We start from the raw sequence: 72089 nt of genomic DNA on the forward strand, positions 1-72089 counted from the left end.
TACCAAGATTAATTTCGGTCACAAATATAGTCGCTAGCATTAAAAAAGTTACTCCGTTCACAAATATTGTAGCAAATAGTCGTTTTTGTAAGGCAAATTGGATTTAAATAATCCAATCTGACTCTTTTTTGCCAATAATAATCCCAACTGAGTTGGGGCGGACCTATAGTGTTACCGTTGCCCCTTGACGCTCCGACGGTAGTGTAAATTTTGGAAAAATTTGAGGTTTTTTCGATTTCATTACCTCTTTTTTTAAATGTTACACCTATGCGGATTTTCTAGATCCGCCACTGCAACTGAGTTTATTTCCGTTAGTGGTCCAACCTTTTTCATTTTCTTTGTATAATGGTCCGTTGCCAGATTGGATTATTTAGATCCAATTTGTCTTTTTGTAATAATGATATACATTTTTAGTTTATAAGCAATCACAAGCACTTGATAATACCTTGCATTGATTATTTGGACAATATTCTTGATCGACCAATATGGGATTTTGCACACCGTTCATGATGATATCTTCAAAATGGATATCGGTAGCGGCTCCAGGGTAAGAAGCAGGCCAACTTTTGATCCTAACTCCATTAGTGGTGCCAGTCAATGTGCAGTTTCTGAAAAAGATTCCTTGCACTGCTTCTTCATTTGGGTATTTGCCCAAACTTCCAACACCGAACCCATGTCCTGGTCCGCACGTCGATTGCTGGACATGGACATTCTTGCTTCCATCTCCAAAAGATATACAATCGTCGCCTGTCTTTATCCTCGCGTTTGTGACGTTGAGCCCGTTTAACTTAGCGATATGCATACCATCTGTGTTGACACTGTTTCCAGGCGCGTCAATGACAATGTTTTCGAACCGGTTGTTGTCGCTAGCCAATACAGCTATGTGGAAGTTTTTGCTATTGAGAGATGTCACGTCTCTAATCACTGAATTGGTGATTTTATTCAGTCTGAGATTCTGAGGAAGAATAGAGAAAGGTTGGCATGTTATCATCAAAATCTAAGAATTTTTTTTTTAACTGTTTTAGAGATTTCATGTAGGAGGTTTTTGGAATATGTTTTGCAAGTAGGAACTCAAAGGGGCCTTTTTAGTTCACTAATTTTACAAGCAAACATGGATAAAGACAAAACTGTACACTCAAGAGTAACTCTAGTGAGTAGTGACTATGCAGGCTCTAAGGAGGGGCAATGTGGGCGATCGGCCGGGGCACGTTTTCTTTAAGGGCCACAAAAATTTTAAAAATTCCTAATTATATATAGATGCGAATGATCGTTTGGTAAAAGTTAGACGATTTTCTTGTGTATTGTTCAAAGTGAATAAGAAATATAAAAATATGATAAGTTAATTCTTGATTTAGAGTGACATATATGATAGGTTGATTCTCGGTTAGCTATTAGGCTATTACGGTATGTCATATACTCATTCTAATACCATGATTTTGCTAATTTCTATGTTTATTATTATAACTTTAATGGCCGTTTAAAAAATTAGTTTATATTATTTAATTTGTTAAGGCCTTAAGATAAGGGGCATATTTTTTTCAGCTCGGCCGAGGCACCTAAATCCTCAGGTCCGCCAGTATGCATGGAATGAAGGATGAGTTTTGTTCCTTTGACCAGCAAACTCAAGATAAGTTTGCTTGTCAGACCAGCGAACTCCATGCGTTTTCTATCCACCTCAAGATGAGTTTGCTACCTTGTCCATTCAAAAAAAATTATAAGTGGATTTTTCGCAAGAGGGTCCTACCAAAGGCGACTTCTTGGTCTTAAAAGATGCGCATTGTGAACTAGCCAGATGGAATTTACAACCCCTGATCTTGAGGTCGCCCCATGCAAAGGAGACGTCTCCATTTCTTGGTTTCACTATAATAAGAGGTATCCCTTGGTAGAGGCGATTTCTCCATTTCTTGATTTGACAAGTCCTGTGGGCGATTTCTCCATTCTTGATTTGACTACAGCAAGAGGTTGCCTACGGTTGGGGGTTATTTCTCCATCTCTATGTTACCTCATACTTCTCATCTGACTTAGCTAGAGTGCGCGTTTTAAGATCATGTATTGGGTGAATATCCAGTTATAAAAGAAAATCTTTTGAATGTATGTATTGGCTGGACTTGCATGAGTTCACTACCTTGCCTATTTATAAACATGTTTCAAAAATTTCCTAAACTCCTAGAAACGCTTATGAAATATCAAGATCATCTTAAAAACTCAATCCAAAATATGAACATTGTAAGTAAACACTTACAACTGGTATATTGCATGAAGATTGTGAATCCTGGCATTTTGTAGCCTTCCATGTTGCTTGACCTTGGCCATCGAAAGTACCACCACTCAGGGTCAACTTATCAACACTCATGAACTTGATCCAAGTGTCTCTTGTGAACTTTGCAAGCTCCGGTGGCGCCTTTATGGTGGCTCCTCTAGCAACAATCTCAATCGGACCCTTGCATGGACCAATAAAATCAACAACAAGTGCCATATAAGTTCCTGGTGGAATCACCAACTGGCTTGGTGGTGCACCTGCACAGGCTTCTTTCCATGCGCTCGTTATCGCCTAAATTCAACATCAATTAATACATGCAATTAGCAGGAAACATGAACACTAAACACACAGCAATGAAACATTTATGTGATTATTACCGGGCCATCATCGGTTGCACCATCACCCTTGGCACCTTTAGTTTTTACATTGACTACAGCCGCATGGTTCGTCGCTATCAGAGCCATAAAAAACAAGCAGTATAGTGCCATAACTCGAATGTAGCCATGTTTATCCATTTTGTTTATAACTGTTGTTACTTTTTTATGTGCTATATTTTAGGGTTTTTGAAAGATGAAGTTACATATGGTAAAGGTGCCTATTTATAGTAAAAATGAAATTATCTACATAGAGGTTATTCTTTTTTAGGGAACTTTTCTTCCACTATTTACCATTCATCTTTGAGTGCATGTGTTTTACAAAATTCACTCACCTTTTTAAGACTCCTGTGGTACATAAAGTTATTATATTATCACTTTTAATGTTTTCAATTTTTCTTTGGTTAATTCAAATTCAAATTAAATAACTCTTTTTTTAATAACGTTGGAATTAATAATTGTTTAACTGAAGTTTGAGAGTTAACAAGGATTGTAACAAGTAAATAGTTATATATTTAAAGTCTAATATATAGTAATGTAATGTCTAGAGGTTGTATGTGTCAAAAGTGGAAGTTAGAAACTGTAATACAATGGAACGATATGTCGATTCATAAAAGTCACGACGTTTCACACTAGGGTTATATAAACATATGTATGTTTCTGTAACAACTAACCCAAAATAGTTCGATTAATGCAAAATTCTTTGAAGGGTTCAATCCCTATGGTTTTGTTCGTTATTCTGATTCTTGACTATGGTTGATCGTCTGTGATTAGAGTTGTAAACGAACCGAACGAACACGAACAATGTTCAAGGATATAATGTGTTCACAAACGGTTTATGAACATTTGACGAACGGGATTTTCTGTTCGTGTTTGTTCATTAAGCAGTGTCGGTTTTGGGCCTGTGCGGGAGGTACCACCGCGCAGGGCCCAAAGGATCTAGGGGTCCAAAATTGTTTAAAAAATATGTATGTTTTTAATATATAAATTTGATGTAGAATAATAATACACAAATTCTCCCTTTGGCTTAATGGCTGCCGGAATTAGGTGATGAACTTACTATTCCGGGTTTGAATCCCACCATGATGTCTTTTGTGTTCTAATTTTTCAAAATTTCTTTTATTTTCTAGGCTTGTGTTTATTAACTGGGGGAAACTCATACTTTTTAGTTTTATTTTTAATTTTGATTTTGATTTTTCACTTTTAAACTTAGGCCTTCATTTGTAAATTCTTTGATTTTTTTTTCTATTTAACAATTTACAAAACAAACGTTTACTTGTTTAAATTTGTAGGTTTTTTATTTCTCGTTTCTCATTTAACCATTTACAATATAAACTTAGAATATGACATGGTTCGTGTTGCCAAACTAATTTGGATATGTTTACACATATATTAAATTCTTTTTGCTAAAGAAGATTCAAGTGTTAGTTATTTTTGCTTGTCTAGAGGGTGTTGAAACTAATGTTAGGTGTATCAATTTATTTGTAAGATAAAACTAGGATTTCTTGTTTTTAATCAATGCTAATTTGAGTTGTGCATTAACTTTACTTTATGAATATGGATAATTGTGATACATTTATAAAGAAGAATCGGTATGGATTAAAATCGAGAGTTTTACTTCCAAAAACGCTAGGAGTGTCTCACGATTTGTTTAAGTAAGTAAGTTTGATCATTTTGCTACATTATTTTTGTTTTGTTTATTTTATCACAATTAGCGTCGTATTGGGGTTTTTTGATATATGATTGATGAGTTTATATTATAGGGAGGGGGGCTAATTTTTTTGTCTCGCACGAGGCCCAAAAGTTTTATATCATTCTCAGGGACGGCCCTGTCATTAAGGAAAGGGACATGTTCACGAACATAGATAAAATCAACGAAGATGACAGTGTCTAGAGGTGGATGGCGAGAGAGAGCAGCGCTAGACCTTGAAGCCCTAATCGTTAAACGAATGTCAATAGTATTTTTTGATGTGAATAACGAGAAGGAAAAGGGAACGGTGCATAAACAACGTGGGGATATGGTAGGAAAAGGGAACGGTGCATAAACAATGTGGAGATATGGTTTCCTATTTTATTTGTTTGGGTGATGAGATAAATAAAAGTTGAAGAATGTAAAAAGTTTAGATAAAATAAATAGATACAAAAAAAATCTTTAATGAACAAAATAAACAAACGAACATGAACAAATGTTCATGAACGCAATTGAACGAATGAGATATATGTTCGTGTTTGTTCATGTAACTAACTGAACAGGATTTCTTGTTCATGTTCGTTCATTAATCAAACGAACGAACGTAAACAAACTTCCCATTGAACGGTTTACGAACTGTTCGCTAAACGTTTGATTTGTTTAAAGCCCTACCTGTGATTGTGATTCTACAAATAAGATATCTCTTTGTAATATTTTACACGCATAATATAAATCATTTTGAGACAGGGGCGCAACTTTCAAGGGGCCGGGGGGCGCCCGACCCCCGAACTTTTCGCTCAATAGTGTTATGTATGTACATTTCGTATAGAATTTTTATGTGTATACATTTTCGACCCCCTGGTTTTATAAAAAAAAAATTACTTATATAGAATTTTTAGGTTTGGCGACTTCCGACCATTCGGTGGAAATTTTCAAGATTCGTCAGTGTTTTGAGAAAATAGCACCTTGATTAGAGAGCTAAAATGGTATTACAAAATTAGTTTTATTATTTTTGTGTTTTTATTATTTTACCAATCGATTTCTCACGACTCCTTGGAACTGAAAAAAGAAAAGATTTATGTAGTAATTTGGCTTTAGTAGGTTTACCTAAATTGACCTGACAATTGCCAAACATTTAAAACGTTATATTACTTTGGCTTACCATGTTAATGTTTTACAAAATTCACTCACTTTTTTTACGACACCTGCACAAAGATAATGGCTAATGCATGTGTACTTGTGTAGGATAACCTAAGCTACAACTTCTTTTAATGATCATAGATTCTAACATAGTACTTGCACATATTTGAGTCATTTGACGTATATATAAATTTGAATCTTAGCACAGTACTCACACATATGTGAGAGTCGGTTGTTTCTGCGTTATGGTTTTGGTTGTTTATAAAATTCACCGTTCAAAAAAAAAGTGAGTGTGCTTGATTTATAATTTGCCAGGCAATTCCCTTTTTTGTCCCCGTAGCCGCTATAGAAATATGCTCACCCGACGATTAAATAACTATACATGTCCGATAGACGGGTATATCAAGGGTATAATGACAAACAACATGTGTGAGATAGTTAGTTTTTAGATTAATTTAAAGCTTTTTATTGTTTATGAAGATAAACACAAAAAATAGCAACATTAGCCTATATCTATCTATACTTTCTATATGTAGGTCCCTTCACGGAGGATGACGAACCTAAACCTTGTTATACAAACCCACTAGCAAGTGCGGAATCCAAGCTAGTAAGCAAACCGGGATGAGACAAGTATAAACACAAACACACAAGGTTCACCGATTAACACTACTTGTATTAATACGTATGAAAGGTTTCGGTTACAAGCACTATGTTCACAAATCTGTTCTGCGAACTCTCAAGTGTGTGTGTGTGTGTTCGGACAGAATGCTCTCAAACTTTCTATCTTTCTGTCTCTCTAAGTGTCTTAGTTAAACACTAAACACTGCATGGGTATATATATACCCATACACAGCAGGTCTAACCGAAGGATCCGACAGATGGTCCGAAGGATCATCTTTCGAATACAATGCTTTCGAAAGATCAGCAAGGACCTCGAAGGATGATCCTTCGAGGTCTATCAATCGAAGCATATCTTTCGAGTTGATCGAAGGATCTACATTATCCTTCGATCACTCATCCTTCGAGTCAGACAGCTTACATCAAATTTACTAACTGTTGACTGAGTCAAACCAGGAGGACGGTTGACTTGGTCAACTTACAAGACTGACAAGGACATTGTTTACATCGTGACCGAATACAGACAAAGTACAGACACAAGTGCACCAACAAACTCCCCCTTGGCTGTAGCTTTGTCTTTATCTTCTATAGTTGTAGACTCGTCTCGAACTTCGATGGTCTTTGGTCTTCGAGTTCTTAAAACTCTGATGTCCTTTCAAGTCTTCAATGTCGGAGGATCTTCAAAGTCTTCACGTCTTGAAAGCAGAGAGTGTATCAACAAACTACCCGTATCATGTAGGAAATGTGTTGACAAACTCCCCCTTAACATAAGCTCTCCCTTGAGTTATGCTCGTGAATGACTTGATCTTTATGAAGTGAGATCCTTGTGGTGTTGATGATGGCCAGCGGCAACTCGATCATCTTCATCTTTTGAGTGCCTTCATGTCGTGTCTTCATTCCGAAGCTTGTCATCGACCATGTTCTCCTAGCCTTTAGAGTCTGCACATGCAAGAAATCTAAACGCGTAATGAGAACAACTGCTTGGAATATAGTTAACATAAACAAATGACACACTGATGACCATGTCACTATCAAACACCGTCCGACAGTTTGAAAGTTTAATAAATTTATCAATTTTAAATTCTAACTTTCAAAATCTGCAAATTTTGACCGTTTATGAAGATTTAGTCAATTCGGTTTTCAGTCAGGTTTCAGGTAACTAAGACTCGAGCTCCAACATCGTACGATCGAAAATAACATAGAAATAAAATCTTTTTGGCTTTTACAAAGTTTATATTAAAACACACCTAAAATCTTTTTGGTATTTTTGAAATTAAAAGACAGCAATTTAAAATCCTTTGAGTGTTACAAACGACATCACCGCTAATGTCGTGCTGATATGCACCAAACGACGAAACTGTTTAAAAGAAAACAATAAAAGTTAAGCAGTAAAAAAATAAATATATACAAACATTCTTTTTGCGAGTTTCGAGGGTAAGAGAATCATATCAGTGTACGGTCATGCCAAAACACTCTTGTTGTTCAGTTAGTTAATATTAAGATAAGCATCCTATAACAATTATCGGTATTGTTGTCCACTTAAGCTCAACTTATCAGTTGTAATCATGGCGAGGGGATACGTTAAGGTATGATTTATACTTACCGACCGGTGTTCATCCACATCACGACACATTCCCGTATCAAGGTATGCACGAGAATTCATCTTACCGGTGAGTATACCGATTATCATCTGTTTGACCGTATATGATGTGAGATTCTCACTTATTTTGATTTGAAAACAAGCCCTATGTGATGTAATCACTTATTGATGAGGAACTTGATTTTCATATGCATGAGGGCACAGGTGCAAGTCCGTGAACAGGTCAGTACTTCCGTACAGCAGAGAGACGAACTTGACACCCGGATAAATGTGATATTTTATCACTTATTTGTTTTGGACATGTGAGTGTTTATCACTTATTGAGGTCGAATGCAGTATGTAATATGTACACGTATGTATAGTATCATGGAAGATCTAGACTTGCGTCCCCGTTATTTTTCGGTAAAAGATACAACCATGATACCCAGATGATAAGCAGCATAAAGACCGAATATCTCAGAACCTCGGCAATCTATCAAACGAAATTTCGGTACTAAGACCATATGCCAATGAATGGTTCCCACCTGGTCTTCAGTCGATTAAGATTTATATCACCCTGCACACTTTAAAATGATTGTGAGCCTACCGATACATCTTATATAGAGCTGCTTATCGTTTTTCATTTAAGGTTTAAAGAGGTTTGGATAGACCACTGATGTACTATCATTTTCTCTTTTGCTCGCCAGGAAACTCATTTTTGTTTTTCTATTGTTTTTGTGTTTTTGAAATTTTTCGATGTTTTTGGATTTTCTGATATTTGGATTTTCTCCCCCTAAAATCAATAAACTAAGAGAAATTTAAAACACAAAGGTATTTACAAAAATGATTTTCCGATGCTGGTTTACTCTTGCTTGACCTTAATGCCGTTTACCAATAATAAAAAGTCAAATCTTGATTTGTCAAATGCTTTGGTAAATAAGTCGGCACGTTGGTCATCGGTGTGGACCTTAACAACATCGATTAGCCTTTTCTCAAAGCAATCACGTATGAAGTGATATTTGATTTCGATGTGTTTGGTCTTTGAGTGCTGCACAGGATTTCTAGTGATATCTAAAGCAGCAGAATTATCAACGTAAATAGGAGTAGTTAGGAATTCAAAACCGTAGTCCCGCATTTGTTGTTGAATCCAAAGAACTTGGGAGCAACAACTTGAGGCAGCAATGTATTCAGCTTCGCATGTTGATGTAGCTACACACGTCTGCTTCTTGCACTGCCATGTGACTAGGCGATTTCCTAAAAACTGACATCCAGCCGTTGTGGATTTACCGTCAATTTTGCATCCGCCAAAATCAGAATCACTGAAAGCTACCAATTCAAAGTTATTATCCCTAGGGTACCACAGACCGGTGTCAGGGTACGCCTTCAAATAACGAAAAATCCTTTTAACAGCAGCAAGATGTGAGGCCTTCGGGTTAACTTGATATCTGGCAAGCAGGCACGTTGGGTACATTATGTCTGGCCTTGATGCTGTGAGGTACATAAGAGATCCGATCATTGCGCGATAGTTTGAGGGGCTAACAGCTTCTCCCTTCAAGTCAGGAGTAATTCCGTGATTAGTTGGCAATGGGGTACCAATGGGCGTTGCATCAGACATCTGGAACCGGCTCAAGATGTCACCAACATATTTAGTCTGATGGATGAATATCCCAGACTCTGTTTGTTGTACTTGTAGGCCCAAGAAGAAGGTCATTTCCCCCATAGCACTCATTTCGAATTTATCCTGCATTATGCGCTCGAAATTCCTACACAAGACATCATTAGTAGAACCAAAAATAATATCATCAACGTATACCTGTACCAGAAGAAGATCTCCATCTTGTTCTTTGATGAAAAGAGTACAGTCGATAAGACCTCTTCGAAAACCGTTCTCCAGCAGATAGTGTGATAAGGTTGCATACCAAGCTCGCGGTGCTTGATGAAGACCATAGAGAGCTTTGTTGAGCAACCAAACCCGATCGGGATGGATAGGATCTTCAAAACCTGGAGGCTGTTCGACATATACCTCTTCTTCAACCACACCATGTAAGAATGCACTTTTCACGTCCATCTGATATACCTTGAATCCTTTGAAGGACGCATAGGCTAGAAAGATTCGAATTGCTTCGAGACGTGCCACTGGTGCATACACTTCGTTGTAGTCGATCCCTTCAATCTGACGAAAACCTTGAACGACTAAACGTGCTTTGTTTCGGATAACAACTCCGCGGTCATCCTTTTTGCATTTGAAAACCCAACGGGTACCAATCTTCTTGTATCCAGCAGGTTTCTCTACGAGTTTCCAGACACCCAGCTTCTGGAATTGTTGCAGTTCTTCCTGCATTGCTTCAACCCAAGCGTTATCTTTCAAGGCTTCTTTCCACGTTCTTGGTTCTTCCTGTGAGACATAACACGCGAAAGACCAATCGTTTTGTTGCCCGGACTCTCGAATAGCCGCATACAAGCCTGCATTGTTGTTGTTTCGCAACATGTTTCTTGTTTGAACGCCACTTTGCACATTTCCAATGATGTTTTGTTGAGGATGGGTATTATGAATCCTTGTTTCTGGATGATCTGGAACTGGAACATTTATACCCAGGTTGTTGAGATTAAGATCAACAACCAAATCAAGGCCCGGAATTGACGAAGAGGATGATGCAGTAGCCTCAGCTGTTCTATGGGCATCCACTGTACCCTCTGAAGTACCATGAACTGCTGTTGTAGGAGCTTCCTGATCTGCATCTAGAAATTTATCATCCTCTGAAGATTCGTTCAATTCGTTTGCATCATGAAAATCCTCATTGTTGAGAGTATTATTGTTCACCGAAGAAGATGGATCTTGATTAACAAGAATTGGACGAACCACCGGTGAAACTGTTGCATTGTCACTCTCGAAAAACATCCTAGCCGCAACATTTTCTTCAACGGCTTCAACATTGATCGAATTGAAGAAGTCATCGTACTCAAACATCCAAGGTTGACCCGGATTTTTGACTGGCAAAGTGTGCCTTTGTACTCTGACCTCAGACCATTCCTCGACCCTTTTAGTCTCTAGATTCCAGACTCGTAAGTTAGGGGTGGCATACCCAAGAAAGTATCCATCAATTGCTTTTGCCCCAAACTTTCCATTAGGATCGATGATTGTGCATGGAGCTCCAAACGGTTCTAGATAAGACAAATCTGGTTTCCGTTTTTGAAGAAGCTCAAAGCAGGTCTTGTTGTGCCTTTTGACTGTAAGGACTCGGTTCATGTGTAACATGCAGAGGCCACAGCTTCAGTCCAGAATGGAATGGGTAGCTGCGACTCTACCAACATTGTCCTAGCAGTCTCGATCAATGTGCGGTTCTTACGTTCAGCGACACCATTCTGTTGAGGAGTATAAGCTGCACTAAACTCATGAAGAATACCCTTTGAAGTGCAAAACTCCGTCATGGAATGATTTTTAAATTCAGTACCATTGTCGCTACGTATCCGCCTAACCTTCAACTTATACAAATTCTCAATCTGAATAATCAAGTTTTTGATAATACCAAAGGTTTCACTGTTGTGTGCCATGAACGCTACCCAAGAAAATCTTGAATAATCATCAGTTATCACGAGACAGTATTGATCACCCCGAATACTCTTGTGCTTGACAGGACCGAACAAATCCATGTGCAAGCGTTCAAGAGGAACTGCCACCGTGTTGATCTTCTTTGTAGGGTGCTTCTTCTTTGTTTGCTTTCCTTTCTGGCACGAAACACAGACGTCTTGAAGATGGAAATTTTTGAGAGGAACACCATTCACCAATCCATTTGATACCAAATGATTCATTTTGCGTAAGTGAATGTGACCCATTCGTCTGTGCCAAGAGATAGTGTCTTTTTCTGTGGCTTTGGAAACGAAACAAGTTGCTTGTGCAGACGTAGTAATAGCTTGGCTCATGTCAAGGACGTACAAATCATTTATCCTTGGAGCCGACAAGAGAATCCATTCTTTTGGAATTTTGAAGCCAGGTTTCAGCACATAACATCCATTAGCATCAAAGTGTACTGAAAATTGCTTGCACAAATTTGAGAAACACTAAGAAGATTGTGATCAAGTTGTTGCACAAAGTTGATCTTGTCAAAGCTGACAATCCCGTTGGATATCATTCCTTCACCCGTTATATATCCACCTTTATCTCCAGCAAAAGCAACATAACCTCCTCTAATAGATTTGACGTCGTAGAGAAGCTTCATGTCACCTGTCATGTGCCTGGATGCCCCACTATCAACAATCCAATGACTACTGATAGTTCCTCCTGAAGCACCCTGCACATGAACTCAAATGAATTAGTTGGAGATGGGGACCCAAGCCATTGTGGTCTTGGGTCTTCCATTTTCATCAATGACAATAACTTCTTGTCTTTGATGGTTGGTGAATTGTGATGGTCCCCCTGATTCAGTAACCGATTTAGGTTTCCAGGTCTGTTTTGTTTTACCAGTGTCTTTCTTTAAAATTTTAACTTCTTGATTGTTTGAAGTTTTAGAATTGTCTGGTTTTACAGCAACAGATTGTTTTTGAACCACATCGATTTTAATTGCTTTCTCAATCTTCTTGACCTGTTGGCGTTTCTGTTTCTTTTCCCTTTCTTTTACAAGTCGGGGATCTTGTTTTGTGGAAACAGATGGCTTACGGTCAGTCTTGCCACGGGGATCATCAACCTTTTCTTTTTGCTTATGAAGATATGGACAATTACGAATAATATGTCCAATGGTTCCACATTCAAAACATGATCTTCGTTCTACAAATCCCGAAGTATCATGTGATCGATTAGCCGATGATGTTGAACTTTGTGAACCCGAGGTACTAGGTTTTGAACTGCTTGGTTCATTCCTTTTCTGTATAATAGCTTTCTTGACAAAATCTAAGTTAGATTTGTTTTCAAAAGTCTCAATTTTATCCGTTCCCGTCGATTTCACAAAGTTAACATTTTTCTTCTTCTTTTGATTCGGCTTCTTTTGGACTTGAGCCGGTGATTTTCCTTTGGGCTTGGTGTGATTTTGCTGTTTTGGCACTGTTGGTAAATTCTTGTTGCCAAATTGTTTTCGAATTTCAGCCTTTGGAATAGGAGGACACTGTGTAATGTAACACGTGGTCCTGTCTTTCCCAAAAACTTACTTGTCGAATTTTCAAAGACTTTACAGATTAAGGATTGATTAACATTCTTAATGGGAAAATCTTTGTCTGAGTAAATTTTATCATCACCAACTAGAGTGTACAGCAAATTCACACTCTCCGGCTCTTCTGCAGATGAGGACTCAGTTGCAACAGTCGTAGCGGGTTTTACAGGGGGATCACATAGAATGTGATTCTCGAGAGGTATGTCCTCATTTTTGGCTACCGCATCAGACTTTGCTGGGACAGTATCATCAGATTCATCATCAGAAGAATCAGCATCCTCAATCACAACTGGAGGATCTTGATTTTGTTCAGCACTTACAAATGTATCTGCTGACACATCTGAATCTGAGGATACTTCCTTTTGGTATCCGAGTCCTGCAGCAAACTCTTTCACATCTAGAGGCACAGATGGTTCAAAGAACACCCTGTCCTCTTCATCAGGCATGGCATCATAATTGTGTCTAACTGGTGGTGGACATTTCTTGTAGCCAATGCATGTGACATCCCTCTTTTCCTTCTGAACATCAATGATGTGATCCAACACATAGCTAGAGCTCAAATAACTGTCTAGCTTAAGTTGGATCGCATCGCTTTCTGTTTTCACACAAGCCATCTCTTTTTGCATAATCTCCAGGCGAGATATATACAAGTTAATATCAGTTTGTTTTCTTGAAACCATTTTTGTCAGTTCTGTTTTATCTTTCTTTAAGGTCTCAATTACTGACTTAAATTCTTTTTCATGGTTTTCATAAAACATGTTGGCTTCTGTGCATTTTGAGAGATCCACAGTCAACTTCTGATTGTGGATGAATGTCACATCATATTTCTCTTGTAAAGCCTCATGCTTGCTTTGCAAGTCACACCACTCAGCACTCAAGGAACTATGTTTGTCTTGCAAGTCAAACACACTAGCTTGTAAAGCATCATGTTTGGCTTGCAACTCAGACATGTTTCCTTCTAAGTCAGCACACCTAGCATGCAACCTAGCACATTCATCACAATTAACAGCAGTGGGTTCATCGACACATACCTGACTTGATGAACCGTCGACATTAGCCATAAAGGCTGAATGGAGAGAAGACGAAGTATAAGCAGCTTGATCCACCAAAATAGATCTTCTTTGAGTTTCTGCTGCAGCTTCCTCCAAAAGCTCATCAAAGTCAGCATCAACCGAAACATTAGACGTCTCACCCACATGATCATCACCAGAATTGGATGATTCTTCATCAACACTCCTGCTGTACCCAGACGAATCTTCATCTTCAGACGATTCACCACCACTGGCAGAAGATTCTCCACCACTGGTGTGAACTAACTCCTTCACAATCTGAGCAAAACATGCTGTTCCATCGGTAGCATCACCACCCAACTGGATTGACCAGTCACAACCTTCATCCACCTGAACTGCAAGTGCCCGGTTGGTTTGGTTGTTGACAGGCACCAATGTACGCTCATTGTTTCTGTTCTGCTGGTTGCCTTGGTTTCTGAAGGGGTTTTGATTCCCGTGTTGAGCTGGCTTTGTGCACTCCCTTTTAAAGTGACCCCGTTCACCACAGTTGAAGCACTTAACAGCTTGTTTATCGAACCCATACTTGGTGTCTCTCTTACTTTCCAAGCTGGTTCTTCCAGTACTCTCCATCCAATCCTTTGCCCTTCTCACAGCACTCGCAAAGGCCCACTTGATATCCATCAAGTCCATCTCTTCTTTGTCAATCTGCCGGTAGTCTTCTTGTGTCAGATTAATATTGCCAATCTGACCTTCTATCAACCCACAGTACGCGCTCACTACAGTGTTAAGTAGCTCCATGTGTTCCTTAGCTACTTCTATACTGACTTTAGAAAAGCTTGAAGTGTCGAGCTGTACAGTACTTGGCTTTGATTGTTGACCAGCAGATGAAGTTCCTCCATAACATGCACGTTGTTGTTGAGCAGGAGGAGGAGGAGGTGGTTGTATTGGATTTCCATACATATCTGTGGTAGGAGGTGGCTTTACAGGAACTTGCACCGGATTGCCATACATATCCGTGCTAGTGACAAACGCCGTTTGCAAAGGAGCATGTGGACCTGTTCTTCCAGACGAAGTATTGGAAGTTCCACAATACATTTCAGGATTTTGTGGCAATGGAACTCTCTTCGCCTTTAATGTTTCCTCATGATCCTTGTTTTCCAGAAGCTGCACGAAGTCGTTGATATTTGTAGTTTTCAACACTCCGTTATACTTCAGGATTTCCAAGAAACTACTCCATTGGGGAGGCAAAGCATCAGCAAACTTTTTCACCACTTCTGCTTGAGTTGTCGTCACACCAAAATTATTCAGCTCAGTAAGCAAATGATAAAACCGACTTGTCATGTCTCCCAAAGACACCTTATCTAAACACGTGAAACAGTCGAATTCTTTCTTGAGCAGATCATGACGCAATTGACGTGTTGCTTCATTCCCTACTCCCCTGGTTTTCAAACCGTCCCACAATTTCTTCGTAGTCTTGAAGCTGACAAACTGATGATAGATGTCTTTGCTTAACGCCTGAGTGAGAATGGCGTAGGCTTTCTTCTCCAGATCATATATTTTCTTCTGATCCTCTGGAAGATCGGCAAAACTAGCAGTTGTTGAAGCGGCGACTTCGATAGCTTGATCAAAATCTGTGGTGAAACGTATCCACAGCTCTGTATTCTGGCCAAGAACATATGTACGGAAACGATCAGCCCAACCCGGATACTCGTTTAAATGCATCAGCTTCGGAGGTCGATTCAAACTTCCTGTTTCGCTTTCGCTCAGTAAGATACTTTGGATACTAGGAGTTTGATTCGAGACTAACGCCCACTGATTTCCCTGAGAAGATGTCGATACCGGAGACTCGGCCCATGAAGGCGATAGACTTGTAGACGTATATTTTCCACTGTCTGGCGCCGGTGTACCCCACCATGAGGGAGTGACACCTGAACTTGTATATTTACCACTATCTGGAGCCGGATTCCACCAATTCGGATTCATGATTGATAAGCAAAATAAAAGCTAAGTGAATATTCCGAAAGATCACACACAGCCGAAGGATCCTGTTCGAAAGATCTGAAATCACAGAAACTTGTTAACAATAAACAGACCACAATCGAAAGATCAAATCTTGTTCGAAGGATCAACAGTGCTCGAAAGATCACTGTTGTATCTCGAACAATGATTTCGAAAGATTCACAAGCTCGAAGGATTCACTATTTGAAAGATCCTTATCTTTCGAGTATATATCCTTATCTTTCGATGAACTGTCTTTCGAATAGATTCCCTGGTCGAAAGATATGTTTCGGACTCCGAAGGATGGGTCTAAAGATGATGATCTGTCGATCCTTCCTTGATCGAAAGATGGTCTTTCGATGTCGAAAGATATCTTTCGAGCGACTCTGACACACTGACACTGATGTGACGGGTTGGTGAAAAGGTGATGGGTTGGTAAGTCAACTTTCGGCAGAAAGGATGTGCAGGTTGTACTTTCCCACCAACTTTGAAAGTTTTACCAAAAATGGACCACCTTATCCTAAAACCAGTCACCGGAATACTTACCGGAGAAATGGCCGGAAATTACCAAGTTACTTAAAAACAAGTTTTCAAGTTACCCAACCCAACCTAGAACACTCCCGAAGGTTTAGAAACCATTTTTCAGTTTAAAAGTGCAATAAAAACTTCAAAAACGGGTGCAAAACCAAATGTCCAAACACACCAAGAACTTGAATAAAACCCGGTTTTAAACAAGGTAAAGAGCCTTAGCTCTGATACCACTTGTAGGTCCCTTCACGGAGGATGACGAACCTAAACCTTGTTATACAAACCCACTAGCAAGTGCGGAATCCAAGCTAGTAAGCAAACCGGGATGAGACAAGTATAAACACAAACACACAAGGTTCACCGATTAACACTACTTGTATTAATACGTATGAAAGGTTTCGGTTACAAGCACTATGTTCACAAATCTGTTCTGCGAACTCTCAAGTGTGTGTGTGTGTGTTCGGACAGAATGCTCTCAAACTTTCTATCTTTCTGTCTCTCTAAGTGTCTTAGTTAAACACTAAACACTGCATGGGTATATATATACCCATACACAGCAGGTCTAACCGAAGGATCCGACAGATGGTCCGAAGGATCATCTTTCGAATACAATGCTTTCGAAAGATCAGCAAGGACCTCGAAGGATGATCCTTCGAGGTCTATCAATCGAAGCATATCTTTCGAGTTGATCGAAGGATCTACATTATCCTTCGATCACTCATCCTTCGAGTCAGACAGCTTACATCAAATTTACTAACTGTTGACTGAGTCAAACCAGGAGGACGGTTGACTTGGTCAACTTACAAGACTGACAAGGACATTGTTTACATCGTGACCGAATACAGACAAAGTACAGACACAAGTGCACCAACACTATAAAAGGAGAAATTCAAGTGATAAGAAAAGCTGATGTGTCAGCAGGAGAGGGTGTCCAACAAGGCTTTTTTTATCTCATTATTACATCATAAAGCCTAATATTAAAAGACTTTAAAATTCAAAGTTGTCCCACATCCACCTTTTCAAAGGTCTGCCTTATACTCAAAGGTCTGCCCTGATCGTTTATATTAAAGTACTGATATTAATTGAAAATTCAAAAAACTTCTTCTCACGTTCAAAATTCAAAATTCTGGCTCCACATTCAAAATTCAAATCATATATATTCTAATTCTAATCCTATAAATAAGATATAATTATCTGGCTCCACATTCAAATCTCTCGCTCATATCTACATATGAATTTGGCTCCACATTCAAATTTCAATTTATCTCTCTACTTTATATTTGCAATCATATCTCTCTTACTCAAATGCATAGCTCTCATGATTGAGCCAGTTAATCTTCAGATACAGTTCTTTGTTCCAGTGTCATTATTCCAGTATCATTGTTCCAACATTGTTGTTTCATGGTAGCTCTGTTTCACACACTCGCCTTTGAGCTTGGCTTTGCGGGTTATTTTAGGTTTGTGGATTTTTTTAAACTGTCACTACTAGAAAATTAAGCAATTGTCACCAAAGTTTTGCCACCGAAAAAAAAGAAGGTAGCAATCTAGCAAATTAAGCGTGCTTATAGGATATGGTAGCTAAGTGGTTGCAAATTTTGCCACCATTTATTTCACATCACAAATTCGTGGGAAACTTATTTAAATTTGGCCTTAAAATCGTGCCTAACGAAATTGGTGGGCCAGATTTTCGTAATTGTGACCAGGGAAGCGGTAGCAACATTATAATTCAATTTAAGGGTTGAATTGCCACCGTATTAGTGACCATGTAATTTGAGCGGGATTATTTTTACTTTTAGGGCGCCATATATTATCTATAATTAACTCACATAACTGGCCTCTTCCGTAATTAGGGTTTTCCATCAAATGAATCGAAGAACTGGAACTTTGCAGAAGGTATGATTCTTGTTCCTATGACTTATTTATATATCATATGCATTATCTAACAATTGATTATAATCATCGTCAACTCCAACAAGCTAATTTCCAATTGAGACCCTAGAACCCTAATTGAATGCAATTTCCTTTTCTCCTTGATGGAATTCTTTTATTCAAAATATCAATTGATGTGTAATTAATCATCTACATAGTATTGGAATATCAATTATTTTAGAGTTCTGGTATGTACGACCTTCTTTATGTGTAATTGAGTTTTTTTTTTCTTTTCAATAGATGGTTAACAATCGTTTTATTTATTTTCCAGTTGCTACTGCAGGATTGAGGTTCTGTTTGTGCTTTTGACAGGTAACTTTTATTTCATTTTTTTGAGTGTTTGTTTTATGGATTATTGAATGTTCAGATGATGATTGGGTTTGTGATTGATCAGATAGGGGTTTTGATATTTTTGAGTTGATGTGTATTCATGTGTCATGTACTCATGTCATCATCGTTTAGAGAGATTATACATGGATGAGAGCTGCTTTTATCTAACGAGTGATTAAGTACGTGTGGAAGTTTTTTTGTAAAAGGAAAGTAGTCCTTTGTCCCTGTGTGTGTCTTTTGGCTGCTGCTTCTAAGGGGTGTAGAAAGCTTGAACGAGCCGAGCTCGACCCCGAGCCCGAACCTAAAAACAAGCTCGTTTAGTAAGTGAGCCCGAGCTTCACTTATCGAGCTCGAGCCGACTCGCGAGCCTAATCGTGCCGAATGTTTATTTAATTTTTCATTAATATATTACATATATATGTAAAATAACTAATTTTTATTACCGAAACGCAGCGCGCTGCTGCAGATACGCAGCAGCAGCAGCTGCAACAGGGCCGATCGACAATTAATAGCTGCAGTAGTAAATCACAGAGTTTTAAAACATGACTCATAATTAAGTCTTAATTTTCTCTTTAAAACTAGCAGAGTTTATGGGTCACAATTATAGCTGTTGTAAAACTAGTTGTTTTAGTGATTAATGGGTTACAATTAAAAGCCGCAGTAGTGAATCGCAGCAACAGCGACTGCAGTGAATGGGTTGTAATAGTAGGTTGTTTAATGGGTCGTGACAGTAGGCCGTTTGAGGTTGTTTTAATGGGTAACCCTGCAGTCCATTTGAGGTTGTTTTAATGTTTTAACGTAGCAGCGCCGGCTGCTGAAACACAACAGCGGCTGCGTCTGCATAAACACATTAGACTCTTATAATGGAGATTTAGTATATGTATTTTTGTTCTCTATTTATTTACATTTCTCTGATAAACCATTCTATTTTTGTATATCTAAAGCCGAACATAATTGTATGTCCTGTTCAAACGATTTTCAGCCGGAGTTTTTTTCATAAGAAAGACCTTTTAGAGTGTCATGATCATGTGGAAAACCGGGCCCGAGCTGGAACTGCGACAACCCGTGCTGCGTGACGCCGGTTCTGATCACGAGCCCGGTTGGCAAAACAGTAGCCGACATGATCAGGTTGGGTCAATTCGGGTCAGATGAAGCTATTAGATGTTGTCACGATTGCTTATCGGCTCTATCGACAGCTGGCACTGCTGGCATTAGATATGGCGACATTAGACCCGAAAAGGCGAAAACAGTAAGGTTGTTGCGTTGTATACCCAGCAGGACTATTGGAGTGTGTATTTATATATGTACACAGCCCTTAGAGTGCAAAAGAACAAACAGAAAATGTTGAGAATGTTTAAATAATCAAATCTTATGCTGGACCAGTCCCCATAGTTCTTATCATTCATCTTTTTTAATGGCTCCAAATATTGGATGTGGTTTTAAGTTGAACAATTAGATCTTATGATATGTTTGACTATACAAGTGCACATAAAATAGTCAAACGGTCAATTTTATGTTCATTTTTTCCGGCCAGATTATCTTGTTCTTTGGTTAGGAGAATAAGCATAGAGTTGTCTATATATCATTGGTCTCACTTTTAGTAAACAACTACATGATAAATAACTATATGCTACACAAATTAATAGAGGGGGCAATCTTGACCCAAAGCCTTCCAAGTGGGTCAATTTTGGTTGCTTTTTAAATTATATGGGTTGGTTTGGGTAAGATATTTTCACTCAATGGGTCAAAATGGGTCAACTAAAATTCCATCTCAAATATTTTCGGGTCAAAACGGGTCGACAACTTCAAAGAAATGGATCAATGTCGGTTCGGATTGAGTTTCAGGCGGCCGGGACGAGTTTCGGATTGGAACGTAGTTGGTTCGGATCGGATTTCGGGTCGGCACGGGTTTCCGCACGGGACGGGTTTCAGGCCGAAATGAGTTTTCGCACGGGACGAGTCTTGAGTTGGGACGGATTTTAGCACGAGACGGGTTTCAGTTCGTTTTTTTTGTTTTGTTTGGGTCGCTTTTTCGGTTCGGTTTCTATTTTTTTAGTTTTTTGTTTCGTTTTGGCCAGTTTCGATTCGGTTTCTTGTTTCGTTTTGGCTGGTTTCGATTCAGTTTAATTTGACCCATTTCGACCCTAACCCGTTCCGACCCTAACCCGTTCTGACCCATGACCCGTTCTGACCCGACCCGACCCGTTTGCCTGTTCTACAAATTAACATGTTTGGACGCTTCTCGTTCGATAGATGCTTTCTCGTTATCCATTAAAACGACCTATTTTACATGGTTTAGTTATACACTGAATTAAATTTAATATAGTTCAATTTTGTTGTATAACTAACTGGTTAATCAGGTTACCTAGACCTATGCATTTAGAAATATCGATTTATTATCATTGATTGTAGTACAAACTTTATGCATTCATACACTGATTAATATTTGAGCATAGGAAAATAAGAAACAACTCTAAGCATACACATAGTCCATGCATATGACTAAACAGTGGTGCCACCTCGGATTTGAACAATACACAGTTGATTAGAATATAGAGATATCTCACTGAATGTTGGTGCTTGAAATTCCACAGTTGGTTTTGATGGGACACTTTGAGTTAGCAGTGTCAATGAACTGCATATACTTGTAATTTTCAAAGGCCTGAAATTGCACTGCTGGCATTAGACATGGCGACATTAGACCCGAAAACAGTAAGGTTGTTGCGTTGTACTTGACGTTACACAGATTACTGTTTTCGGGTCTAATGTCGCCATGTCTAATGCCAGCAGTGCTAGCTGTCGATAAGCAATCGTGACAACATCAAATAGCTTCATCTGACCCGAATTGACCCAACCTGATCATGTCTACTACTGTTTTGCCAACCGGGCTCGTGATCAGAACTGGCGTCCCGCACCACGGGTTGTCGCAGTTCCCGCTCGGGCCCAGTTTTCGACCCGGTCCAGGGTATATTATCTTACCCGACATGACGGGTGTGAACCGACGTATAAAAACAAACTTTTTCCCAGTTCGTCGGTTAACGAAATAATGTAATATGGCATTTCACCGTCGCTCAAAACTTCAATAATAATCTGATAACTTTTCTGCCGATTTGAATCTTCGACGAACAAAACGGACTAAAAATATAAATAAATAAAAAAAATTTTAAAAATTAAAAAAATTAAAAAAAAATCAAAAAAAAATTTCTAGTTGATTTTGCTAACTGAATTTAGTGTCATAATGCAGGTGTTCAAGCAAGAGGGTTCATATTTGGTCCTCCTATTGCATTGGCTCTTGGCGAGAAATTTGTTCCCATCAGAAAACCCAACAGGTTACCTAGTACATGATTTTTTCATCTGTGACTTTTTTAGTTCGATCACTTGAATGTACAGAACATATATGTCTACATAATATTTGATATTTAGGTTTTTGGATAGTGACTTGTAACACACACACACATATACAAGCTATAATAACAATTAACAAGTTTTGTAAGGGAGAAGATTGAAGTATTAAGTTGGAATGATCGTATTTTTGTTTTGGTGGTCTCTGTAAAATGTAGCGGCTCCAATGGCAGGACTGCTAATTGTGTGTTATAGAAAGAAGAAGCCAAAACATGGGCTAACTTAATATGCTATTATTAATAAAGGAAAAGTGTACGGGTTAGGCAATGATAGTGACACGTGTGTACATAGCAGAGAAGACCCTGAGGTATTTTTAATCCTTTTAGACTAATAACTTTTGTGCATTTGTATCGTTTCCCACTGTTATTATGTGTGTTTGGTTTGAGATGCTTGTTTTTTATTGTTAGGTTTGATGCTCTTAAATTAGTGAGAATGTTAAGGAATTTCATAATGATTTGATTACACCTTCTTTACGGGTTGTTTCATACAAAAAAATGTTTTTAAAATTAGGTATAATTTCCTTCTTAATATGTAATTAAACTGGAACATGCTATTTCGCTTCTAGCACTTGAATTGTAGCCCACAGTTGTATTTTGTTTTCTTTGCAACCAACTTGACCCATTCGTAGTTTTCGTTAATTCTGATTTCTTGATTCTATTCATTGGTTATTTTGTAGATTGAAAAGTTGAACTTAGTTATCAAGGAGCTCGTTAAGGAAAAAGATGAAGAAAAAGATGAAGAAAAAGAAACGTTCAATGGAATTATTGCGGCGTTGTTGGCTGACAAAGAAAAAGATAAGGGGGATAAAGATGCGTTGCTTGATAGGATGTCACAAATTGAAGCTATGTTAACAACTGCAGTTCGAAGATAGGCTATAAACACTTGGTTTTGAATGTTTATATGTTTAATCTTATTAGGATAATTTTAGTTAGTTTATATTTTAGTTGGTATTTTTTATATGCTTTTGAAAACAAGATATTTTATATAATTTTGGGATTTTATTAGACTTTTTTTATATTATTTGTAGTTTTATTGATATGTAATTTTGATGAAAATAGCAGGGAGAAAAGAAATCTGAATTTAAAACCAATATTCTGGTAATCAGTATGGTAGCAAATAAATGGTAGCAAATGGTTGCAATTGTGTAAAAAATGGTGGCTAAATGGTGGCAATATCAGTGGCTAAATGGTATCAAAACTCGCAAATTGTGGCAATATAGGTGGCTAAATGGTATCAAAATGTGCAAAAACTGATGGCTAAACGGTGGCTAAATGGTGGCAATATCGGTGGCTAAATGATGGCAATATCGGTGGCTAAATGGGGCTAAATGGTGGCAATATCGGTGGCTAAATGGTATCAAAACGATGGTTAAATGGTGGCAAATCGGTGGCTAAATGGTATGAAAATGCGTCACAACTCGGTGGCAAACAAGGCGGAGCGTAGCAAACATGAAGCGGTGGCAAATAATTTTGACCAATTTTGTGGTGGTAAAATAAGGTAGCAAAATATAAAAATGGTGGCAATTTGGTGGCATTAGGGCAATTGACACGGGTGTTTTTGTCACTGTATTTTAGGTGGCAAACTGGTGACAATAAGTAAATTGTTACCATTTTGTAACCAAAATTTACATGACAAAAACCATGTTTTCTAGTAGTGTGTTGATTATGTTGATAATATTTATTTTAAGGTGTTGATATATTTCAGCTTTTTTTCCGAGCGAGCAGTAGGAAGTTCTTCTGCACTGTTTTTGAAGTCTGAAGTGCAGAAAGTGGAGTACTTCTTTATGATAAATGAAGAACTTAATGATAATTATGAGAATCTGTTTTTTTTTCAAATTTTATTTTTGTTCTTTCGGTTTATTGATATTTAACATTTTACTACGATTATGATATCCTTCTTTTACATGAGGATAGGGCTACTGTTCAAGAGCTGATGAGGTGTTTTGGTGATATCTTTCTGCACTTCGGAATTCAAAAACAGTGCAGAAGCTTTTCATCACGTTTTATGTAACATTCCTGTTTTTATCATATAAGAATTTTAGATTTGGTTAAATTTATTAACCACTAGTAACTAGTAACTAGTTTATTTTTAATATAAATATTCAACCCAAATAGTCTTAAACACTACTTTATATGGTTGGTTGAAATATTATATTAATTAATTGGTCTATATATGGGTGACCTGTTTAATAAAATAAAAGTATATGAAAACTTATATTATTAGACTGGTAGATTACGGGTAAGTTGAAAATTAGAAATATGAAATATTTAGACGGACCCATGAACCGTTTAAATAATTAAATTATAAAAAAATAAAAAAATACATTATAATTTGAACCTACTCTGTTTTAGTGAAACTTGGTTCAAATTGTAGATAAAATTATTCTTGTTCTAAAGACATATTTATTATTTTGTAAAACATCATATTTTAGAAGTTATATGCGCTAAAAAAGTGAAGGAGGTAAATTAATTATAATAATAAAATAATAAGAAATTTTAACATTTGAAAATTTTGAATTCATTTGAACGTGTCATATGGAGATATTTAGAAAAAAAAAAATAAATAATAATAATTTTGAGTTATAAATCAAATTTGATGGCTACGTGTGCATGTTAACTTTCGAGAATTTTGGTTAGGTGTACATTCATGTGTACGTGTCCTTACATTCATATATGTAGTGCATTTCAATTTCAAGTGTTCAGTGTCTTCGTCGCGCCTCTCTCTCTCTAGAGTTATACTTTTTATTTTCACCTATTATAATAATATAATAAAGTCATGTCTCGTTTTAAGCATTGTAACCCTCGATCACCGTTACCCTTTTCGATTGATCTGAGTCTCATAACATATGTCAGGGCTCTGCCTGACTAAGTTGTTGGGATTCTATCTCGGGACTTCGGGACAATGTTGAATTAGGGGTATTATACTTAACACGAGTGCCTTATATATTTTTAATAGCTTAGAAATTATACCCCAAATTTATATCAGGAGATTTTCTAGTTGAACCCTAAAGTTACAAAGTGGGTCCATTCTCTTTTCTCACTGTTTTATTCTCTTTTTGTGATTTACCCAAAACTATTATTTATTATTCTATTTTGTAAACAAAAGTCATATCTATTATTTTATTTACCCAATAGGAAACCATAGTTGAGACACCCAAGTAATTTTGCACAAACCCTAAAATTTTCATAACAATCGGAATCAGGATCAGGGCCCTTAAAACTCAGAGGGGGCAATTCCCATTCGATATTATCTTCAAAATTTGTTGTCAAAATTGAATTTAGTCGTACAATCAACTCAGCCAAGCTACCCCTAAACGTGTCCACCCTAGGCTAGAAAATAGACCCGTCGCGCCACGCGACAGGATCAATGGTCCCTGTCGCGACACGCGAGGGAGACCATTTTCCAGCTATAAATAGTAGAGTCTGGTACTTGACATTCTGCTTTAGTTCGACGTTTAAATTCCAAATAGACACGGAGATCTAGTAGGAACAGTCCAACAACACACACAATTCTCGAAGTGCTGCTACGATACAGGGTATTAACTCGATCGCTGTTACGATTCAATATCCGATCGACTGAAACTATCCGACAGGATGTTTAAGTGTTATCCTTTGTCATTAGTCGTGATTCCGACAGGATGTTTGAGTGCCGCCCAAACTCGGGGTAGACTCTGTCATTCGTTGTGAATCCGATGGATATTTAAGTGATTACACTTTGTCATTCGTCGTGAGGGTTTTAATCTCGTGAGTTTATCGTAAATGCTGTATTAGTTATTTACCTAGTTTCGTGTGCATTATCGCTTAAATTAGGTTATCAGGCTTATCAGTAGACTAAACTCTATCCCATACACTTACAATCAAAGTAGATGCTAGTTCTCAGAAGAATCTGAATCATGAAGCTTGTTAATTCAATACTGCATGCTTATAATGTGAGTCATTCTCTTTTTATCAAACTGTTTTACAATACTCCAAATTATTTTCAGAGTTATAATTACAGTGATTAAGTTTATGTAATCACCAAATTACAGCCGGTATGTGGGGTATTGTGCACAGTACTATAGTTTTTATCACTTTAGGTGGGCGAACCTAATTAGTGATACCCCGTCACCATTGGGGCAGCCAATGGGGGATATGACCACAGTCACCGAAGCGAGTCGAGTGACAAATACTGTGGGTAGTTGGTTTGATATCAGAAACATTGTAATCTCTCTTAATACCGTAAATTATAACAAGTGTGTCGTTTTAGTAAAATGAATGAACTCACTCAGTATTTCCCGCTGACAAAACCTTTTTAAAACGCGTTTCAGGTGATTACAGTAGATTGGAATAAGAATTGGATACGGCACTGAAGGACTTCAAGAAGTGGCTTATTTTATTAATTGAATTAAATTAAGAAATCTTGTTTTATAAATCAAATTTATCTTTATTAAAGCTACCATTATAAAACATGGGTTTATCCCATCTATTTAATAAATAAAAATCCGGTGTTTTCTAAACTCTGATATTTTTCCTAACTCACGGTCCTGATGAAATTTCCGCTGCAATATTTTTCAAAATAATCACCGGTACCACGTGGCTGTTCGCGGCTCCCGATTCCGTCCAGGGTGGATCGGGGGAGGTGACATTTTACTACCATTATATCCTTCTTTTACATCGGAGTTGAAGAAATATACAAGTTAAAAATGTCATCATATCCTTCTGTAGGTTCTTATGATTTAAAGTGTTGCTTTTTCAAGGAAGTTGAGGATCAAGTATATGAGGACAGGACTACTGTTCAAGAGCTAAAGATTATTATATTTCGTTTTTCAGTTCTTAATGTAATTGTTGATCTTTGTAGAGCATTTTATTTTTACTGATTTAAGCATCAACAGTTGTTAGTGTTGATATATGCTATTGTAAATGTTGAGTTGCTATTGTTGCCAGCATCTGTTTAGCAAAAGATTTATCCACTATTTAAAGGTATTGTCTGTTCTCATAATTCCTGTTTTTTGTAACGACTGTTGAGTTGCTACTGTTGGCGACATCTGTTATTCTCATTAGCGGTTTCTAAAGGATTGTCAACCATCAATCCAATAGAAGTTCTGAACATTCTTAAAAATAGGTATTTTGAAAAAATTTGACAAAAAATCTTTATAAGTCTGTTGAAAACAGCTGTTTTTAAAACAACTGTTTGGCAAAAGATTCATCCACTGTTTAAAGGTATTGTCTCATCTCATAAAATGCTGTTTTTTGTAACGACTTTTGAGTTGTTACTGGTGCGAACATTTGTTATTCACAACAGCAGTTTCCAAAGAATTGTCAATGATTAACTTTATAGAAGTTCTGAACATTTGTTATTGCTCAACGTCTTTAAATGAAGACGTTTTTACCGCTGTTGATTTACCACTGCTCAACAGTGTTGAACAGCTGTTATTGGTCAACTGTTATTGCTCAAGTTGCTACTGGTGCGAACATCTGTTATTCCCAACAGCAGTTTCCAAAGAATTGTCAATGATTAACACAATAGAATTCTGAACATCTGTTATTGCTCAATGTCTTTAAATGACGAGGTTTTTTACTGCTGTTGATTTACCACTGCTCAACAGTTCTGAACATCTGTTATTGCTGAACTGTTGATTTACCATTGTTTGCCATGTAGATTATTGTTGTTTATTTATATTTTGAGGATTGGATTTGGAGTTGGGCTACATGAAATTTTACTTGTTGGGCTTTGGAGGCTAGTTATTGGGCCGAAGACTATTACATGTTGCTGTTGGGCTTTGTGGATCTGGTCAAGTTCTTAAGCTAGGGTTCCAGTATGAAAGAGTAAAAGACAATTAGCTGTAGAGTTTTTTTCAAAACTTCCAGGTCGTTCAAGGGGCTGTTTGGTAGCCTCTGAATGGTTATTAAGAGGCTACCTCTTAATGGATCCATTAAGAATTTTACTAATGAGAAGGTAGAAGAATGTGACATGTGATGATTTACCATTCAGAGGTTACCTCTTAACCATTCAGACTTGAGGTTACCTCTTATTCATTCAAAGGTTTTAAACTATTAAGAGGTAGCATCTGAATGGTCATTAAGAGGGTACCAAACAGCCCCCAACTCTCGTCTTCTTCCTTATTTGTTTGGTATTCAATTGGGACTTAAAGAATACTTGCATCTCTCAAACAACCTTAGGCAAGGGCGTCCAAATCATTTTGGAGGCCCAAAACAAAATATAAACCGAAGATCTTTTCAACTTTCACTGTTATAAACCCTTATATTTAGGGTTTGAGACTAGCAATAATAAACTAAAAATCTTGATGGACCAAACATAGGATTTTTTTATTATTAGGGGTTGGTTAACGTACAACTTCTCTTAATGTACGCTGCGTACGATATTCGGATACAGCGTGCGGTTTTTTGTTCATAACATGCGGCTAGTTTTTTTACCAACATTCGGTTTATTTTGTAAAACAACATGCGGAGTTATTTTTTTACACCATGCGGTTTTTGTTTTTCAACATGCGGCCTTGAGTATTTTGCAACATGTGGGTTTTCATTATTGGGGTTTATAACTTGCGGACTTCCCCAAGCGTACAGTCGTACGTTAAGTCACATTGTACATTACGCTTTCTCATTATAAGTAATAGTTGGCCTTTTTCTGAAAATATTTTTTTGTAATTTGCAAGACAGCCAGTAATTTCGAACAAATACGTAAATCAATAGTGGAAATAAAACAGGTGACGGATCTAGGATTTTTATGTTGGTTCACTTTTTTCCGATGATCCGATTTCTCACAACCAAATGTGAAATACTCTGAATTGAGCTAGGGGTTTTACCACATTGAACCTTTAGCCGATGGGTTTCCTTCAAAATGGTGGCGAGTCGGGTCATCAGCACCGTCTGCGTTCGCGGACATACTTGGCCAAAGCCGTCCCCGGAAACTCTCGAAAAAAATTAGGCCTCGAGCGACAAAAAGAATTGGGCCCAAAATTGTGGTAAGGGAAAATGAATTAAAAAAATAAACCTTAGTGATGGAACCAAGACTTGAAGTTAGGACCTTTACATTATTTTGAGATGGTTTTTTCCACAACACTACCAACATTTTTTTGCATAATAAACGGATGAATAAACTAAATACATAATCTATACTTACTATATAATAAAAGAAACCTGTTTTGGGACACTTGTCATTCTCTCATTTAATTGATTAAAATTATTAATAATACTAAAAATAATAATATTAGATTTTGATGGAAATTCGGTTTTATTATTGCAATTACTTATACGTATAATCTAATCTCATCATAACATAACAAAACAAAAAATGTTATTTCAGTTTTATTTTTTAGTTATTTGATGTCTTATCATATCTCATTATGCTTAGAATTTAAATCCTTTTGTATTTTTTAGAATCTGAAAAATCTCAGAATAATATAATAATACTAAAAATAATAATAATATTTAATCTAAATTAATACAAATTATTATTAATAATAATATTTAATCAAATCTAAAATCTAATCTAATACAAATTTTTATTATCGATAATATTTAATCAAATCTAATAAGAATTCATACGAATTCTAAAGTTGATATTAACTTTCAAATAATTAAAAAAAAATCCGCCTAACATCACAAATGTTTCTGTTAAATTTGATTAATTAATTTGTTCAACAATCACTATTATCTTTATCATTCAGTACGGTTAACCGATTTATCGTAATACAACCTCCCACCTATTCAATCATATGATTTTTCAATCTTATATTAACTAAATAAATAAAGATTAATATTCAATCTTATCCTACTTTAAATATAAAAAAATCCGTTAGTTCAGATTAATATTCAATCTTATCATACTTTAAATATAAAAAAACCTGTTAATTTTTTTAAATATATTTTTTATTAGAGTTAATTACATAGTTAGTCCCTGTGGTTTGCACAAATTAACATCCTTAGGAACTAATAGTTTAAAATAACATTCTATGGTATTAACTTTTCATTTTGTAACGTTTAGAGGTATTAACGTTATTTGTAGGTTTAAAATCACATTCTATTAGTACCTAAATATGTTATTTTATGCAAACCACATGGACTAACTATGTTAATACCCTAGAAGTTAATACCTCCAAACGTTACAAAATGAAAAGTTAATAACCTAGAGGGTGATTTTAAACTATTAGTACCTAAGTATGTTATTTTGTGCAAACCACGGGGACTAACTATGTAATTAACTCTTTTTATTATTTGGTATATAAAATCACAGGGTGAGAGTTGGCCACAAAGTCCATTTTTCCTACAAAGTGTACAAAGTCATAAAACACCATAATGTCAAACATAACACACTCAAAACCCACAAATAACATAGTGGAGGTTACTAAAACACCATATTTGTGGGTTTTGTGTTGTATTTTGAATGATAAGCCTTTGATTATTGAATGACTAACATTAGTGTGTTTTATGTTTATTATCATATTGTGTTTTATATTCATAGTTGTACAGTTGTACGATGGTGTGTTTGAAGTTTGTAAGGAATGTTAGGGTTTGGATATTGTGTTTTAGTGATCTTCACTGTGTTATTTTTGGGTTTTGATTGTGTTTTATGACTTAAATTGTGGTGTTTTAAGACTTTGTACACTTTGTAGGAAAAATGGACTTTGTAGCGGAACCCCACCCTAAAATCATATTTATTCAACCCATGTAATATACGGGGAGTTTTTAAAAATATAACTTTTTTTATTATTTAGTAAACAATGTTACATTTATTCAACCCGTGTAATACAATGGTTTTAAAGATATATATTTTTTATTATTTGGTATATAATATTACATTTATTCAACCCGTACAATACATATGGTTCTTATAGATATAACTTATTTTATTATTTAGTATATAAAATTACATTTATTCAACCCGTGCAATAAATGAGGCTTTTAAAAAGATAATGTTTTATTATTTGGTATATAAAATTCATTTATTTAACCCGTGTAATACACGGGGTTATAACCTAGTTTAATAAATATATAAAAGCTTATAAGACATTTCGGGTCCTTTGAAAATTTGGGCTTTAAGCTTCGGCACGGATTAGCCGGCCCTGTACTTGGCCTTTTACCATTGGTTTACCCGGATGGTCTAGTTTAGTCGTTAAAAAAAGGTTTGATTGTTTCCCCTCGCATATTGGACCATACAATGGGCTGATTACCCCTTGCTGACCCACAAAACCTCTAAGCCCAAGTTAGATTATTAAAAATCGTTATGGACTTAACGGCTATACCAAATAATAAATATAACCTGACACAGTGATAAAAACACACCATATCAGATTAACTTTTGTAACTACGAATCCTTCTGCTAACCGTAGATAAATTATAAAATGATGTTTTGAGTTAAATTAAAAATTATAAGTTATGCTCAGTTGAAAATTAAACAATAACAAAAATTGAAAAACTTTTATAAACATTTTATCCTTTATGATTAAATCCTTATCATTATTTCCAAAATATAAATAAGCACCACTTTCATGCTTTATGTTGTTGTAACATATGCAAAGGGAGTTTTTCAAAAAAACATTGCATTTTTCACTTTTAACCTAAAGGTTTTATTTTTTTGAATTTTCACCCCAATGACTTTTTAACTATTTTTCCAAAGTTTTTCATCTTTTGCAATTTAACCCCAATACTTTTCTTATTTTCAATTTGGTCCCTCATACTTTTCATCTCTCGCAAATTTTTCGTTTTATGTTTCGTTCTAAATTTTGCGAGTCAACACGCCGTAACGTGCGTGTGGGTTTAACGTTTTTCATCTGTTTTTTCCTATTTGACAATATTTTTCTCCGTTTGACAAGTTCGTAGCAATGTGCGAGTACTAGATCGACTTAGTTATTATTTTTTGCGTTTTATGTTTCTGTCTAATTTCTTCGCATTAACACCCTGCAACGGGCGTGCGTGGTTCAACGATTTTACGTCGGTTTTTCGTTCGGTGTTATTTTTTACTTTTTTATTTTATTTTTACAAGCTTTTCTGATGTTGGTGGTCGCTAACAGTGACGTGACATTAGTGCTACTTGGCACGATTTTACGAACGTATTTAACCTATTAAGGTTTTTACTAATACTTTGCTTCAAGTTTACCACTATATCTCCTTACTTAAGAAAAACTAATTTTTTTACTTGCATATTTTATGTACGTGTCGGTATAAATCCGATTTGCTCTACATTTCGATATAAACTTTTTCTGGAAACGAGTCAGGTCATATATAATACGTTATAGTTAAAAGTTAACAAGTTAAATAGAAAAGTATCGAAAGAAAATATAAAAGAAAAAGTATTGGTTAAGGAAAAGATACAAATTTATATATATACTGTTAAAGAGAAAGGTTAGTGACCTTTCTCTTTTAACTCTAAAATTTTGACTTTTCCCTTTTTTAAGGCTTTTACACTTTTAACTTTTTTTCTAATTTACACCTTCAATTTTTTGACATTAATATTAACCCTTATCTTTAAGTAAGTTGTACATTCACTTTTAACTTTTAGTAATTGACAACTTTGACATTCTTAACCTTTTCTACTTAATAACTTGACACCTCCTTTGGTTTAAATGACTTTTACGACTTTACACCGCAACGTGTACAAATTATTATACTTTTTTTATCTATGTTCTACTTATTTTGTGTACGTTCGTAAACTGTATTTGAAAGCAAGTCGGGTCAAATATACTACGTTTTCATTCGATGGCGATGTATTTTTTTAAGTAAAGAGTCGGGTCAAATATACAGTATAAATACGAGTTACTTTAACTTTCGACGCCGCCGCAACGCGCGGCGGGTCAAAATCCTAGTTTATATAATTACATTAAATATAGCTACCTTTTCTTTATCCTTTTCAATTAAAAAATATTTTTTTCTACCTTATCAATATTTTTTCTTTGGGAATATTTCACAGAATGGTAACCAAGTTTTAAGAGTGTTCTAATTAGGTCACTCATAAAAAAATTTGTTCTATTTAAATAATTGAAGTTTATTTTATGTGCTAATCCTATATAAATGACCTGAATAGCAGGTAAACAATCATATATGGTAATTATTTAATTTTCATAAACATGCTAAAACAATTAATTAACAAAAGAGATCAAATAATCAAATCAAAACAACACCTACAATTGTCGATTGATGTTCCATATTAAAAAAAAAAAAAAAAAAAAAAAAGAACACTACATCGTTAACCTACCATTCTTGGGCATTGATATTGATGGAGCAATTAGTCTGCAAGTTTTAGAAATAAGGAAAGGGGATTCTCAAAAGTAGAGTTTTTCCCAAACTAGTGTAGATACAAAAGTATTTACCTATTTGGGTACTTTGAAAAATATTTACCTATTTGGGTACTTTTCTATATCCCTTTAATTTTTTACCTAATTTATACATTTCTTTTTATTTTTCTACCCAAAGTTAAATTAGATTACTCACAGAATTAAAATCAGCAAAAATATGAGTAATTATTTTTTTGTAAAAAACTAAAAATTTCTGCAAATATTCAAAAAAAAAATATGCAAAATGTCTACAAAAAAATATGCGAAAAATCCACAAAAAATCTGCAAAAATATATTAAAAAATTCTACAATAATTCTGCAAGGCTAAAAAAATCTGCAAAAAATATTATAAAAAACATATAATCTACACTAGTTTGGGAAAAAACTCCATTTCTTTTTCCGTTTTATTTTCTTTTTATAACCTGAAATTGTCTAGGCCCTGTTTAAACTAAGCTCATAAAAAAAATAAAACAATAAATTCACAAATTTACTTCCTAAGTTATGTCGATTAAGTGATAGTAATCTGGTGGAAAGTTTGATATTTCAAACAAGTTTATTTAAAATCAAGCAATTTATAAAATAAAGTTACAAATTTCGAATTTCTTGAAATTTGAGTTTTGAGAAAAGATCATAAGTATTTTAATTATATCAATTTTATTAATAGTGATTATTTCTCCAATATTCTGTACGTATAAGTAGTTTGGTTTTTTTTTATAGATATTAATCCCAAACGAACTACACAATGTGGACCATCAAATCCACCAACTATTACCCTATAGATTATATGGTTTTTTAATAATATTTTTTGCAGATTTTTTTTTAACTTTGCTGAATTATTGTAGAATTTTTTAATATATTTTTGCAGATTTTTTGTGGATTTTTCGCAGATTTTTTTAGAATTTTTGCAGATTTTTTTTGAATATTTGCAGAATTTTTTTATTTTTTTACAAAAAATAATTACTCATATTTTTGTTGATTCTAATTCTGTGAGTAATCTAATTTTACTTTGGGCAGAAAAATAAAAAGAAATGTATAAATTAAGTAAAAAATTAAAGAGATATAGAAAAGTACCCAAATAGGTAAATATTTTTCAAAGTACCCAAATAGGTAAATACTTTTTGTATCTACACTAATTTTGGAAAAAACTCCTCAAAAGTAGGTAGCCAAAGTACTCATATATGGTTTGTTGTCATCAATTTGGATGACCCAAAGTTACTGGGATGATTAAGAGGATGAAGGTTTTGATATGAGCATTTTGTTGTATTATTATTATTATTTGATTAATAAATAATTATTTTTTAACCATGTCAGCATATATTAATATTATTATTAATAAATAAATAAAATACTAGTAATACGTCAATAAATAAATATATATTTTTTTCGTAATTTTAAATTCTTTTTACAATTTTTTAAAATTATTTGGTAATTTTTTAATCAATGTCGACCTTTATAAGTCATGTTAACAAATTTATAAATAAGAAAAAACTTAAATAAATACCATATAGGATGGATAACCTTCTATTTAAGTAAAACATCTAGGATTGAAACATCAAAATGAACTTTAGTGACTATGAGTGACTTAATTAGAACACTCATGAAACTTGGTTACTATTTAACAAACTTACCCCTTTTTCTTTCTCCTCTACTCATGACCACTTTCAAAATATTAAAAAATTTATAAGGGTAAACAGTGTTTCCTCTATATTAATAGATGAACGGTAACGAGTGTTAAAGGAGAGAACGTGGTGAGCCCATGTGCATAACCAATCAACTTTTTTGGTGTTTATTTCTCTTTTTTGGGGAAATGGACTGTATCACCCTCAACTATGCAAAATTGGCCGATATCACGCCCAACTTTCAAGTTGGCTCCCACCACTCCCTACTGGACAAGTTGGTGTCACTGTCACCCCTTCGTTAAAAAAACACTAACTGAGTTAGTATTTGAAGCCTATGTGGCATTTAAATGATGACTTGGAAGCACACGTGGACAGGACCTCAATAAATACCCCCTTTCCCTCTCTAATCAGTTGCATTTCCAACTTACCCAGTTCACCAGTTCACTTCGATGTTGGCGATCAAACCCTAGTTCCTTGATCATCGACGATTGCAGGCAACATTCAGACTCTCAAGAGGTAAGGTTTATGTTAGGGTTGATTGCATTGTGATTTTACACACTGATTTAAGTTATGGAGCGTATAGATGTTATGCTTTGGTACGGTGGTTGTCTTGATTTCTCGTTTGATCTACCTCAGTATATTGATGGTAATTCTAAGTTAATCCAAATGGATTTTGATCATATCGCATACTTTGAGCTAGTTGATTATGTAATGGAAACCAACGAGTATGAAAATAGAGATTTTTATATGTATGGGATGGATGCGAATAATGGTGATTTTAAACTGTTTCGTGATGATAAAGATGTGTTGGAACTTGCAATTAAGGCTAAAAATTGGAGTGAACCGTTCATTGAAGTGTTTGTTCAACATAGGCCAATTATGTCTGAACATAAGACCCACCACTGTTCCCAACCCAGTAAACCAGAGGCCCAGCCCAGTTGCCAGTCTAGTACCCAGCCCATTAAACCTAAGTCTAGTTCCCAGCCCATTAAACGACAAGCCCAACCCAAAAAACTAGTACCCAAGCCCAGAAAAAAAGTAGTACACGTGAAAGTGGGTAGGGCATCTGGTAAATGTTTTACAACTCCTGAAGTCCCTAGATCTGGAAGTACATCAGCTGTTAAACAGGTAGTTGAAGAACCAGTACATGAGGCTTCATGGGCATTTGATATAGATAAGGAAACAAATCTTAAAGAGGTTGTGAAAGAATCAGTAAAAGAGGTTGTACAGGAAGAAGTCTTTGGTGAACATAGTGATAAAGAAGCTGTGTTAGATCAGGACAGTGAAGACAGTGATTACAATGAAGAGTCCAGTTGTGATGATGATGAGGATTGTTATTCTGATGAGGATGAGGTTTTGGAAGAATTGGTTGGCTTAGATTCAGACAGAGAAGATTTTGAATGGAAACAATCACTAGATGCAATTAAACAAGCTACCAAGGATGAAGAATCAGCCACAAAGAAGATACTTGAAGAGTGTATCAAACATAATGAAGAAGAAGGTAATTTGCATGAAACTAATGATGCAGGTTGTGCACATGTAGAGGGATACAGTAGTTACGAAGAATCAGATGGCGATATTGCCACACCAGGTGATAGTGAAGAAGATGATGTTCGAGGTAAAAAGTTTAGGGAAACTGCTCCTAGTGTAAGTGCACAAACTAACTGGAAGAAGTTTGTTTGGAAAGTTGGGACAAGGTTTGCTTCAAGGGATGCCTTTAAGGAGGCAGTTAGAAGATATGCTGTGTCTAATGGCAGGAATCTTTTCATAGCAAAGAGTGATAGCAAACAATAAGGTCGTGTAGTAATCAAGTGTGTAGCAGGGTGTCCTTTCTATCTATTTTGTTCAATGCACACAGGGAAAGAGTGTTACATGATTAAAAGCGTGAAAAACCATCACACTTGCCAAAGAAACATGATAAAGAACAGGCAACTAACTGCTAAGTTTATAGGTGATGAGTTCCTACCTTTATTTAAGGCCAAACCACACTGGTCTGCAAAGGAAATCATAACTGCTGTCAGACAAAAGTACAAGGTGATTATAAGTAAGTGGTTGGCTTATAAGGCTAAGAAAAGTGCACATAAGAAGCTTCATGGATCAATGAGAGATCATTACAGTAAGATTGGTTCATATCTGAATGCATTAAGGAAAGCAAATCCATCATCAACTTTCAAGTTGGAAACTGTTCCACCAGGTTTCATTAATCTAGATCCAGAGGCCACATGTGAAGCATTCTTCAGACTGTTTGTATGTTTTGATGGTCTTAAAAAAGGGTTTCTAGCTGGATGCAGGAAGGTGTTGTGCTTAGATGGATGTTTTCTAAAGACCTTCCTTGGAGGAATGTTGTTAACTGCTGTTGGGAGGGATGCTAATGACCAAATGTATCCTGTGGCTTGGGCAGTTGTTGAAGGAGAAAACAATGACAGTTGGGAATGGTTCATGCATGAGCTACTGCTATGTTTGGAAGTAAATGATGCTGGGCTTTCATAGACATTGATTTCTGACCAGCAAAAGGTTGTCACTCAATTCTGTCTTCTTAAATCAGTTATTTAGTTATTCATTACTTATGTTTAGATGCTTTGGTAGGGTCTGTTAAATGCTGTTTCAATGATGTGGCCCTATGCAGAGCATAGAAACTGTGCAAGGCACATCTATGCAAATTGGCACAAATCATTCAAAGATGAGGAGCTGAAAGAGTTGTTTTGGAAATCAGCTAGGGCTTACTCTGAAAGTGACTATCTACAAGCAATTGAAGACATGAAAGCAATCAATCCTGATGCTGTAGAGGCCTTACTGAAGCAGAATCCCAACTGGTTTAACAGGTGCTATTTGAACACCCACACCAAGTGTGATGTAATAGTAAACAACATGGCAGAAACTTTTAATGGTTTTATCATTAATGCAAGGTCAAAACACATAATTCATATGTTAGAGGATATAAGGATTCAGGTCATGAGTAGGTTAGTGACAAAAAGGACAGAAATGGCTGCCAGAGATGTTATCATATGCCCTAAAATCCAGGAAAAACTTGAATTTTCAAAAGCTGCTTCTTATAGATGTGAGGTGTATCCCTCACCATATCAAGTTTTCCAAGTAAGGGATTTTGATGATGTCTCTGTGGATCTAGAAAAGAGAAGCTGCACATGTAGAAAATGGGATTTAAGAGGATATCCTTGTAAACATGTATGTGCTGTTGCTGGTTTTTTACATAAGAATACTGAAGACTATGTTGATGTGTGTTATCACAAAGATACATACATGAAGGCTTATGAGTTCTCAATACCTCCATTGCCTAGTGAAAGGTATTGGACCAAGATCAATCAGCCAATGGATCCACCACCAATCAAATTTGCTCCTGGTAGGCCCAAGAAGAATAGGAAGAGGGATCCTCATGAAGATCCAAAAAGGCCTGGGAAACTCACAAAGCATGGGGTTATAATGAAATGTAGTAACTGTGGGGCTAGAGGTCACAACAAAAGAAAGTACACTGAGAAGGGGAAAACAACTGAAGGTAAATGTGATTAAGTTTAAGTTTATTGTTTTGTTAATTACATGGCTTAAAGTTTGTGTCTCAGGTGGTTCTGCTCGAAAGAGACAGAAGAAGTCAACTAAAAAGGCAACAAAGCAGTCCACTCAAGAGGCAACCCAGCAGTCCACTTATGAGGCAACCCAGCAGTCCACTCTTGAGGCAACCCAGCAGTCCACTCAAGAGGCAACTCAGAAATCTACTCAAAAGGGAACCAAGTCAAGTCAAAAGGGAATCAACAAGTCAAGTCAAAAGGGAAAGAGAAAGACCAATCAAGGCTGAAGTTATATGTGATCTTTTGTGTTTGTGGCACTGTTATGTATGACTTAATTAAGTAGACAATGTTATGTATGACTTAATTAAGTAGACAATGTTATGTATGACTCTAAAATTTTGTCTAGTAATGTGGGACCAGTTAAGTAGTCAATCTATGACTTTTTTATGTTGTTCGACTTTTTCAGTGTTGTTTGACTTTTTCTGTTGTTGATTGAGTCACATATTGGTGTACATATTCCATTATGGTCATTGTGTTCACTTTAATAGGTTGACTCAGAAATTGATGACCATGCTTTCTGTTTGGTTTGGTGATTCTACAAGTGCACTTGGAAGTGCAGTTGCAGTTTGACCATGCTTTCTGTTTGGTATGTTTTGGTCAGTCTGCAGTTTGGTTTGGTGATTCTGCTGTTTGGTTTGGTGATTCTACAAGTGCACTTGGAAGTGCAGTTGCAGTTTGACTGCAAATTGGTCAAACTTTGGCCAAAAATCAACTTACAGTTTGGTCTGCTGTTTCTACAAGTTCACTTGCTAGTGCAGTTGCACTTTGCTTCATATTTGGCCAACTATGCACCTAGTAACAGTTTGACTGCAAATTGGTCAAACTTTGGCCAAAATTCAGCTTACAGTTTGGTCTGCTGTTTCTACAAGTTCACTTGCTAGTGCAGTTGCACTTTGCTTCATATTTGGCCAACTATGCACCTAGTAACAGTTTGACTGCAAATTGGTCAAACTTTGGCCAAAATTCAGCTTACAGTTTGGTCTCCTGTTTCTACAAGTTCACTTGCTAGTGCAGTTGCACTTTGCTTCATATTTGGCCAACTATGCACCTAGTAACAGTTTGACTTCAAATTGGTCAAACTTTGGCCATTTTGGCTTCATATGCAGTTTGTAACAGTTTGACTGCAAATTGTTTCTACAAGTTTGTGAATTTTGGCTCAAACAGTTTGACTGCAAATTGTTTCAGTCACTTGCAAGTATGGTCAACATGTACATTAAGTTAGATGTCCAGTTGAGTCAAAGTAACAAAACACTTCATTTCATTATCAATAAACACTAAATACACAAATACAACAATATGACAATTGCAATTACAAAGGTTAGCAAATATGGTGTCTTCGACTTCGTCTTTGTGTCAAATCTCATTGCTTTCAAGTTCATGTTCTCTTCTATTAACAACATATTGTGTAATTCAAGGTTCTTTATCTTCAGGTCTTTAAACGTCACTTGAGTTGAGGTGCCGTATGAACGTTCAACGAACATCTTATCGACATCTTCTTTCCAGAGGAAGAATTTGCAATCCCCTCTCTACAAAACACAACAACTATAAGGAAATTGCAATGGAATATCTCCTAAACACCAAATTGATATGCAATTTCAACTTACAGGCCAGTGAGAACAGCCGTAAAATTCTTGACCATGTCGTTCACTTTTACGACAAGCTACTCGAAGAACAGCAACAACATCGTGATGACAGTACAAATTGCCTTCCAAATCGACCTTGAATACTTTAGGTTTTCGAATTACAGCAGATGTAGAAGAAGACGACATCTTAACTGAATGTTTCAATGGGCAATTGGGGCTAGATCGGCTATGGGGAGGAGGTATTAGGGCAAGAACGGCGATGACCCTCTACCTGCAATTGATCTTCGTCACCAATTTGATGGGGGAGAAGATGACTTTGTTTAGGAATTAGGGTTAAATGGTTACTGATGTTAAACAGATGATATATCAAGTTCCTGTCCACGTGTGCTTCCAAGTCATCATTTAAATGCCACATAGGCTTCAAATACTAACTCAGTTAGTGTTTTTTTAACGAAGGGGTGACAGTGACACCAACTTGTCCAGTAGGGAGTGGTGGGAGCCAACTTGAAAGTTGGGCGTGATATCGGCCAATTTTGCATAGTTGAGGGTGATACAGTCCATTTCCCCCTCTTTTTTTAATAAGGGGGTTGTATTCTATTACATATGCATTATTGGGAAAAGGCAATGGAGCCACCCTGTCTATATGGCGCTAATGTGGCGCAATGAAGCCCCTAAAGGCTCCATTCCATACCACTCACCCTTAGAGTATGTGTCCCTTGTCCACTTTGGTACCACTATGATCCGGGCCAACGTGGTTTTTGTTTACTGTTTATTTCAATTAAACCCTCTCATTTTTTTGTATAGTTATGCTAAAATCATAGGCGTAAACTTGGGGTTCGGTAGCTACAGCTTGAGTAGTTGAGCCCGAATGGGTTCAAAACTTGCATTGAATATATACCACAGTTTTGTCGATACTTATATCTAATTTAGTTTTGTACAGTTGCACACGACCAAGTGCAATAGTCACAATGGTCGCTAGCCATGTTTCATAGGGATTACCCGTATACATTCAATTATCCATTTGGGAATAGTCCAGCGGTATTGATGAGTTAGATTCATACAATTTAGGGTAGCAGTAGGTCAGGGGTTCAATCCTTATGGTGTGTACGTTTAGCCGTTCAAAAATATATGTACACATTCAATTTCCCTAATCTTCTGCTAATTGCATGTTGCTTTGATAAAAAGCACATCCAAAACAAGCCAAGCAAGAACTAAAACATAAACCTCAATATAAACATGAAAATTGTATAAGTATGTATACATGAATCTCAAAAAAGAATATAACACTCAAAATAAATAACAATCTAGCCATACAACATCTTAACAAACCAGTAATCTATGCATGTCCATTAGTTGCTCCTGCATGAGTCCTTTTGTCTTCTTTCTTTCTCTTTAGAACAATAAACCATGTCAAAGCTTCCAAAATAACTGTAACAACTCCCAAAGCGATAAGGATCCCGGTGTAAGCATTCTTCCACTTCTTCTCAGGGTCCAAGATATCGAGCCCCTCGTACACATTAATAATACTCAAGATGATAATCGAGTATCCAAGAGAATGATGGTAGATGTTCCAATAAAATCTGTATTTGTTGTCCGGCTTAGGCCTTAAAAGCAAAGCAAAAACCTACAAAACACAATCAACTTAACTGTCAAGATCCATTGTTTGAGTAATTGTTAGCTAAAGTTACAAACTTTATGTCACTTGTAAGCAAACTAAACTAAGGTAAACATTGGGTGTACCTGAAGTGTTGCAAAAGAAAACAGGATGATCCCAATATTCCTATGAGACTGGTGTGTGATACCAGCAGAATCACTACCGAGCTTGAGCCCGGTAGCCCATCCGGCTACACCGACGATATAAGCCGACGTTTGTGTAGCAACATGGATGTAAAACCAAGCCGGATTAGCGACGCTAAAAACCTTCAAATATCTTGCAGCCATAGCCCCCATGGGCATCAACACTCCCCAACTAACCGCGTTCAGTACTCCATGAGTCTGCCAAACAATTACCCACCATCAATAATAATATTCAATATCCAAAACAACATAATCAAGATAAATAAAGATTCATAAAGATTTATAAAGATTGATAAAGATTCAAACTTTTTAACAAAAATCAAGTGGGTTCATCTTAATTTTCAAAATTTCTCAATTTTCCAAACTGGGTATACAAAATCACCAATCAAGATCATATAGAAAAAAAAAAAAAAAAAACTTACATTTCTCCTGCGTTGGCGGGACCCACCAATACTCCCACCAGCACCAGTCTCACCACTAATAAAATCAACCGACCCAAGAGAATTCCGGTTATCAGCACCCAACCCATGAATACCCGGAGCTCCATTATTAACCGGACCCACCTGCCAAACTTGATTAAATCTGGTCCCTCCACTTGGCAACACCAACGTCGCATAAATCACCACATCACCGCGAACCCTCTCAGCAGTGATACTGGGCACACCAAAGCTCAACTGACTCGGTTGCAGACCGGTCTGGTAACCGGTTACCGACGAAGTATAGGCTTGAACCGACCCGTTTGAACCGGTTACAGCAACAAGAGCCTGGGCACCAACCATACCCTGACCGTTGATGTTGAGGGCCCACGCAACCCACTGAGATGTGTCGGATCCGGCGTGGCGGAAAGCTAGATCGACGGTGGAGTTGGAGGAGTGGTAGTTCCAGTGGAGATGTGAGTTGAGAACGGGTAAAGAGACACATGTGGTGTAGATTGTGTTTCTTGAAAAGGCGTAGCTGTTGCAGTTTTGTTGTGCGTATGATGAGGCTAGATTTGATATCAATATGCAAAATAACACACCAAAGATTTTACCCATTTCAGAAATCTTGATGGGTTTTGAAAATTAGTTGATTTAAGTTTGTAATTCTCAATAAAGATTCAGTTTTTTGTTTTTGTTTTTTTTTTTTTTTTGGGTTTCTTGATGAGATGAGATGGGTTTGAAGAGTGTGGATGGGATTGGGAAAAGTTGTGTGAATTATATAGATAGTGAACTTGTGTAGAACACAAGTGGAGAATATGGAAGCAGCCAAGAAAGTGTGGGTTGTTTGAATAGTATGTACGTATGTATAAAGTTTTGAACTTTTGTTCAGATATTATTAGTTACCAAAATAGTACAGACGTGCGATAGTACTACGCTAATATATTAACATAAGATGTTTGTAAAGATGTTACGTGATTATTAGTGTTGGATTAAAAAATTTATAGTTACGTATCGGTTTCATATGATACTGTGCGTAACTTCAAAATGGTATATACAAGTTTTGTTCAAATATTAATAGTTACCGATAATAGTACAGACGTGTGATAGTAGTATGTTAACGCATTAACATATGTTACATTATCATGGTAGTATTATTATTAGTGTTGCATTAATAGTGTGGGATTAATAAATTTGTAGTTACGTATTTGTTTCATATGATACTATGCGTAAGCGTAACTTCAAAATAGTATATATTTTGTTCAGATATTATTATTTACCGATAATAGTACAGACGTGTGATAGTAGTATGTTAACACATTAACTTATGTTACGTTATTATTAGTGTTGCAATAATAAATTTATACTCACGTATCTGTTTCATCTAATACGCTTCTTAACTTCAAAACAGTATATACGTAACGTATATCTTAATAAATTTCTTTGTACCTATTATTTTATAAATAATAATTAGGTCATATAAATATAATAACAATTGAAAAGTAAGATTTTCTCACAAAAGAATCTAATTAATTAATTAAGAAACAATTCAACAATAAAATCCAGAATATAATAATTTATTTGGTTCCAAAAAAACGTAGAAAAAGACGGAACGAAGGTGTCATTTTTCTCGTTTTTGGAAGAATTAGTTTGTTAGCGTTCATACAGAAAAAGCAATGAGATGTAGAAAATTCCACTTTCAACTACTTGTTTCATAACTTTCTAAACGAGTCATTGACCCGAAGGGTATCACCGCGTCCAAATTTCAAACCGGTTTATTTTTCATTTTTGGTAGGTGGAAATTTAATAATTTCGTCCTCCAACTTCTCAAGATTATCAAAAACGTATTTCAAAAACAATTATATATAGTCCCTTAACCGTTTAAGAACTTTAGTTGTTATGTTGTCTGAAGCCCAATGGGTATGGGCCGGGTACAGGCTTAAAAATAGAAAAAAATCGGGTATGGGTACGGGTATGTGATTTAGTGATACCCGCCCGATACCCGGCTTATTTACCCGAATAATACCCGAAAGTATCATATTATAGATTTTCAAATATATATATATAGGGTTGAGCTATATAGAAAACCCTATCTATATAAAAAACCCTAGAAAACCCAACCTCCCGGCATTTTTTTTTTTTTTTGAAAAAAATAACACATGTAATATATATGTTTTTAAGACTTTTGGGCCAAAAAAATCAAAAAGCGCCGAAGGGATAATTTAAAAAAAAAAATTCAACAATTTTTGTCTTTTTTGCCTAACACATGCTAGGCACTGAAATTTGTTTATTTTTTTTAAAAAAATCCCTTCGGCGCTTTTTTGTTTTTTTTTTTTGCCCAAAACACTCTAAAACATGTATATTACATGTGTAATTTTTTTCAAAAAAAAATGTCGGGAGGTTGGGTAAAATGGGGGGAGATTTGGGTTTCCAGAGTTTTCTACCTAAATGAGAGTTTTCTGTCTAGCATTGTCCTATATATATATATATATGGTAAGGATAGTGTAAAAAGGGCCTAAAGTGTGAAAAGTGTATTATAACACTATATATAATACTATATAACACCATATAAACATCGTATAGCAATATGTAACACCATATAATACCATATAACACTATGTAACACTATATAACACTATACATCTATCATAGACATGCTATCAGACAAACTATAGTGTTATAGTTGTTATATAATGTTATATAGTGTTATATGGTGTTACATATTGTTATACGGTGTTTATATGGTGTTATATAGTATTATATATAGTGTTATAATACACTTCTCACATTTTGAGCACTTTTTACAGGATCCTCTACCTATATATATATATATATATATATATATATATATATATATATATATAGGGAGCCGCTAGAATGAAAACCACCTCGAGTTGTAAGAACCGCGAGAACTACACCCCACGGAGCGCCGTTTGCCATGATTTTTTTTACAAGTAGATGTGTATATTATAAACACAGCCGTAAAAAATCATGGCGAACGGCGCTCCGTGGGGTGTAGTTTTTTACACCACAAGTTTGGTGAAAAAAAAAAGAAAAAAGAAAAAAAATTAAAAAACACCAAGGACACAAGAAAGTAAATCAGAGAATACTAAATCGAATGCTTGTGAACCGTCTGTTATGTGTATTCTTTATGTTATATAGTCTATCAAGAAAATAAATCTCATAATCGAAACATAAAGTAACAAAAAAATCTCATTAGACATATGTTTTCTCTCTCGGATGGTTACATATAAAATGAAAAGTGAACATAATTAAAATCGTAATCTAGAGTTCAACATTTTTAGTTTCGGGAGATTTAAGAGGGAAATTACAATGCCCATACATGTTGCAAACCCCTTGGATCTCCGTACCGCGTAGCATACGAATGTATCCCTTCTCTCCCCATCCTTCGCCCCACGAGTTCTTAACAATCCAGTACTTGGTTCCGTCAGGATCCTGATCGTATCCAACTATCAACATCGCGTGCATCAGCTCCATTCCACATGGTCCACTATAAATTCCCTAAACACCATGAACTATTAAACAACATATCGATAACAAATGAACGATGCGTGATTGAAATGTTACCTCTTTGTAGAACATGAAACCGTCACCGCCAGGATCCATTTGAAATGTTACAGGCTGGTGTGCCACTGCTTTCAATAGCGCTTCTTCATCGTGTTCTGGCAAATACTCGGTTCCATCAACAGTTACCGAGTGATGACCATACTGGTTTGAAAACACAGATTGTTAGAATCAAATACAAATAACTTTTAACGTGCGAATGATACAAAAAACTAAAGTATGTTCAACTAGAAGAATTATTATTACGGTACAGTTTTAAAGTAGCGTTAATATTACTCTAGTTGATCTGTTGTAGAGTAATAAGTATCACACTTCAACAAAATGAACTATAGCATTTATTATTATGCATTTACGCTACTTGAAAGAGGTAGTGTAATAATACTTATAGTGGTTCGAACATAATTGCTATAATTATTTGTACAATTCGTATGTTAAAAGCTGTTTGTACTTGATATAACAAGCATTGTAATCTAGTTATCTATACTATATTCATTAGTTTTGTTTGTACCTTGGATGTATCGCATGTTTCCCTTTTACCTACATAAGGGTAGAACTCATCTGTAGCTATACCTCCATGCTCTTTGACGAAAGTAAATACGCCACAGACCTGCCCTCCGTCGCAATGGAAGGTTCTGTCGCTCGAATCACAATCAAGAAGTTGTTGTTCTGATAATGATAAGAGTTGACCTGTTCTGATGGCGTTTATTCCTTCAATTGCACCCACCGCAGCAAATGCGAAACAACTTCCTGTAAACTCGACACCAAACTTGTTTGTAACTATGTGTGCTAAGTATGGTTACAAAAATATAACATCATTGTTTTGAGTATAGATAATTGTTTGTGTTATATATGGTTAAAAAAGATATATATAACATTACCAATTTGAGTATAGATAATTGTTTATGGTTACAAAAATATAACATTATTGAATATATAGATAATTGTTTGTGTTAAATATGGTTACAAAAATATTTGTTTTTGAACTGCAATTTTTTTAATCTCTGTTGTCTGTGGGACTTGAATCCAAGACTTTCCCTTTCTAAACACATGTGTTTAAAGGCTTTGTCTTTGTCAATGGACCATCACCCCATTGGTTGATTAGAAGAATATAACGTTAGTGTTTTGAATATATAGATAATTGTTTGTGTTAAATATGGTTACAGGATCATATCACTACAAGGGTAATCTAAAGTTACTATTTTATGTATTAATTTCAATATAAATATGTAATTAACCAACCTTACTTATAGAGACAAAGGGTGGTGTTAAATTTACCCTCTTCTCTCACAAACTTGGGAGAGGGCCCACCCCAAAAGACTAACTTGTATGTAAATGAGACAAAACGTGTTACCGCACTGTCCTTGATTTTTCATAGGGGTGACAGCATTATGTTCCCTCCAATCCATCCTCGGTGGAATAGCGTTTATATCGATATCATTATAACTGGAACTCAAGTTGGTCTTACGAATCCCGTGAAGAGCAATGAAGTGGCCACCCTTCGAGTCGGCATGGGTTTTCCTAAACTCATGGTGAGTCATGGTAGCAAACTCGTTTATTTGCAACTTGTATCCCAGGTTCATCTTGTTTTTCTTGTGAATATTTCGTACGTTGTGCTTGAATACATTGAACCGTTGGGGGCTTCTATCGGTCACTTTGTGGTGTTCTCGCCACCTGTCGTACAACCCTTGGAATCCCTCCTCCGATTCGAGTTCTTGCTCATGGTAATTGAAGCTTTCCACAACTCCTAGTATCAAGACCAAAGAAAGTGAAAAAAATATAAAATTGTTGATCTTCATTTGGAGGAAAATGGTGTAAGAAATGAGATTGTTATGATCCAAGTAGTACGCATTTAAAAGTGCTTATTCTTGCTTGTTTTTAGGATTTATATGTGGAGGTTTTTTTATGGTGTCAAGGGAATGTATGGATGGATGGTTAAGCTGATTTGAATGTAAAAACTAACTAAATTTAAATATAGGATACCTATATACCTTTTGAAAAAGCAAATATTAAAAACTAATGCATTTATATATAAAAATAAACAGTAAAACTTGTGTATGCCACCAACTTTGCATAATGTATGTATACATAATTTGTTTACATATGCATTAATAAAAAAAGCAAGTAAAGTTACACCTATATAGGTTTAATACATTATGATTTTATAATTCCAATTATGTTAGTTATATAAAAGTTGTAACATTATCTTAACAACCTGAAAACAAAGTTAAATGATTAATTATATTTTATTATTATTATTATTATTATTATTATTATTATTCATTGTCGTCTTAACTATGTTAGTTATATAAAAGTTGTAACATTATCTGAACACCCCTAGTTATTTGGCTTAAAAATTTTAATTGTGAAAAATAGAAATATATTTTGTTGTTTCTCATAAGAAATCAAAACACAAGAAATATGAGAATAATTGTTATTTTATATTAAAGAAACTGTTAAACCGAATTAAGATAAATTACTATTATACTTATTTTTCCACATTAAATTGGATAACTTGTGACACAAAAGTTATAATCAACCAATAGAATGGTCAATTTTGATAAAATGGGTTGCCCTTGGAAAGTCCAACATCCCATTTTCTAAGATAATTGTTTTGTAGGCTTGCATAAGGTACAATGGTCTCATGTCTCCCATACCCTCTTTACATCACATCATATATTTTGGCACAAGTATTCTAATTTCTAAGATAATGGTCTTCTCACGTGTCATTCAGTGAAACTAACTCACATTATTTGTTAGTCTTTTATATTGTAATTTATTTTATAATAAGTTCTTTTAATATATGATACATAACCAAAATAAGAATATCATATTCGAGCTTCAAGTGGATCGGTGTCATCCAACCATGGCAGCATTGTTATAAAGTCAAAAACTAATTACGTTACAAAACTATAAATAATCAACATGTTTATGCATAAGGTAGATGTATTGTTAGCCTTGGGATTTTTTCAAAACAAAAATTCATTTCTAACCTTAAAATTTCAATCTTTGACAATTTAAGTCTAAATATTCAATCTTTGACAATTTAAGTCTAAATATTCAATCTTTAGTAATTTCATCTACTTTTCCCATTTGACAGGTCCATCACAGCGCGTCTATTTTTTCTTTTGATAGGTCTGTCACAACGCGCAGGTCAGTGATCCCGATTTAATTATTATTTTCTATATATGTTTTACACATGCTCACGGTCATGTAAAAAACATTTGCATTTCATCTAATCTATATACTTAATAAAGTAAACCATTAGGGGACACATGTCACCCCATGGTTTCACCACAGATGAATTTCCGCCTAAATGAAAGCAACTAAATGTATCATCGGCATTCTAATGGATAGTCCACAAATCTCATTACCATCTTTCCAAATATACCTTATTTTACAACATATGCTTCAAAAGAAAACCCTAATTCCCTATCGAACACGGCGATTAAGATCCCTCCAACACTTTCGATCAACAAACATCGGATTTGAAGACATTAAATCGACGGTAATGTCTAGTATGTGCTTCGATTATTCTTCTTTGTTGTTACATTCGCCTAATTTTGTTAACGTTCTGATTTTTTTCGATTGTTCTTATTTTGTTAGCAGTTCAATGATTGTTAGTTGATGATTGATTAATGTATTCGATTTAGTATTCTCTGATTTACTTTTGATTTAGTATTCTATATATATATATATATATATATATATATATATATATATATATATATATATATAGGGTAGGGTTCATGCGAGAACCACTCTTATTACGAGAACCGCGAGAACCAATGTGAATAGGGGGCAATTTTGTAAATACCCAAACAACTTTTAAAACAGGCGCACATTATCGGACTTCAATCAAAAAATTTACTATATCCAATAATATCATTCACGTCCAAGAAATATCCCCAATCTGAATCTGATTCTCTTTCACAATTATCTCAACATTTCACCATCATATCGAATCAGTTCGTCTGTTACAAACAATTACATCATCGACTCAAATATATAATCACATTCACGATCATCAGTTCACCATTTCGAAGCATTTGGAGTGACATTTTCTCGGAGATTTGATATTTTACAAGCATATATTTCAGATTTCATCATATAATTGAGGTTAGTTCCTAAAATTCGTCCATAATGAGTCGTATAATTTATATTAGGAACATAATCATCGATCGTATATTCTTCATCCATTTGTAATTACGAAAACGTGATTAAAAACATTGTGGATCTCTATTTCGTTCGTAATTAGGGCAACGTGATTATAATAATAGTCAATATGTCAGTATAGTCGGAAATCGCCGTCATAATCATCGTTACGTATGCGGTTTAACATAGATATTGTGCAATGTAACATAGATATTGTCATAGAACTCTGTCATATAACTCGAGTCACTTTGCAAGTTTATACAATTCATTCGTACTTCTTTATATGATATATAATTTGGTGATTCAAACTTCATTCTGTATTGTGATATATTTTGTTATGCACATGTGTATATGTTTACATCATAGATTTAACTAGGTTTAATAGAATATGTTATTAAGGTAAGTTTGTGTGATATATAGTTATGCACATGTGCATATATTGTCATAATAGTTCAATATGCACATGTGCATAGTTCGCGTGACATTTTGCAAGTTTACATAATTCGTTCGTACTTCTTTATATTATATATAATTTGTTAATTCAAACTTTGGTGTGTATTATGAGAAATATTGTCATGCACATGTGCATATGTTTACATCAGATGTTTAACAGAACATGTTACTAAGGTAAGTTTGTGTGATATATAGTTATGAACATTGTTTTGGTCAAAAATCACACAAGGATAATGTAACCAAACTTTATGTAAACGGGGTATGATGCTTGGTTAACTATGAAAGTAAAGGATCACTTCTGTGATAAAGGATGCAAAGACACAATGATTTATACGAGGAAAAAGCCCTTGATCAATGTATGATCTCCGGCATAAAAAACCTCGGGTGATGGCAACTACCGATCACCAACTTCAATATAATAAAAATGTAGTTACAACTTCGGATAGTAATGAGCTGAGTACAAGGATCACTGAGTGTCTAGGTGTTTGAGAGTTGTGTCGTTTGTCGTGTGTGTTCTTCCGAATGAAGAAGAGTGGTACTTATACATGTGTAGGTGACCTATTTTAAGTAAAATGACTAAATATCAGCTCATTACCCCTTTAGAAATAAAGATAATCTAGCCTAAATTGCTGCTCTTAGATCAAGCCAAGTTTCCATATCCGGTACAACGTCCGTCTTCAATTTAGCTCTTGCCATAATTGTGAAAACGCGTTCCTTGATCATGATGCCTAGAGCATATCCTGCTAGATGTTCCTGCAAAATAATATTGTAGTAAGCGAAGGTGACCGTTAGTATAAGGATCACCATAACGTCCCATCATCCTGATCCTGAAGTCCGGCTGAGGATCACTGCCTGCCAAAGAAACAAGGATCACTGGTTAGGATCACGTATAAGGATTACTTATAGTAAAAATCCAGCCCTAACAATTGCCCCCAAAATATAAGGAGTTAATTGTAAATAGACGAGTTATATTTTGTTTCGATCTTATCTCTAACGGGCGATTCCGAATAACTAGCCGTTACACATGGACTAGCCGTTGTGATCATTACGTCATAGATGTGATAATCCCTGCAAATCATCATTATAAATAGGAGATAGGGTTAGGATCATTTTGCATTTAAATTCGAGATATCTTCCCTTTATAACCGCTACCGAAGACTGATCAGGTATCCTCTGCTTCTCTCTTTCCCTTCTTCCTTCTCTTTGCTCTGTTTTTTCTACTCCGTCTCTGTTTCTGTTCCGTCACAAACATGTTGCTCCGGAATTCTCCACACAAGGATTCCAAGAAGGATAGTCCCCTGAAAAGCCAAGGGATCATTAAGGATTCTCCTACGGAGAGATGTTGCTTTACCGATGCTCATGTAGATAGGATTCGACATTGCTTTCCGGCGGATGCCGTTTTCAAATCCTTCACACCCACTGCCTTGAGTGATTTTACTTCAGATACCTGGGTGATCTTTCCTGCAACTCCATTTATCATAGGATATTCGTATCCTTTTCCGGCCTTCACCCAATCTTTCTTTTCTCTGACCGGCATATCTTATATCCAAGCCATGCCGATGATCTGGAGGGTCTTGTATACCTTCGAGAGGATCATCGAGCAGAAGGGGATTGATTTAGGGATGGCAGAGCTGGCCGCACTTTATGATCTTACCACGTTTGGCTCTCATCGATATTTGTTGAAACAGAAGGCCGGGGAGGATCATCCTGTTTTGAAAGTTACCAAAAATGACACAAATTGGAAGCGTCGTTTTTTCTTCGTGAGAAGGGATTCCCTCCCTGGTGGGAATGATCTGCCCAAGGAGTGGGCTACTCATGGTAGGGTAGAGGATCCTCGAAGGATCACTATCAGCCCTGTCTTATTTGACGAAGATCACTAATATCTCTTTTCCTTTGCAGCTATTTCCATTGCTCATCTCAAGTTAACCCCTGCTGCAAGAGAAAGAGTTTTAGCTTTTAAAAGGCTAAACCCTGAGGCCAGAAGTTTTCAAGTCACCATCCGAGATTCACAAGAAGTATCTTCCGCGTCTGTCACAATGTCAAGTAAGTATCCTTACCAAAAAGTAAAATATTAAATTAGTTAGGAGACTTATCTTGTTCTGATTGTGTAGGTGCTGGGAAATCCGCTAAGTCTGCCAAATCTGCCTCCTTGTTTGGGATTGATGATCTTGCCAAGGTCACGTCTTCGAAGAAGAAGACTTCGGTTGCTAGTCCTTCTGCTTCAGCCCCCAAATTACCTATTAGGGGTAAAGGGAAGAAGAGGAAAGTTTCTGAGGACCTTCAAGGATTCCCCCTTCTTCGTCAGCAATTTCTTGATTCTGTCAACGAGGTCAGGATCACTGCCCCTGTTGGTTATCCTGATGGTTTTTGAGGATCACCCATGTCTGACGTTATATCCTGTTGTTTTTGCAGAAACTTACTGAAATAGAATCTTATGTCAGCCACGTTGAAGATCAGGATCGCCGGATTGCCGACCTTCATCAAATGGGTGTGCTGAAGGATCTCAAGATCACTGATCTTGAGAAGAAGATCCGGGCTGTTAAGGATGAGGCTGTCAAAGCATTGATCAAGTTCGATTATGAGAAGCATGACATTACTCAGGACGCCAAAGTCTCTGCCGCGATAGCTATGTACAAGATACAACTGCAGATGGCCACGGAGGCTCAGGATCCTTCCTTTGATAAGAGCACATGGGATATTGAAGGCTGGAAGGCAAGGTTAGCAGAGTTGGAGGACGACGATGATGTCGAGGATATCCCTATGTTTGAAGGTGGAGATGCTGGTAAGGATCAGGGTGAAGCGAGTGGAGCTGGTGGTGACGGTGCAGCGAAGGTTTGAGCTGCAAGATTGGGCAATGATGGAAACTTCTAGACATAGCCGGAGCCCAATTTTTTTTGTTTAGTGGTTGTGATGTTTTAAAACAATGATGGTCTGTATTTGAACAATAGTTTAGGGTTGAGGATCCTGGATCCTTTGAACAATAGGTAGGATTACAAAAGGTGGAGGGATCCTCTGTTTGGGGGATGAAGCCTTTGTGATCCTGCCGCTTTTACTTTCCTGCAAAAATGCTAAGACCGCATAGACAATGGACACCCTTTGCCAACCCATGTGGACGGGCCACGTTTTGCTGGTAGAAATGTGGGTTGGCAATTTTGACAATCTTTTGAAAGGGTTAATGATCCTTTTGTTTAATAATATAACTTAACTTTTTTGGCTTATCTTGTGTTGTTATCCTTCAATAATCCTCTTATTTCTCAACTGCTATATTTGTTAAAATAACAAGAGTTGACAAAGTGTTTAATGAACTTAGGATATGATCCTGGATCAAATATCCTCATATTGAAAATTCTCAAAGCGTTTTAGTTCAAGGATCATAGGTTCGGTTGTCAAAGTATAAGGGTTGGTTAGGATAAAGAGTATAATCAAAAATAGTCAAGGATCATACCTGAGGATCCACGTTAGGATCCTATCCTTTAATCGGAACAACCATAGGTAAAACTTTAATGGATAATAAGGATTAAGGATCCTTAATTGTTTAACTTCGAAAACCTGAGAAAATGGAACATAACTTGGGACTAAGCCAATATAAAAGATAAGTTAGTAACTGGGGACAAGCCCAAAGGATAACTGAGAATGATCCCAGAGGATCACTGGGGACAAGCCCAAAGGATAACTGGGGACGATCCCGGAGGATCACTGGGGACAAGCCCAAAGGATAACTAGGGATGATCCCAGAGGATCACTGGGGACAAGCCCAAAGGATCGTATGTAAACTGGAGTATGGCCCATTCTGGCAACTATCCAAACTTAGTGACATGAAAATGTCAAAACCTTAGCTAACGTGAAAACGTTAGAAACCTTAGGAACGGATGTATGGTGCGTCCACCATTATACGTAGGATCCTAAATATAGCCAGTACGATGAGGTTGTCAGCCCCGAAAGTGGGTACTGGTCCCAAAGACGTGAACTATACCAGGATCATCGTGCGCTGCTGGCGGAAACTGGGGATAATCCCAAGGATAACTGGGGTTGTACCCAAGGATCTGTGGTGCTTTTGGAGATCTTTGACGATTTGCTGAAGATACCTGAACTATCATAACTCAAATGGTTTGTGAGTAGAGGATGAAGGATACATGATCCTTATCCTTAGGCAAAAAGTAAGAAAATGCAATAGTTTTAGGATAAGCATATTACCAGAGTAAGGATCACCGATATCTCCAGGATCCTTCAAGGATACTTCAATGTAAGGATCACATGCAGGAAGGATCATGTTCACATGAAATATTTCTTTAAGTGAACAGCATTCCAGGCTCTTGGTAACAAGTTTCCTTCCATGGTTAGCAACCTGTATGCCCCCTTTCCTGCTTCAGCTTCAATCAAGTAGGGACCTTCCCATTTTGGTGCTAGCTTCCCGTCAGCAGGATTGATAGTATTTTGAAATGCTTTTCTCAACACCATATCTCCGACTTGGAACTTCCTTATCCTGACATTCTTGTTGTAGGCACCAGCCATCTTTTGTTGGTAGCTTGCCATCCTTATCCTAGCTAGATCCCTGTTTTCCTCAATAGTATCCAAATCCTGAGCTAGGATTGTAGCATTTTCTTCAGGATCACGAGCACTTGTTCTAGCAGTTGGGATTACCATCTCTGTTGGGATCACTGCTTCTGCCCCAAATACTAAAGAGAAGGGTGTTTGACCGGTGGCATTCTTGGGAGTTGTCCTATCAGCCCATAGCACATAAGGTAACTCTTCTGCCCATTTCCCTTTCTTGGATCCTAGCTTCTTCTTCAGATTGTTGATGATGATCTTGTTGGATGATTCTGCTTGACCATTGGCTTGTGGGTGAACTGGTGTTGATGTGATCATCTTGATTCCCCAACTGTCACAAAAGTTAGTGGTTCTGCTTCCAATGAATTGGGAGCCATTATCACATACAATTTCAGAGGGAATGCCAAATCTAGTTATAATGTTTCTTTTAATGAAGGATATGACTTCCTTTTCTCTGACTTGAGCGAAGGCTTCAGCTTCTATCCATTTGGAAAAATAGTCAGTCATGGCAAGCATAAATACTTTTCCACCAGGTGCTTTAGGGAGCTTGCCAACTATATCCATTCCCCATCTCATAAATGGCCAAGAGGATGGTATGGGGTGTAGTAATTCAGCTGGTTGGTGAAGGATATTGCTATGTCTTTGGCAAGGATCACACCTCTTAGCATACTCTATAGCATCCCTTTTCATGGTTGGCCAGTAGTATCCTGTTCTAAGGATCCTCGAGAATAATGCCCTGCCCCCAGTGTGGTTTCCACAATCTCCTTCATGGAAGTCTCTCAACACTTCTTCAATTTCAGGATCCTCAATACATCTCAAATATGGTCCTGCAAGGGATCGTTTATATAGCATATTATTTAAGATTGTAAATTGAGATACCTTGATCCTGAAAGCTCTAGGATTTTCTCCCATTGGGATCTCTCCGTTTTGCAAGTATTTCATGATTGGTGGGATCCATGATCCTGAATAAGATTGAGCTTCTTCACTAGGGATTACTGCAGTATCCTCTTCTATTTCCATAGCTACTTGATTTTCGATAGCAGGAGCCAGGATATGGATGATAGGGATACTTATGTCTTCTGGAATTTTTAAGGATGATCCTAGGTTGGCCAATGCATCAGCTTCCGTGTTATCCTCCCTTGGTACCTGTGTTGAGCTAAAAGAAACAAAAGAGAGTGCCAATTCTTTGACTATCTCTAAATATTTGGTTAGTTTTTCACCTTTAACAGCATAGGATCCATTAAAGTGATTGGTGATCAATAATGAATCTACATATACTTCGAGATATCTTACCCCCATATCCTTAGCAATCTGTAAGCCAGCAATTAAGGCTTCATATTCAGCCTCATTGTTAGTTGCTTGGAACTCACAGGCTATGGAGTGGGGTATTATGTCCCCCTGTGGCGATTTTAGTAGGATCCCTAGCCCTGTGCCTTTGATATTTGAGGATCCGTTAGTGTGTAGTACCCAAGGATCCTTGGTCTCATCCAGCTGCTGGACCTCCAATTCTGCTTCCTTTTGTAGATCACTACTGAAATCAGCCACAAAGTCAGCTAGTGCTTGAGATTTAATGGCTGTTCTTGGTTCGTATCTTATATCATGGGCACTAAGCTTCACTGCCCACTTAGCCATTCTCCCTGACATATCCGGTTTCCTGAGAACATTCTTAATTGGAAAATTAGTTTTAACAACAATAGTATGGGTTTCAAAATAATGCCTTAACTTAGTGGATGCTATGATTAATGCAAGGATGAGTTTTTCGAGGTGTGAGTACCTGGATTCGGCATCAAGTAGACTTTTACTTACATAGTAGATAGGATATTGTGTACCTTCGTGATCCTTAACAAGGACAGCACTTACAGCGGTTGAGGATACCGCTAGATATAAGGATAACACATCTCCCTTTTCCGGTTTTGCTAATGCTGGTGCTGAGGACATATACTCTTTTAGGGCTTGTAAAGCATTCTCATGCTTCTCAGTCCATTCGAACTTCTTATTCTTTCTTAGGATATCGTAGAATTCTTTGCATTTTTCTGAGGATTTCGATATGAACCTGTTCAAGGCTGCTATCCTGCCTGTCAGTCTTTGAACATCCTTGGTATTGGCAGGAGATTTGATATTTATTAATGCTTTGATTTGTTCCGGGCTTGCTTCAATGCCCCTCTGGGTTACCATGTATCCTAAGAACTTTCCTGCCTTAACACCAAAATGGCATTTTGAAGGATTAAGTTTCATGTTATAATTATCAAGGATATCGAATGCTTCTTCCAAGTCCCTTAGGTGATCCTCAGCTTTCTTTGACTTGACCACCATATCATCTATGTACACCTCCATAGTTTTTCCAATTTGATCCTTGAACATCATATTTACCAGCCTTTGATATGTTGCACCTGCATTTCTTAGTCCAAAAGGCATGGCAATATAACAATATAAACCGGTTGGGGTCATAAAGGCTGTATCCTCTTGGTCAGACGGTTCCATCTGGATTTGTTGGAATCCAGATGATGCATCCATAAAAGTTAACAGTTCATGCCCCGCTGTTGCATCCACCATGGAGTCAATGTGGGGTAATGGGAAAGGATCCTTGGGACATGCCTTATTCAAATCAGTGAAATCGACACATACCCTCCACTTTCCGTTTTTCTTTTGGACAACAACCACATTGGCTAACCATTTTGGATACTTTACCTATCTGATCATACCTGCTCGAAGTAGTCTCTCTACTTCTTCTTGGATAATGGCATTCCTTTCCGGTGCAAACTTCCTCCTTTTTTGATGGATTGGCTTGATAGACCTGTCAATGCCAAGTTTGTGAGTAATAATATCTTTAGATATACCTGTCATATCTTCATGTTTCCAAGCAAAGGTAGATTTTCTTCTTTTGAGGAAGGATATCATGTCTTCTTTCATCTTGCCAAGGATCCCTGATCCGATATAGATTTCTGATTCAGGATCACTAGGATCCAAGAGGATTTCATCTACATCTTGTTCCCTTGCCTCCAAGACATTCCTCGGAGGATACTGTAATTGCTATTGCTCCCTTGGCTTCGAGGTTGGCTTCATGGATGAGGTATAGCACTCCTTAGCCTCTTGCTGATCACTGTCGATCTTGATTATCCCCCATGGGCTAGGGAGCTTCACACATTGATGGTAGGTAGATGGAACTGCTTTCATGTCATGTATCCAAGGCCTGCCAAGGATAACGTTGCAACAAGATAAACAGTCAATAACGCAAAATTTTTGGTAACTGTTTTGGTCAAAAAATCACACAAGGATAATGTAACCAAACTATATGTAAACGGGGTATGATGCTTGGTTAGCTATGAAAGTAAAGGATCACTTCTGTGATGAATATGCAAAGACACAACGATTTATACGAGGAAAAAGCCCTTGATCAATGTATGATCTCCGGCATAAAAAACCTCGGGTGATGGCAACTACCGATCACCAACTTTAATATAATAAAAATGTAGTTACAACTTCGGATGATAATGAGCTGAGTACAAGGATCACTGAGTGTCTAAGTGTTGAGAGTTGAGTCGTATGTTATGTGTGTTCTTCCGAATGAGGAAGATGGGTATTTATACATGTGTAGGTAACTTATTTTAGGTAGATAGACCACTAATCAGCTCATTACCCCTTTAGAAATAAAGATAATCTAGCCTAAATTGCTGCCCTTAGATCAAGCCATGTTTCCATATCCGGCACAACGTTCATCTTCAATTCAGCTCTTGCCATATTTGTAAAAGCGCGTCCCTGGATCATGATATGTAGGGCATATCCTGCTAGACATTCCTGCAAAATAATATTGTAGTAATCGAAAATGACCGTTAGTATAAGGATCACCATATCGTCCCATGATCCTGATCCTGAAGTCTGGCTGAGGATCACTATCTGCCAAAGAAATAAGGATCACTTGTCAGGATCACGTATAAGGATCATTTATAGTAAAAATCCAGCCCTAACAATTGCCCCCAAAATATAAGGAGTTAAATGTAAATGGATGAGTTATATTTTGTTTTGAGCTTATCTCTAACGGACGATTCCGATTTACTAGCCGTTGCACATGGACTAGCCGTTATGATATTTACGTCACTGATGTGACAATCCCTGCGAATCATCATTATAAATAGGAGATAGGGTTAGGATCACTTTGTATTTAAATTCGAAGTATCTCCCTTTATAATCGTCACCGAAGGCTTTGATCAGGTATCATTTTCTTCTTTCTCTTCTTTGCTCTGTTCTTTCTTGCTTTTCTTCTGTTTTTTGTCTCGAACATGCTTCTTCGGAATTCACCGCACAAAGGCTCTAAGAAGGATAGTCCCTTGAAAAGCCAGGGGATTATCAAGGATTCCCCTATGGAGAGGTGCTGTTTTACCGATATCCAGATAGACAAGATTCGCCATTGCTTCCCGGCGAATGTTGTTTTTAAGCCTTTTGACCCTACTGCTTTGAGTGATTTTGTTTCGGACACCTGGGTGGCCTTTCCTGCTACCCCTTTCCTCATCGGGTACTCATATCCTTTTCCGACATTTACCCAATCCTTCTTTTCTCTTGCCGGCATCTCATATATCCAGGCTATGCCGATGATCTGGAGGGTTCTATATACCTTCGAGAGGATCATCGAGCAAGAAGGGATTGATTTGGGGATGTCAGAGTTAGCTGAACTTTATGATCTCACCACCTTTGGTTCTCACCGGTACTTGTTGAAACGGAAAGCTGGGGAGGATCATCCAATCTTCAAGGTTACCAAGAATGATACCAACTGGAAACGTCGATTTTTCTTTGTTAAGAGGGATTCCATCCCGGATGGAAAGGATCTGCCCAAGGAATGGGCCACTCATGGTAGGGTAGAGGATCCTTGAAGGATCACCATCAGTCCTGTCTCTTATGATGAGGATCACTGATGTCTTTTCTTTTTTGCAGCTATCTCTGTTGCTCACTTAAAGTTGACCCCTGCTGCCAAAGAAAGAGTGTTAGCCTTCAAGAAACTTAATCCTGAAGTCAGAAGCTTCCAAATCATTATCCAAGATTCTCAAGAGATATCCTCTTTTTTTTTTTTTGAATTGTGTAGGTGCCGGAAAGTCTGCCAGGTCCGTTAAGTCTGCCTCCAAGTTTGGGATCAGTGACCTTGCCAACGTCACTTCCTCAAAGAAGAAAGCTCCCGCTGCTAGCCCTTCAGTCTCAGCTCCTAAAGCGTCCATTCGGGGCAAAGGAAAAAAGAGGAAAGCTTCTGATGAACTCCAAGGATTCCCTCTCCTTCGCCAGCAGTTTCTTGATTACGTGAATGAGGTAAGGATCACTGCCCCTGTAGGTTATCCGCCTATCATATTTTACGTATCCTGCTTTTCTTGAGGATCACCTGAGTCTGAGCTTGTCTTTATTCTCTCGTTTGCAGAAACTTGCTGAGATCGAAACTTATCTTGGCAATGTTGAGGACCAGGAGAGCCAGATTGCTGATCTTCAACAAATGGGCGTGCTTAAGGATCTCAAGATAGGAGATCTTGAGAAGGAGCTCCGGGTCATGAAGGCTGAGGCTGCTCAGAGGTTGATTGATATGGATAACGAGAAGCAGGAGATCACCCAAGATGCTAAGGTCTCCGCGGCAATTGCTATGTATAAGATTCAACTTCAGATGGCCGAGGAAGCTCAGGATCCTACCTTTGACAAAGGCTCGTGGGATGTTGAAGGTTGGAAGGCAAGGCTGGCAGACCTGGAGGACGAGGATGAGGCAGAGGAGATCCCCATGCTGGAAGGTGGTGATGCTGGCAAGGATCAGGGTGAAGCGAGTGGAGCTGGTGGTGATGGTGCAGCGAAGGTTTGAGCTGCAAGATTGGGCAATGATGGAAACTTCTAGACATAGCCGGAGCCCAATTTTTTTTTGTTTAGTGGTTGTGAGGTTTTTAAAACAATGATGGTCTGTATTTGAGCAATAGTTTAGGGTTGAGGGTCCTGGATCCTTTGAACAATAGGTAGGATTACAAAAGGTGGAGGGATCCTCTGTTTGGGGGATGAAGCCTTTGTGATCCTGCCGCTTCTACTTTCCTGCAAAAATGCTAAGACCGCATAGACAATGGACACCCTTTGCCAACCCATGTGGACGGGCCACGTTTTGCTGGTAGAAATGTGGGTTGGCAATTTTGACAACTTTTTTGAAAGGGTTAATGATCCTTTGGTTTAATAATATAACTTTAATCTTTCTGGCTTATCTTGTGCTGTTATCCTTTTTGATTTTCAATTGTTTTGACACATGTTTGTTTGAAAAGTTTGAGCAGATTATGTTTAAGAAATTTAGGATATGATCCTGGATCAAATATCCTATAATCGAAAGTTTCCAAGATAGTTTATTTTAAGGATCATAGGTTCAGTTGTCAAGGTCTAAAGGTTATTCAAATGAATAACGAAATTAAAAGTAGTTAAGGATCATACCTGAGGATCCAAGTTTGGATCCTAACCTTTAATTGGAACAACCGTAGGTAAAACTTTAACGGATAATAAGGATTAAGGATCCTTAATCGTTTAACTTCGAAAACCTGAAAAAATGGAATATAACTTGGGACTAAGCCAATATAAAAGATAAGTTAGTAACTGGGGACAAGCCCAAAGGATAACTGAGAATGATCCCGGAGGATCACTGGGGACAAGCCCACAGGATAACTGGGGATGATCCCGGAGGATCACTGGGGACAAGCCCATAGGATAACTGGGGACAAGCCCAAAGGATAACTGGGGATGATCCCGGAGGATCACTGGGGACAAGCCCATAGGATAACTGGGGACAAGCCCAAAGGATAACTGGGGACAAGCCCAAAGGATCGTATGTAAACTGGAGTATGGCCCTTTCTGGCAACTATCCAAACTTAGTGACATGAAAATGTCAAAACCTTAGCTAACGTGAAAACGTTAGAAACCTTAGGAACGGATGTATGGTGCGTCCACCATTATACGTAGGATCCCAAGTATAGCCAGTACGATGAGGTCGCCAGCCCCGAAAATGGGTACTGATCCCAAAGACATGAACTATATCAGGATCATCGTGCGCTGCTGGCGGAAACTGGGGATAATCCCAAAGATAACTGGGGTTGTACCCAAGGATCTGTGGTGCTTTTGGAGATCTTTGACGATTTGCTGAAGATACCTGAACTATCATAACTCAAATGGTTTGTGAGTAGAGGATGAAGGATACATGATCCTTATCCTTAGGCAAAAAGTAAGAAAATGCAATAGTTTTAGGATAAGCATATTACCAGAGTAAGGATCATCAATATCTCCAGGATCCTTCAAGGATATTTCAATGTAAGGATCACATGCAGGAAGGATCATGTTCACATGAAATATTTCTTTAAGTGAACAGCATTCCAGGCTCTAGGTAACAAGTTTCCTTCCATGGTTAGCAGCCTGTATGCCCCCTTTCCTGCTTCAGCTTCAATCAGGTAGGGACCTTCCCATTTTGGTGCTAGCTTCCCGTCAGCAGGATTGATAGTATTTTGAAATGCTTTTCTCAACACCATATCTCCGACTTGGAACTTCCTTATCCTGACATTTTTGTTGTAGGCACCAGCCATTCTTTGTTGGTAGCTTGCCATCCTTATTCTGGCTAGGTCCCTGATTTCCTCAATAGTATCCAAATCCTGGGCTAGAGTTGCAGCATTTTCTTCAGGATCACGAGCACTTGTTCTAGCAGTTGGGATCACCATTTCTGTTGGGATCACTGCTTCTGCCCCAAACACTAAAGAGAAAGGTGTTTGACCAGTGGCGTTTTTGGGAGTTGTCCTATCAGCCCATAGCACATAAGGCAATTCTTCTGCCCATTTCCCTTTCTTGGATCCTAGCTTTTTCTTCAGATTGTTGATGATGATCTTATTGGATGATTCTGCTTGACCATTGGCTTGTGGATGAACTGGTGTTGATGTTATCATCTTGATTCCCCAACTGTCACAAAAGTTAGTGGTTCTCCTTCCAATGAATTGAGAACCATTATCACATATAATTTCAGAGGGGATGCCAAATCTGGTTATAATGTTTCTTTTAATGAAGGATATGACTTCCTTTTCTCTGACTTGAGCGAAGGCTTCAGCTTCTATCCACTTGGAAAAATAGTCAGTCATGGCAAGCATAAATACTTTTCCACCAGGTGCTTTAGGGAGCTTGCCAACTATATCCATTCCCCATCTCATGAATGGCCAAGAGGATGGTATGGGGTGTAGTAATTCAGCTGGTTGGTGAAGGATATTGCTATGTCTTTGGCAAGGATCACATTTCTTAGCATACTCTACAGCATCCCTTTTCATGGTTGGCCAGTAGTATCCTGTTCTAAGGATCCTTGAGAATAATGCCCTGCCCCCAGTGTGGTTTCCACAATCTCCTTCGTGGAAGTCTCTCAATACTTCTTCGATTTCAGGATCTTCAATACATCTTAAATATGGTCCTGCAAGGGATCGTTTATATAGCATATTATTTAGGATTGTAAATTGAGATACCTTAATCCTGAAAGCTCTAGGATTTTCTCCCATTGGGATCTCTCCGTTTTGCAAGTATTTCATGATTGGTGGGATCCATGATCCTGAATAAGATCGAGCTTCTTCACTAGGGATTACTGCAGTATCCTCTTCTATTTCCATGGCTACTTGGTTTTCAATAGCAGGAGCCAGGATGTGGATGATAGGGATACTTATATTTTCTGGAATTTTTAAGGATGATCCTAGGTTGGCCAATGCATCAGCTTCCGTGTTATCCTCCCTTGGTACCTGTGTTAAGCTAAAAGAAACAAAAGAGAGTGCCAATTTTTTGACTATCTCTAAATATTTGGTTAGTTTTTCACCTTTAACAGCATAGGATCCATTAAAGTGATTGGTGATCAATAATGAATCTACATATACTTCGAGATACTTTACCCCCATATCCTTAGCAATTTGTAAGCCAGCAATTAAGGCTTCATACTCAGCCTCATTGTTAGTTGCCTGGAACTCACAAGCTATGGAGTGGGGTATTATGTCCCCCTGTGGCGATTTTAGTAGGATCCCTAGCCCTGTGCCTTTGATATTTGAGGATCCGTCGGTGTGTAGTATCCAAGGATCCTTGGTCTCATCCAGCTGCTGGACCTCCAATTCTGCTTCCTTTTGTAGATCACTACTGAAATCAGCCACAAAGTCAGCTAGTGCTTGAGATTTAATGGCTGTTCTTGGTTCGTATCTTATATCATGGGCACTAAGCTTCACTGCCCACTTAGCCATTCTCCCTGACATATCCGGTTTCCTGAGGACATTCTTAATTGGAAAATTAGTTTTAACAATAATAGTATGAGTTTCAAAATAATGCCTTAACTTCGTGGATGCCATGATTAATGCAAGGATGAGTTTTTCGAGGTGTGAGTACCTGGATTCGGCATCAAGTAGACTTTTACTTACATAGTAGATAGGATATTGTGTACCTTCGTGATCCTTGACGAGGACAGCACTTACAGCGGTTGAGGATACCGCCAGATATAAGGATAACACATCTCCTTTTTCCGGTTTTGCTAATGCTGGTGCTGAGGACATATACTCTTTTAGGGCTTGTAAAGCATTTTCATGCTTCTCAGTCCATTCGAACTTCTTATTCTTCCTTAGGATATCGTAGAATTCTTTGCACTTTTCTGAGGATTTCGATATGAACCTGTTCAAAGCTGCTATCCTGCCTGTTAGTCTTTGAACATCCTTGGCATTGGCAGGAGACTTGATATTTATTAATGCTTTGATTTGTTCCGGGCTTGCTTCAATGCCCCTCTGGGTTACCATGTATCCTAAGAACTTTCCTGCCTTAACACCAAAATGGCATTTTGAAGGATTAAGTTTCATGTTGTAACTATCAAGGATATCGAATGCTTCTTCCAAGTCCCTTAGGTGATCCTCAGCTTTCTTTGACTTGACCACCATATCATCTATGTACACCTCCATAGTTTTTCCAATTTGATCTTTGAACATCATATTTACCAGCCTTTGATATGTTGCACCTGCATTTCTTAGTCCAAAAGGCATGGCAATATAACAATATAAACCGGTTGGGGTCATAAAGGCTGTATCCTCTTGGTCAGATGGTTCCATCTGGATTTGTTGGAATCCGGATGATGCATCCATAAAAGTTAACAGTTCATGCCCCGCTGTTGCATCCACCATGGAGTCAATGTGGGGTAATGGGAAAGGATCCTTGGGACATGCCTTATTCAAATCAGTGAAATCGACACATACCCTCCACTTTCCGTTTTTCTTTTGGACAACAACCACATTGGCTAACCATTTAGGATACTTTACCTCTCTGATCATACCTGCTCGAAGTAGTCTCTCTACTTCTTCTTGGATAATGGCATTCCTTTCTGGTGCAAACTTCCTCCTTTTTTGATGGATTGGCTTGATAGACCTGTCAATGCCAAGTTTGTGAGTAATAATATCCTTGGATATACCTGTCATATCTTCATGTTTCCAAGCAAAGGTAGATTTTCTTCTTTTGAGGAAGGATATCATGTCTTCTTTCATCTTGCCAAGGATCCCTGATCCGATATAGATTTTTGATTCAGGATCACTAGGGTCCAAGAGGATTTCATCTACATCTTGCTCCCTTGCCTCCAAGACATTCCTCGGAGGATACTGTAATTGCTATTGCTCCCTTGGCTTCGAGGTTGGCTTCATGGATGAGGTATAGCAATCCTTAGCCTGTTGCTGATCGCTGTCGATCTTGATTATCCCCCATGGGCTAGGGAGCTTTACACATTGATGGTAGGTAGATGGAACTGCTTTCATGTCATGTATCCAAGGCCTGCCAAGGATAACGTTGCAACAAGATAAACAGTCAATAACACAAAATTTTTGATAATTATGTAATCCTTCCACGTAGATTGGGAGTTTGATGTCCCCCAGAGTTTTCTTCGTTTCTCCACTGAATCCTACAAGCACGGAGGATCTTGGTGTGATGTCTGATTCTGGGATCCCCATCTTCTTCAAGACATCAAGCTGGATTATGTTCACTGAGCTCCCTCCATCGATAAGGATCCTGCGGACAAAATGGTTAGAAATAAAGAGAGTAATAACTAAACTATCATGATGAGGATCCTGGATGTTGATGCGGTCATCCTCATCAAAGGTTATCGTTTTCCCTTCTGAAACACTTGATGTTCTAATAGGCCTTTCTCCATTGTCCATTTTTGATTCTTTTGCATGTCTTTTGGCCGCTGAGAAGGATGTTCCACAAATGTCTGATCCTCCGGATATGAAGTTAATCACTTGTGCGTTTGCCGGAGGTGCTGGAGCCTTTTCAGGGATCCTTTCAGGATCCTGGGTCCTTTGCTTTTTTCTCCCCAGCAATTCTTTTAGATGCCCCTTGCTTAGCAGGTATCCAATTTCCTTTCTTAAGGCTATGCAATCTTCAGTCAGATGGCCGAAATCCTCATGGTATGCACACCATTTGGACTTGTCTTTAGTCCCGGATGGTTTGTCATTCTTCCTGGGCCACCTAGCCTTTTCACCTAGATTCTGCATTGCAAGGATTAGTTCATGATTATCAACGGAAAAACAATATTCTGAGATTGGAGGATATTCTTCATCATCCTCCTCTTGGTCGACAGCATGCACACTCTTGTTCTCGTTTCTATGGTAGGATTTGAACTTGTTGCTTTTGAAGGAGGATCCTTGCTTATCTTGTTTTGAGGATCCTACTTGTCTCTCCTGGATCCTCTTGTCATCCTCTAGCCGGATAAACCTGAGTGCTCGAGTTCTTACTTCATCTAAATTCCTGCAAGGTGTCATAACAAGATCATCATAGAATAATGAATCCTTAAGAAGTCCCATTTTGAAGGCTTCAACAGCCGTAGCCATATCCAAGTTGGGAATATCCAAGGATTCTTTACTAAATTTAGTTATATAATCCCTTAATGATTCATTTTGAGTTATCCTGTACAAATCACTGGTTAATTTTTCAAATTTCCTACTACAAGAGAATTGGTTGTTGAATAAATTAACTAAATTAGCAAATGAAGTAATAGAGTAAGGGGGAAGACTTAGCAGCCACTTAAGAGCTGATCCAGTTAGAGTGGATCCAAATCCTTTACATAGGCATGCTTCCTTCAACTTTTCTGGGATAGGATTGATTTCCATCCTTTCCCTGTATTGTGCTATATGCTCCTCTGGATCCGTTGTGCCATCATACAGCTTCATGGTAGGGATATGGAACCTTTTGGGTACCTCTGCATCACAGATTGGTGGTGCAAAGCGAGATACCTTGTGGCTCCCATCTGCAATTTCTGGGATAGGCCTGACTACCCCTGGAACACTTGAGATCATGTCCTTTAGTTTCTGCAATTCCCTGGCCATAACATGATTGGTACCTGTATCCTGCATGAATCCAAGGTTAGTAGCAGGATAATTATTTAAAGTGTTACCTCCCATTGGGTTCTGGTTAGGGAATCCATATTGCTGGGATTCTGGAACAACGGAGGGACCAGTGGAAGCAATGGTCTGCATTGGAATGAAGTCCCCTTGATGGATATCTAAACTTCCCGTTTGCAAACTTTTTAGGGATCCTGGCATCTGTAAGGATCCTGGTATCTGGGATGATCCTGGAACGAAGGAGGATCCATGAACCTGGGATGATCCTGGAGCAAAGGAGGATCCTTGGCTCTGGAATGATCCTGGAATAAAGTAGGATCCTTGAAACTGCTGTGCCCCCGGATAGGCTCCCGGATTCATGAAGGATCCCGTGTACTGAGGATAGGATCCTGCTGGCTGAAAATACGGGCCCGATGTCTGAGTCATTGCTGCTGACTTGAGATGTAATCCTCTCGTCTCCCCTGTGATCTGTACGTCTGGGATCCCTGATGGTTGAGAGGTGACCATTGGAGTCTCAAAACTCAAGGATTTTGGCATCAGTGGGGAATGATCCTCTGCCGCTTTCTTTTGTCTTTTGAGATCTCCAATCTCCCTGAGGATCCTGTCATTAGTTTCATCCTGCCGCTGCATACGATCCTTCATCTGCAAAATTAAAGCAAACACATCACTAGTACTGGGAATAGAAGAATTCATAGCAGAAGAAGATGGAGGTTTAGAGAAAGAAGGGGTTGGTCTCTTCTCAGCATTTCTCTGGGATCCTGCCGGGGGAGGAGGTAGAGTGGTTTGTGCTGAGGTGACTGCAGACATCGCCGTGGAAGTGTTCTTCAATGATGAAGCCATGTAACTCTTTGAAATGATTTTGAACAAAAGATTTTCTTTATGAATGAAGCACCAATTGCCCCACGGTGGGCGCCAAACTGTTTTGGTCAAAAAATCACACAAGGATAATGTAACCAAACTATATGTAAACGGGGTATGATGCTTGGTTAGCTATGAAAGTAAAGGATCACTTCTGTGATGAATATGCAAAGACACAACGATTTATACGAGGAAAAAGCCCTTGATCAATGTATGATCTCCGGCATAAAAAACCTCGGGTGATGGCAACTACCGATCACCAACTTTAATATAATAAAAATGTAGTTACAACTTCGGATGATAATGAGCTGAGTACAAGGATCACTGAGTGTCTAAGTGTTGAGAGTTGAGTCGTATGTTATGTGTGTTCTTCCGAATGAGGAAGATGGGTATTTATACATGTGTAGGTAACTTATTTTAGGTAGATAGACCACTAATCAGCTCATTACCCCTTTAGAAATAAAGATAATCTAGCCTAAATTGCTGCCCTTAGATCAAGCCATGTTTCCATATCCGGCACAACGTTCATCTTCAATTCAGCTCTTGCCATATTTGTAAAAGCGCGTCCCTGGATCATGATATGTAGGGCATATCCTGCTAGACATTCCTGCAAAATAATATTGTAGTAATCGAAAATGACCGTTAGTATAAGGATCACCATATCGTCCCATGATCCTGATCCTGAAGTCTGGCTGAGGATCACTATCTGCCAAAGAAATAAGGATCACTTGTCAGGATCACGTATAAGGATCATTTATAGTAAAAATCCAGCCCTAACAGTAACTATGTAATCCTTCCACGTAGATTGGGAGTTTGATGTCCCCCAGAGTTTTCTTCGTTTCTCCACTGAATCCTACAAGCACGGAGGATCTTGGTGTGATGTCTGATTCTGGGATTCCCATCTTCTTCAGGACATCAAGCTGGATAATGTTCACTGAGCTCCCTCCGTCAATAAGGATCCTGCGGACAAAATGGTTAGAGATAAAGAGAGTGATAACTAAACTATCATGGTGAGGATCCTGAATGTTAATGCGATCATCCTCATCAAATGTTATCATCCTCCCTTCTGAGACACTTGAGGTTCTAATAGGCCTTTCTCCATTATCCATTTTTGATTCTTTTGCATGTCTTTTGGCCGCTGAAAAGGATGTACCACAAATGTCTGATCCTCCAGATATAAAGTTAATCACTTGTGCGTCTGCCGGAGGTGCTGGAGCCTTTTCAGGGATCCTTTCAGGATCCTGGGTCCTTTGCTTTTTTCTCCCCAACAATTCTTTTAGATGCCCCTTGCTTAGCAGGTATCCAATTTCTTTTCTTAAGGCTATGCAATCTTCAGTTAGATGCCCGAAATCCTCATGGTATGCACACCATTTGGACTTGTCTTTAGTCCCGGATGGTTTATCATTCTTCCTGGGCCACCTAGCCTTTTCACCTAGATTCTGCATTGCAAGGATTAGTTCATGATTATCAACGGAAAAACAATATTCTGAGATTGGAGGATATTCTTCATCATCCTCTTCTTGGTCAACAGCATGCACATTCTTGTTCTCATTTCTATGGTAGGATTTGAACTTGTTGCTTTTGAAGGAGGATCCTTGCTTATCTTGTTTTGAGGATCCTATTTGTCTTTCCTGGATCCTCTTGTCGTCCTCTAGCCGGATAAACCTGAGTGCTCGAGTTCTTACTTCATCTAAATTCCTGCATGGTGTCATAACAAGATCATCATAGAATAATGAATCCTTAAGTAGTCCCATTTTGAAGGCCTCAACAGCCGTAGCCATATCCAAGTTGGGAATGTCCAAGGATTCTTTACTAAATTTAGTTATATAATCCCTTAATGATTCGTTATGATTTTGAGTTATCCTGTATAAATCGCTAGTTAATTTTTCAAATTTTCTGCTACAAGAGAATTGGTTATTGAATAAATTAACTAAATTAGCAAATGAAGTAATAGAGTAGGGGGGAAGACTTAGCAGCCACTTAAGAGCTGATCCAGTTAGAGTGGATCCAAATCCTTTACATAGGCATGCTTCCTTCAACTTTTCTGGGATAGGATTGATTTCCATCCTTTCCTTGTATTGTGCTATATGCTCCTCTGGATCCGTTGTGCCATCATACAGCTTCATGGTAGGAATATGGAACCTTTTGGGTACCTCTGCATCACAAATTGGTGGTGCAAAGCGAGATACCTTGTGGCTTCCATCTGCAATCTCTGGGATAGGCTTGACTACCCCTGGAACACTTGAGATCATGTCTTTTAGCTTCTGCAACTCCCTGGCCATAGCATGATTGGTACCTGTATCCTGCATGAATCCATGGTTAGTGGTAGGATAATTGTTTAAAGTGTTACCTCCCATTGGGTTCAAGTTAGGGAATCCATATTGCTGGGATTCTGGAACAACGGAGGGACCAGTGGAAGCAATGGTCTGCATTGGAATGAAGTCCCCTTGGTGGACATCTAGACTCCCTGTTTGCAAACTTTTTAGGGATCCTGGCATCTGTAAGGATCCTGGTATCTGGGATGATCCTGGAACGAAGGAGGATCCTTGAACCTGGGATGATCCTGGAACAAAGGAGGATCCTTGAACCTGGGATGATCCTGGAACAAAGGAGGATCCTTGGCCCTGGAATGATCCTGGAATAAAGTAGGATCCTTGAAACTGCTGTGCCCCCGGATAGGCTCCCGGATTCATGAAGGATCCCATGTACTGAGGATAGGATCCTATTGGCTGAAAATGTGAATCTGATGTCTGAGTCATTGCTGCCGAGTTGAGACGTGATCCTCTTGACTCCCCTGTGATTTGCACGTCCGGGATCCCTGATGGTTGGGAAGTGATCATTGGAGTATCAAAGCTCAAGGATTTGGGCATCAGTGGAGAATGATCCTCTGCCGCTTTCTTTTGTCTTTTGAGATCTCCAATTTCCCTGAGGATCCTTTCGTTAGTTTCATCTTGCCGCTGCATACGATCCTTCATCTGCAAAATCAAAGCAAATACATCACTAGTACTGGGAATAGAAGAATTCATAGCAGAAGAAGATAGAGGTTTAGAGAAAGTGGGAGTTGATCTCTTCTCAGTATTTTTCTGAGATCCTGCCGGTGGAGGAGGCAAGGTGATCTGTGACGAAGTGACCGCAGACATTGCCGTGGACGTGTTCTTCAATGATGAAGCCATGTAACTCTCTGAAATGTTTTGGTCAAAAATCACACAAGGATAATGTAACCAAACTTTATGAAAACGGGGTATGATGCTTGGTTAATTATGAAAGTAAAGGATCACTTCTGTGATAAAGATGCAAAGACACGATGATTTATACGAGGAAAAAGCCCTTGATCAATGAATGATCTCCGGCATAAAAAACCTCGGGTGATGGCAACTACCGATCACCAACTTCAATATAACAAAAATATGATTACAACTTTGGATGATAATGAGCTGAGTACAAGGATCACTGAGTGTCTAAGTGTTTGATGGTTGTGTCGTATGTCGTGTGTGTTCTTCCGAATGAAGAAGAGTGGTATTTATACATGTGTAGGTGACTTATTTTAGGTAAAATGACTAGATATCAGCTCATTACCCCTTTAGAAATAAAGACAATCTAGCCTAAATTGCTGCCCATAAATCAAGCCTAGTTTCCATATCCTGTGCAACGTCTTTCTTCGAATAAGCTCTTGCCATATTTGTGAAGACGCGTTCCTGGATCATGATGTCTAGAGCATATCCTGCTAGATGTTCCTGCAAAACAATATTGTATTAAGCGGAAGTGGCCGTTAGTATGAGGATCACCATAATGTCCCATGATCCTGATCCTGAAGTTCTGCTGAGGATCACTATCTGCCAAAGAAACAAGGATCACTGGTTAGGATCATGTGTA

At 37.5% G+C, this 72089-nt stretch overlaps 5 protein-coding genes across 15 annotated transcripts in view; 2 read left to right on the plus strand and 3 right to left on the minus strand.

Moving 5' to 3' along the window:
- Positions 1-2775, minus strand: part of LOC110889604 (exopolygalacturonase) — a 3414-nt gene extending 639 nt beyond the window's left edge. The window contains exons 1-3 of the mRNA XM_022137164.2: positions 2638-2775; positions 2243-2551; positions 446-955 (exon numbers count right to left, since the gene is read on the minus strand). Of these exons, the coding sequence (XP_021992856.1) occupies positions 446-955; positions 2243-2551; positions 2638-2775 (957 nt within the window). The remainder of the gene's footprint in view (positions 1-445; positions 956-2242; positions 2552-2637) is intronic.
- Positions 2776-18022: 15247 nt separating this feature from the next.
- On the plus strand, positions 18023-23003 carry LOC110889606. 11 transcript variants are annotated; one of them, XR_002563737.2, is made up of 5 exons: positions 18025-18231; positions 18539-18579; positions 21842-21934; positions 22158-22306; positions 22676-23003. XR_002563737.2 is itself a non-coding variant. In XM_022137165.2 (5 exons), the coding sequence occupies exons 3-5, from the start codon at positions 19718-19720 to the stop codon at positions 22868-22870; spliced, it is 414 nt and encodes a 137-aa protein (XP_021992857.1). In that variant the 5' UTR covers positions 18025-18231; positions 18539-18579; positions 19580-19717; the 3' UTR covers positions 22871-23003. The 11 variants fall into 11 exon arrangements, 3 of the variants coding, with proteins under 3 accessions (XP_021992857.1, XP_035835489.1, XP_021992859.1); XR_002563736.2 differs by having other exon boundaries at positions 21842-21926; XR_004872052.1 differs by having other exon boundaries at positions 21842-21926; positions 22245-22306.
- Positions 23004-36801: 13798 nt separating this feature from the next.
- Positions 36802-38695, plus strand: LOC110887768. Its single transcript, XM_022135339.1, has 3 exons — positions 36802-37353; positions 37474-38398; positions 38463-38695. The coding sequence occupies exons 1-3, from the start codon at positions 36802-36804 to the stop codon at positions 38693-38695; spliced, it is 1710 nt and encodes a 569-aa protein (XP_021991031.1).
- Positions 38696-41257: 2562 nt separating this feature from the next.
- On the minus strand, positions 41258-43195 carry LOC110889607 (cytochrome b561 and DOMON domain-containing protein At5g35735). The gene is made up of 3 exons (XM_022137169.2): positions 42271-43195; positions 41792-42046; positions 41258-41675 (listed from the first exon to the last, which is right to left on the minus strand). The coding sequence occupies exons 1-3, from the start codon at positions 42880-42882 to the stop codon at positions 41388-41390; spliced, it is 1155 nt and encodes a 384-aa protein (XP_021992861.1). The 5' UTR covers positions 42883-43195; the 3' UTR covers positions 41258-41387.
- Positions 43196-45494: 2299 nt separating this feature from the next.
- Positions 45495-47707, minus strand: LOC110889608 (cysteine protease Amb a 11.0101). The gene is made up of 4 exons (XM_022137170.2): positions 47201-47707; positions 46358-46596; positions 45853-45993; positions 45495-45786 (listed from the first exon to the last, which is right to left on the minus strand). Exons 1-4 carry the CDS (start codon positions 47643-47645, stop codon positions 45550-45552), a joined length of 1062 nt encoding a protein of 353 aa, XP_021992862.1. The 5' UTR covers positions 47646-47707; the 3' UTR covers positions 45495-45549.
- Between the last annotated feature and the right edge of the window lie 24382 nt (positions 47708-72089).

Source organism: Helianthus annuus, chromosome 11 (genome assembly GCF_002127325.2).
Source record: "Helianthus annuus cultivar XRQ/B chromosome 11, HanXRQr2.0-SUNRISE, whole genome shotgun sequence".
In the NCBI taxonomy this organism is placed as follows: Eukaryota; Viridiplantae; Streptophyta; class Magnoliopsida; order Asterales; family Asteraceae; genus Helianthus; species Helianthus annuus.

Coding starts and splice junctions, on each gene's coding strand:
- LOC110889606 (XM_022137165.2), top strand. CDS start 19,718: ATGATCAGGTTGGGTCAATTCGGGTCAGATGAAGCTATTAGATGTTGT. Junction 19,852..21,841: donor GAAAAGGCGAAAACAGTAAG/GTTGTTGCGTTG, acceptor GTCATAATGCAG/GTGTTCAAGCAAGAGGGTTC. Junction 21,927..22,675: donor CCCATCAGAAAACCCAACAG/GTTACCTAGTAC, acceptor GTTATTTTGTAG/ATTGAAAAGTTGAACTTAGT.
- LOC110887768 (XM_022135339.1), top strand. CDS start 36,802: ATGATAAAGAACAGGCAACTAACTGCTAAGTTTATAGGTGATGAGTTC. Junction 37,354..37,473: donor AGCTACTGCTATGTTTGGAA/GTAAATGATGCT, acceptor ATGCTTTGGTAG/GGTCTGTTAAATGCTGTTTC. Junction 38,399..38,462: donor GAAGGGGAAAACAACTGAAG/GTAAATGTGATT, acceptor TTTGTGTCTCAG/GTGGTTCTGCTCGAAAGAGA.
- LOC110889607 (XM_022137169.2), bottom strand. CDS start 42,882: ATGGGTAAAATCTTTGGTGTGTTATTTTGCATATTGATATCAAATCTA. Junction 42,047..42,270: donor CCCGCCAACGCAGGAGAAAT/GTAAGTTTTTTT, acceptor ATTGTTTGGCAG/ACTCATGGAGTACTGAACGC. Junction 41,676..41,791: donor TTTCTTTTGCAACACTTCAG/GTACACCCAATG, acceptor TGTGTTTTGTAG/GTTTTTGCTTTGCTTTTAAG.
- LOC110889608 (XM_022137170.2), bottom strand. CDS start 47,645: ATGAAGATCAACAATTTTATATTTTTTTCACTTTCTTTGGTCTTGATA. Junction 46,597..47,200: donor GAAAAATCAAGGACAGTGCG/GTAACACGTTTT, acceptor TCGAGTTTACAG/GAAGTTGTTTCGCATTTGCT. Junction 45,787..45,852: donor GTTTCATGTTCTACAAAGAG/GTAACATTTCAA, acceptor CATGGTGTTTAG/GGAATTTATAGTGGACCATG.